General features: G+C 44.3%; 7 protein-coding genes across 11 annotated transcripts; 4 read left to right on the forward strand and 3 right to left on the reverse strand.

The window, feature by feature from the left end:
* Positions 1-12,434: 12,434 nt before the first annotated feature.
* Positions 12,435-20,155, forward strand: LOC133911463 (probable polygalacturonase). The gene is made up of 6 exons (XM_062353708.1): positions 12,435-12,625; positions 12,714-12,998; positions 18,584-18,704; positions 18,774-18,948; positions 19,049-19,119; positions 19,206-20,155. Exons 1-6 carry the CDS (start codon positions 12,599-12,601, stop codon positions 19,886-19,888), a joined length of 1,362 nt encoding a protein of 453 aa, XP_062209692.1. The 5' UTR covers positions 12,435-12,598; the 3' UTR covers positions 19,889-20,155.
* LOC133911464 (large ribosomal subunit protein uL5c) lies at positions 20,111-21,469 on the reverse strand. Its single transcript, XM_062353709.1, has 3 exons — positions 21,103-21,469; positions 20,797-20,997; positions 20,111-20,594 (listed from the first exon to the last, which is right to left on the reverse strand). Exons 1-3 carry the CDS (start codon positions 21,400-21,402, stop codon positions 20,259-20,261), a joined length of 837 nt encoding a protein of 278 aa, XP_062209693.1. The 5' UTR covers positions 21,403-21,469; the 3' UTR covers positions 20,111-20,258.
* Positions 21,470-22,853: 1,384 nt separating this feature from the next.
* On the reverse strand, positions 22,854-26,294 carry LOC133911471 (beta-carotene hydroxylase 2, chloroplastic-like). Its single transcript, XM_062353719.1, has 6 exons — positions 25,625-26,294; positions 25,483-25,542; positions 25,127-25,333; positions 23,530-23,655; positions 23,385-23,441; positions 22,854-23,244 (listed from the first exon to the last, which is right to left on the reverse strand). Exons 1-6 carry the CDS (start codon positions 25,964-25,966, stop codon positions 23,155-23,157), a joined length of 882 nt encoding a protein of 293 aa, XP_062209703.1. The 5' UTR covers positions 25,967-26,294; the 3' UTR covers positions 22,854-23,154.
* Positions 26,295-33,121: 6,827 nt separating this feature from the next.
* LOC133911468 (G-patch domain-containing protein 1-like) lies at positions 33,122-37,174 on the forward strand. Of its 2 annotated transcripts, none has more exons than XM_062353716.1 (11): positions 33,122-33,308; positions 33,760-33,844; positions 33,962-34,041; positions 34,158-34,185; positions 34,262-34,355; positions 34,434-34,500; positions 34,731-34,821; positions 35,371-35,537; positions 36,040-36,321; positions 36,400-36,516; positions 36,817-37,174. In XM_062353716.1, exons 1-11 carry the CDS (start codon positions 33,231-33,233, stop codon positions 36,871-36,873), a joined length of 1,146 nt encoding a protein of 381 aa, XP_062209700.1. In that variant the 5' UTR covers positions 33,122-33,230; the 3' UTR covers positions 36,874-37,174. The 2 variants fall into 2 exon arrangements, with proteins under 2 accessions (XP_062209700.1, XP_062209701.1); XM_062353717.1 differs by having other exon boundaries at positions 34,161-34,185.
* A 1,938-nt stretch (positions 37,175-39,112) lies between these two features.
* Positions 39,113-42,604, forward strand: LOC133911469 (sphingoid long-chain bases kinase 2, mitochondrial-like). Its single transcript, XM_062353718.1, has 12 exons — positions 39,113-39,353; positions 39,439-39,515; positions 39,671-39,724; positions 39,809-39,868; positions 39,989-40,066; positions 40,196-40,242; positions 40,329-40,369; positions 40,719-40,803; positions 40,883-40,997; positions 41,097-41,219; positions 41,308-41,408; positions 42,094-42,604. The coding sequence occupies exons 1-12, from the start codon at positions 39,200-39,202 to the stop codon at positions 42,221-42,223; spliced, it is 1,065 nt and encodes a 354-aa protein (XP_062209702.1). The 5' UTR covers positions 39,113-39,199; the 3' UTR covers positions 42,224-42,604.
* Positions 42,605-47,023: 4,419 nt separating this feature from the next.
* LOC133911465 (probable serine/threonine-protein kinase At1g01540) lies at positions 47,024-50,778 on the forward strand. The gene is made up of 7 exons (XM_062353711.1): positions 47,024-47,933; positions 48,573-48,677; positions 48,778-48,900; positions 49,673-49,843; positions 49,938-50,067; positions 50,164-50,370; positions 50,455-50,778. Exons 1-7 carry the CDS (start codon positions 47,221-47,223, stop codon positions 50,554-50,556), a joined length of 1,551 nt encoding a protein of 516 aa, XP_062209695.1. The 5' UTR covers positions 47,024-47,220; the 3' UTR covers positions 50,557-50,778.
* Positions 50,779-52,907: 2,129 nt separating this feature from the next.
* On the reverse strand, positions 52,908-56,326 carry LOC133911473 (DET1- and DDB1-associated protein 1-like). Of its 4 annotated transcripts, none has more exons than XM_062353725.1 (5): positions 56,084-56,326; positions 55,407-55,464; positions 55,156-55,195; positions 53,320-53,381; positions 52,908-53,227 (listed from the first exon to the last, which is right to left on the reverse strand). In XM_062353725.1, exons 2-5 carry the CDS (start codon positions 55,461-55,463, stop codon positions 53,120-53,122), a joined length of 267 nt encoding a protein of 88 aa, XP_062209709.1. In that variant the 5' UTR covers position 55,464; positions 56,084-56,326; the 3' UTR covers positions 52,908-53,119. The 4 variants fall into 4 exon arrangements, with proteins under 4 accessions (XP_062209709.1, XP_062209707.1, XP_062209705.1 ...); XM_062353723.1 differs by having other exon boundaries at positions 55,156-55,219; XM_062353721.1 differs by having other exon boundaries at positions 56,080-56,326.
* Positions 56,327-63,318: the final 6,992 nt, after the last annotated feature.

Below are 63,318 nucleotides of genomic sequence, written 5' to 3' on the forward strand. Positions count from 1 at the left end.
CAGCTCCTCGGTCCACCGCCACCACTCCTGTCTCGCCAGGGCCGGCCCTGCCTATCACCGCCACAGTAGTGAACGAGCGGATGTCGTGCGACGCCGAGACCACGAGCGCCATCCACCTTATGGCCTCTCTTGCCTGAACCACGCAAGACATCAGAGTTAGAGTCTGCCCGTTTCTCCTGTCCTCACAACCGTTGTGTCTCCGACCTCATCGTGTTGCTCTTCCACCGGAGTGCGGTGACGAGTGCAGCGACGATCGCGAACTTGTCGGGCGCATCGTTGTCGAGCGTCGGTGGCCTTCCCTAAGCACGACGTTGGGTGCGGCGACGGACGCGAACACATCGGACGAGCCGTTTCCGAACGTGAGGAGCGTGACGGCAGCCACGAAGGGTGAGAGGTGAAGCCGCGGAGGTGGGCGGCGAGATAGGATGGGGTGCCAGCTGATTTCAAATTGATGGAATCAATATGGGGATGATGATCAAGTTTGGCAGATTATGGCACCAAGATTGAGAGCCTGTTTATTTGGACTGATGGTTTTAGTTTTTGAGTTGAAAAGCTGATTTCTAGCTTTTGCTTTCAGCTGATAGCTTTTTGCTATTGTATTTTGTAATACATTTTTAGCTTCTCAGCATATCAAAAATTAGAAAAACTCATCTCAACTTACTTATCCGCTTTTAATTTATTCTTTCAAAAACCAACTTTTTAGCTTTTTAAAAAATAGCTCAATAGTCGTTTAATTGGACTTCTGAATTTTGATAAGCAAAACCAGCGGAAACACAATCAAGCAGGCAGGATGCCGAAGCGACGTAGGGCCGACGTCTGCTGTTTGCTCTGCACGGGCTCGGCGGCCCACGATTTTGCTACATGAAATGGGAAAGTGACTGGTCCAAGTAGGTGGCGTACCTCTCTAAGATGCAACAATGGGCTTGAACAAAGCACTGGCAAATCAGGCAGCTGCTCGCGATTCACAGCTCATGCTCAGGATAAAAAAAGACGAGTTTTTTTTATATATATTTTTAGTTAAAATTTAAATAAATAAATTCCTGTTGAAAATATTTACAAAACTAAGCGTCCGCAGCCCTCTGAGAGGGCGGTTACGGGTCCTAACCGCTCCCTGAGAGGGCGGTAGGCCTAACCACCCCCTCAGAGGGCGGCTAGGGCCTTGCCGCCCGGCCCACGAGCTTACCGCCCCCTGAGGGGGCGGGTAGAGATCCTTACCGCCCTCTCAGGGGGCGGTAAGGGCTTCGCCCACCCCGCCGCGCCGCACTAGCCCCCCGTGCCCTCTCGGCTATAAATAGCCCAAAAAATAGGAAAAAAAACTCATAAAATTCGAAAAAAAGTGAAATTTGAGAAGAGAGGGAAGTAGAGAGGAGAGGAGAGGGGAGGAAGAGAGGTCGGCGAAGCTCTACTGCATTTGGGCTGTGGATTTGAAGAAAAAGTTCAGGTAATTTTTTTTTCCTTTTTATTTTTGTTAATTAGTTCAGTAGTAGTATATGACATAAGTTTTAGACATTTATGACCTAGGGTTTAGAAAATTATCAAATTTAGTTAGAAAATGGTACGATAGCAGTTAAATATAGAATATTATTTTTAGTATATTATTTTCAATATGTTACTTGTAGTATATAGTTTTTAGTATATTATTTGTACCTGCGGACGTATGAGGCAACATTAGATAATAATTTACGAACAAAGCTAGCATTTAAAAACTATTTTATCCGATAATCAGAAATATAGTTTGTTGTCTTAACATGGGTTGTATTTGCGGGTGTTTCCAGGGTTGGCAGATAAATTAATTTTTCAGATATATTATGGTGAGGGTGAAATTAGGTACGGTCCCAACGGTGTAGATCTCTTTGGATTTCGTCATGTCATGAAGGGACTTAGTAAGGCTAATGAGAGGACTATTGTGGGTGTATGCAAATGGCTCATGCGGTTTTTCCAACTGGATCCGCAGCAATATGAGCTGAAGTTGAAAGCTGTTCTGAGCCGTGCTAGTCAGGGATACTTTGGTGAGCTTGTTCCCATCGAAGCCACATCAACTTGAAGGCAGTATGTAGATATATGTTGTGAACGTGGCCTGCCACTTGTTTTATTAGCTGAGGCGTACTTGAAAAATCAAAATGAGGTAAACTCTGCAGAAGCAGTAGCAGGACCAAGTGAGGCAGTGGAAGATGAGTCAGATGCGGCTAATGTAGGGTCCAGGGAGGAGGTTGGTGATGTTCCAGAGCTGCAGCCGATGGGTGTAGCTGATGAAGGGGAGCACATCCCTAGAATCATTGAAGATATGGATTTGGAGGCTGAAGAGTTGGAGGAAGGCCTTGCCGATGGGGATTCGTCTGATGAGGAGGCTAATGCTCCAGTTCCTGCAGAGTGGTGGGATCAAGAATTTTCGAAGTTGGTGGTTAGCGAGGCTGACCAGACACCGTGGCAGTACCATGAGAATGAGGTGTCACAGGGTGCTATGTACCCTACAAAAGAGGCAGTTTTTGATGCAGTGAAATTCTGGTCGTTGTCTCTTCGTAGGCAATTCAAGGTTGTGAAATCAAGTAAAAGAGAGTATGATGTGAAGTGCTTGGTTCCTCAGTGCCCTTGGCGGGTGCACGCATTCAAAGGGAAATGAGCAGACTACTGGCAATGCTCAATAGTTAAGGAACATAATTGTCACATTGAGGAAATAAAGTTCGCCCACCGGAACCTGTCTTCTGCTTTCATTGCAAATGTTATGTACGGAGAGATTATGGACAACCTAAGGTATGAGCCACGATCAATAATCCGTGCTATTGAGCAAAGGTTTTAGTACACAATAAACTATACGAAGGCATGGAGGGCGAAACAAAAGGCTATTGAGATGAGGTTCGGTACATATGAAGATTCGTATCACAATCTACCTTGTCAATTAGCCACAATTTGTGCAAGAAATCCAGGCAGATACTATGATATCAAGCATTACCCCTCTACTGATGTGGAGTACAGCGGAAAAAAAGTGTTGCAGCGTGCTTTCTTTGCATTCGGTGCAACTATCAAAGCATTTAGATATTGCCGACCCATCATATGCCTAGATGGAACATTCCTGACTGGGAAGTACAAAGGGCAAATTTTGTCTGCAATAGGGGTCGACGGTAACAACCAAGTCCTGCCACTAGGGTTTGCGTTCGTGGAGAGTGAGAACGAGGACAGCTGGTATTGGTTCCTAGAGCGGGTGAAGCATGCAATTGTTCTTGACCGACCAGATGTGTGTCTCATTCATGATAGACATGCAGGATTGTTGCAGGCTTTGCTGGATATGCAACACGGTAGCGTGCGACGGGGTATACCAGTACAGTGGCCAGATCTCAAAAGCAGGTGGTGTATGCGCCATATGGGTGCGAACTTCTACAGACAATTTAAAAACAAAGAATTAATGAAGCTCTTCAAGAAGTTGTGCAGTCAGAACCAGCAACATAAGTTCAACGCATTATGGGCAAGACTTGATGAAATGACTCTTAAACAAACTGTGGAGGCTGCACCTAACGGTGAGGAACCAATGGCTCTCGGTCCTCTCCCAACCGATACTCCGCAGATTGTAAGAAGATCGGGCTCATCTATTAGGAGCTTTTCACAGTGGATACGCAATGAGCCGAATGAAAAATAGGCTCTGCTGTACGATAGTGGTGGTGCCAGGTATGGAGTAATGACTACAAATCTTGCAGAGGTTTATAACTGGGTCATGTGAGGAATGAGGTCCCTACCACTAGTTGGAATTGTAGAAGGCATTTTGCATGGGACCTGCAAGTACTTCATTGATCGGTATGCAGCTGCTAAGGTTGTAATGGAGGACAATTGTATGCTTTACGGCCGGATGCTATGTGAGTACATGGAGAAGGCAAATAGGAAGGCCCACATGCATCGCGCAAATCAAGAGGGCACTGCAGAGCACAGGTTCAGTGTCCTGTGTCGGGATAAGGGTCGGAGGGGGGGTAGACGTGAGCGGCATGTTCAAGAGTGTATGCTAAGGAGTGGGACATGCATATGTAGTTGTCAGAAGCCACAATTACTCCACAAACCTTGTACACACGTCATAGCTGCGTGCGCGGAGCACCATATGCTTCCAAGGCAATATGTGTCACAATATTTCATGAAAGATCAAGTACTGAACACCTGGAACCAGGAGCTGTATGGTTACGGCATTGTTGACACTTTTACAAGTAACCCAGGGCCTGCAAGAATATATGTGCCTGATTTGGGAAAGATGAAGAACGCACCGGGCCGAAGACAAACTCGTCAGATTCGCAACGATATGGATGAATCTGAGGCTGGCCCTAGGATTAAGCGATGCAGTCAGTGCAATGAAGTAGGTCACACTTACAAAAATTGTCCCAAAACTACAGGCGGTGATGCACCTGTTGTCTAGGTGAGCTTCATGTGTGTTCAGCTAGTTTTGTACCATTTTAATATGTGTTAATTTCGCATATAGTTAATTTGCATTCAAAGTATATTGTTGTTGTATTTATTTATCAGTGTATTAATGTACATGTCTTTCAAGTGCAGAGATGGCTCACCCTTCGACCCCGGAGCTTTTGGACCCTGCCGTGGACAAGAAGCATCGCAGCTTCTTATCCGTTGAGCACCAGACGGAGCTAGGAGTGTTTCGCCCACGAGGCCCCGGAGAGCTGCTGACGGTAGACGAGCGATGGATCCACAGGTACTAAGAAAATTTGATACGAAATTGTCATATTACTGTTGTTGTTACATATTATTGACGTACTGCAATACTTATAGGTTGGCAGCGGTCGGACTCCTACCGCTTTGCCGGTTGGTCGAGGCCCGATCGACGGAGAACCCCGTGGTTGCAGCCCGTCGTTTCTACTTCGATCGGTCGCTGATAGCAGCACTGGTCGACCGTTGGAGGCCGGAGACACATACGTTCCACCTACCGTGCGGAGAGATGACCCCGACCCTGCAGGATGTCTCCTACCTCTTAGGCCTTCCTTGCGCAGGAGCTACGGTTGGGGTCATCGATATGCAGGTTGACTGGATGAACGACATGCATCAGTGATTTGGGCCGGTGGAGAGAAAGGCGGACGCACCTCCCTACATGCCTGAGTTCTTATCCGATGCACGAGGGCCAACGAAGAAGTGGATCCTACAGTTCCAGGTACGATAACATGGAACCTATCGAATACTAACAAAGTATGTCGTAATGATCCTTTCTGACACCATTCATATGTGCAGCCGGCGTACACTCACCCACACACCAACGCATACACGGTCTCGAGACATTTGGAGGCCTACCTCCTTTGGTTGTTTGGGTGGGTGATGTTCACTAGTGGCCAAGGCCACCTGGTAACGAGGACACTTGTGCCGTACGCCCGGTCGATAGCGGACGCTGATGCGGAGGACGTACCGCAGTTCAGCTGGGCATCCGTTGTTCTTGCTGCGACGTATCGGGCGCTCTGCAACGCATGCACGAAGAAGGAGGCACTAGCCACTTTCGCCGGGTGTCCACTTCTTCTTCAGCTATGGTCGTACGAGCATTTCGCCTATAGGCAGGCCAGTGGTGGATCGCTCCCCGTACCCAGAGGAATGGTATGGCGAGACGGACGAGGACGCGCCCACAATGGCCTCGCTGTGGTGTCGTCGACGGGTACGTATTTTACATTAACAGTTTCATTCATACTATGTTAGTCTCTGAATATTTGTATTGATGTTTGTCACTTAGTCACACTGGGCCCACGAGCAGCCTCGCAGCGCGTACGAGCATTTTCGTACCCAGTTCGACAGGCTACGTCCCAACGATGTGGTATGGGAGCCATACAGTGTTCGGTCCGTGCATACACGGGCAGGGTTGGGTTTGTCACCCTTGTACACCCGCGACGAGGAGTACTGGCTCACCAAGGCGCCCCTTGTCTTCGACATCTACATCGAAGAGTACTCACCGCACCGCGTCATGCGGCAGTTTGGCCGTCACCAGGCATTCCCGCTGGTCCCCATCCGTACCGTCCCCTTGCAAGTCCACAGGTACACTTGCAAAATTATAGTTTGAGCAACCTTCCTTTCAGTTTGACTTACATTTGCCGTGGTATGAATGCAGGTACACGCGGAAAGGCCAGCCAGCTGGCAACCTCTGGGCGGACCGCTTGGCCCCTTACGTGGCAACATGGGCCCAAGCGCTACAGGACGTCGTTGATGAGGCGCGTCCCCACACCGAGGGAAACTTCAGGGAGTACCTATGGTGGTACGTACCACGTACGCGGACACGTGTCACCTACACCCCTGAGGATGTCCGGGCCCACGTCGCATCGACAACGGAGATATACCCGGTGCATTGGGACGAGGACGCCACTTTAGCAGTAAGTAACTTTTTGAAGTCCGTACTCCATATTGAATGAACATAACCGTATACTTTAATTGTTCACTTTTGTTCGTTCCCGCAGACAGATATCATTTACGACGTAAATAGGGATGCAGCTGATGCCATGGACCGCGTCCGGCAAGGGCATCACTTAAGTGCGTCGGATGTTGTGAGCTTCATTAGACGGGTTTTCGACAAGACGACGCGCGCCTTGAAGCTCACCTCCTGCCGATCTACCACAGATGTAGCAGGGTTGCCTCCCAGGACGAGTGGTGTACACGCCGAGTCGTCTCGGCCGTCAGACGTGCACCGACGTTCTTCAGTGTCGGCTCCCACACGACCCCTTCTATCACGCCTTGGAGGGTCCGAGCAACATGGTACGAATTATACTTTTCAATAATATTGACCAATATCCTTTACTTATTGTTATTAAATATTCATTAGGTCTGTCTGCACAAGTCTCGACATAGCCTCGCAGATCGAGCCCTGTGCGTCCACAGTCAGGTACTCCGGGAACTCTTCTTCCTAATTTCTAATACTTTCAGCAAAATAAGTTAGTACTGTGCTCAGGTTACTTCGGTGACGAGGCTGGTCCATCTTCGGCGGCCCCACGCCCTAACCCCCCCCCCAACGTACTATGGCATGTCAGTGTGGCCTTCTTCTGCTGCACCGTCGTACCACGCAGGTACAATTATACATTTTTTACTACTACTTTCAAAACCATATTGTTCGTACCTAACGTGATTAACTGTTCACAGGCCCCTCCAGCCAGTACACATGGACGCCTGCCGAACCTTCACAGTCCTCCTACCCTAGTCAGGAGGATGAGGTTGGCCCCGACACCGCATACGACATCGTCCGTGACTTCTTCGGGGGCACACCTGACTACGACGTCCTTCAACGGTCCCAGGTTTCCAGTGCACCGCTTCGGACACAGCCCACGCACGATGAGCCCTCGACACCGGTGGTCCCTACTAGGCCTACCAGACACGTCGGCCCACCCGACCCCCTCACCTACTCCAGGGGTCACGTGAGGGTTAACCAGCGGCATCGGGACCACGATGGGGCGCACGGGCGACGGCAACGAGGGAGGCATGAGTAACATTTTACATTTTATGTAACTAACATATGCATATTCGCTTCGTGATGTACTCCTATGTATTAAGACACGTTTACTTTGTATGGTCGACTTAGCATTTCGTAAATGCATTCCATATTCAGACACGTTCAATGAAGAAGTGACCACAGCACTAAACTTTAACAATGACTTGACAACACATGCCTCCTGCCGCAGGCTTTAAACAAGATGTGACAACACTGCCCAGCTTTTTTAAATCAGTAAATGACAACACGGGTACCAATAAACGTGGAATCTCTGACCATGGACAATGACAAAACTTTCCCATTCTTCAAGATGGAATCCGATGCTCCTCCCACCAGCTACGCCCATGCCCTCACTCCTTTCTTCAAGAGCGAATCCAATGCTCCTGCCTCCCCCAACTATAAATAGCCGAACCTCCTTACGGTGAAGCATCGCTCATTTCTCATATCTCTCAAGTGCAATGTCTTCCTCAGCTCCATCGAGCCCACCAAAGAAACATTGGGGGACTACCATACCTGAAGGTCTTGAACCACCAATGTGCTTCTGTGGTGACCTTTATAAGCTCCGCGAGTCGCAGGACATCTCATACACCTATGGACTGCGCTTCTTCATGTGTGCCAACTACGAGTATGACAAGCCTCGCCATGCAACAACTGGTTATCAACCGGTACGGTAACATATATCTGCATCATCTCTTCCGACTACGCACCCTCTTTTACTAACCGCTCATCTTGTTCCATTTGTTCAGTCCCCTCCACCGCTCTGTGATTTTATTCAGTGGCTCGACAATGAGCAAAATGACTCACAGAAGCTGTGGGTCGACATGAACATGAGGTGGAGAAGGGAAGCCTACGCACGTCGGGAGTACGAACAACAGCAAGAGGAACTTCGCCTCAAGCGGGAGGAAGAAGAGCGTATGAGGAAGGCGGCGCGCGACCGTACCGTGGCTCAAGCTCGAGAGGCTGAGAGGGAAAGGAAGCGGGAGAGAGCCCGCCGTTCTAAGACGGCAGGTCCCGATGCCCTCCGAAGGGAAAGTATCCTAGATGCACGCAGTAGAGAGTACCTAATGTAACCCGATATACTTTCCTTCCCTAAGGCATGTTATGATTAGTATCGGCGCACTAATAAGTAGGTCTTAGTGCGAACCGTACATGCCACATTTATTTCCTCATCGTGTCGTCGCGGTTACAGTGTATTGTAATATTTTCACCATGTGTTCAATACTATGTTTGTCCTCGTTCCCACCCCATACCCACGTAAAATGCTGCAACTACTAACTACTGATTTTTTTTCTCCCGTTATTACATAACCTACTCCAAATTTAATTTCTTAATTTCCTTACACCCTTTCCTTTTTATTTCTTTAATTACAAAAATTATACATTTTTAGAGGATAAAATGAAAAAAAATTAATTTTACACGAGAAAATGACCCTAACCGGGCGGTTAGCACCTCTTGCCGCCCTCTGAGAGGGCGGTTAGGCCTACCGCCCTCTCAGGGGGCGGTTACGACCCGTAGCCGCCCTCCCAGAGGGCTGCAGCCCCCTGAGAGGACTACGGGCGCCTAGTTTTGCAAGTTTTTTCACCGAGAAACTATTTATTTAAATTTTAACTAAAAAAATATAAAAATAAAAAAACTGAAAAAAAGACCACGTATAGGCCTTGGCCTGAGACTCGTGATTGTTCCAGAGGGAAAGAGATCATCTGTAGTCATCACTACAGATGATGAGCAGTGATTTGTATTAGATTTGTTACCAACCAATGAAGGATCAAAATCCAACAGATTAGACAAACGCTACAGCAAATGATAAACAGTAAAAAGGTACTACAGTAACATATACATATTCTTGTAGCAACTTTTTATAGTGTCACTACATATTACTGTTCATATCCTCATATATTACTGTAACAATTGCTATACTCTCTCTACATTGCCTTCACCACTACATAGGATCTAGACCCGTTCCAAAGGCAGAGCCGACTCAGGAGCGAAGGTTGCTCAACATCGATTTAGCCAAACCTCTCGTCTTTGACGGCCTCTCGACATCGGAAGAAGAGGGTGGTTTGGTCCCCTAACGGTCACCATTATGAAGGATCTTGGTCCGTTCCAGAGGCAGAGGCGACTCAGGTGCGGAGGTTGCTCAACGTCGATTCACCCAGCCCCTTCGCCTCCGATGGCCTCCCGGCGTCGAAAGAGGAGGGTGGCCCGGCCGTCTAACGGTCAGCGGTGCTTATTTCGTAGTTTGGTTGTTAGGTCATTATGTGTGTTTGTATGTCTGTGTGTTTGTGTGCTTTAGTTGTTGTTTTCGGGTTGTTAGATCTCAATCTGGTGGCGGCGAAGTTATTGTTTGGCACTCTATCTATGGTGTTGCTACGGGTTGAAGTGTTTTTCTTTTGGGTTACTTCGTCATCCGACGATTCAGGTCATTGCGTTGCTTGGGGCGTCTGATACCATGTCTCTCGGTGATGTTATGGCCGGTGGCCATAAAGAAGTGCATGAACATTCAACGATTCAAGAGCATGTCTTGTCCGATGTGCTTTCTGTTGTGGTAATAAAAAACTTCAAAACTTCTTCTTCGGTAAGGGTTTCAGCTTCAAGCTGCAAGCTTCGATTGTCGTGATGAAGACGATTGGGAGTTTCTTGCAAGGACCAAGGTGTTATTTTGATATTTTTCAGGAATATCTTTGTAAGGACAGTTATGTAATACTTTATCTATATATGTGAAGTAGATCTTAGTTTCTAAAAAAACTGACACGCAAGCATCAGTATTCAGCGGTCATGTGACAGCCATGGATTGCACAATAAGAACCTATTTGGCACAATTCTTATATTAGCTCTTAGAATAAAATCAATAGAAGATTTATTAAACAGCAGTTTACAGTTTTTAGTTATCAAAGTAATTCCGTGCAAGTAATTTTTAAAAATAAATTAAATATTAAGAGCTGAAAAAACTAGCTTACCCGATTCACTTTCCTATAAAACTTTTTCCACAAAATTTATTTTTAATTACAAAATCATTTTTCTAGAAAAATCGCTTCTAACAGAAAGATGACAGCTATATCAAACAGGCTGTAAGACTCCGTGCGTCTGAATCGGTGAGCCATCACACAGTTCACACGGACGCAGCCCGCTGGTCAATGCTCGAACTACCAAGCACAAGTAAATCTTCGCCGCCCATTGACGCAGGCAGTACGATATCTGCCGCCAGCTCCCCCCAGAAGAACCAAGCCAACGAACAGTAAACCGGGCAACATCTGATCCAGGTATTCAACCTGCTGGATGGAAAAGAACACGCGTACACTCAAAACACGGGGCTCCTCAAGACCCGTCAGAGTGCTTCTAGAACTTCAGAATCGGCAAAGTCGAACGTTCCAAGTTGGAACACAGCTCAAAGACAGCGTACTTTGAGGAGCAAAACAGCCGCACGCAATCCGAACTCTTAGAGCGCCGTCTAAAGGCTAATCATGGAGGAGCATGCATGTGACTGCCACAGATATTTAGAAAACAGCATGCTGCTTAGAGCAGAAACAGCGGCACAGCAAAACCTTCAAAGGAAGCAAGCTGCCGGGAAGAGGTTCACAGCTCAGCCTAGCGTGAACATAACCCGACACTAATCCAGTAGCATCAATTCATAAAGCAGTGTGGTGTGACCCCCTACCGCAGCCACACCATTACAACTCCCACGAGCTCAAATTATGTTTTCCGATCCAACCAATATTGGGGCGGGGTTTAATAACGAAAAGCTAATCAAATGCTTCAAGTAAACTATGAGCAACTAACATCACTATCACCACTAGCAGAGACACTATAAATAGGCCACCACTCAGCGTGCTGCTACGCCACAACTACATAGCAAAGCTAGATAGAACATAAATCCAAAGTGCAACTGCAGAGCTGGGTTACTTCTCCGGCGAAGGAAGATGACCAACTATGCTGCTTCTGCTTCCCCATGCGGAAATGGTGGAGGATTGGAACGAAGCCGAAGACACATGCCAAGGCGTGGGCAGATCAAAGCTAGGATAGCCTCGGCTGTTATGCATTCCATCACCTCGGTGCTTCTGAAAGCCCTCCACAGCAGCCACATCCTGGTCAGAAACCCTTTCTAGTGGAACTATAGAGAGACAAGCCACCTGTTTCCAGCATAAGCTTTTTTTGGAAGTATGAGCGTCAGAGAGTAGTCACTCTAGATGAATCTGAATGTACATTTTTCTTTTTTTTAGACGCACGACAAAATGCAGACATGATGTAGAAAACCATATACACGCATGAGTATGGTTTCGTGTTTGTAAACAAATATTATCTACAGGTGTAGCCCAGTTTCATTCAACGGTTTCGTTAGTGGTTTCCTAAGACAGCGGCTATACCCATTCTGACAGTTCTGTGGATTTTTGACCCTGCAATTGGGATTAATCATCAGCCTCCTGTGATATCACTGTTGTAGTTCTTTCTCTTTGTTCTCGGTTATCAATGTTGCCTGGGTCTGAACATTTTATTCCCATTACGATGTGTATTTAGAATTTCAGATATGTTCATTTAGTGTGAACCGAAATGGATTCAAATAGGATGTAGCTGTGAGTGAAAGCATCACCTTTGGATCCTAATAGGATGTAGCTACAATAATTTGATGCCATAAGTGACGGTCAATTCTTCACCCTTTAATAGTATATGTTACAGACTAGAAGCTGCAGCATATGTGGAAGCGATGAATTTAGCAACTAATATCAAGGTGAGGATAGCTTTAGATTATCTCCAAGTGATCAAGAATTTAGAAAACAACAGAACTTGCAGCTATAGTATGTTGTTGACTGAAATCAGATCAAGGCGAAACCAATTTCAAATGGCAGAGTTTTGCCAGAAGGAAGGGCGACAAATACAAAAGCTTATAGTCTGGCGAAAATAGAAATCACTTTATTGACAGGACATCGTGTTTGATACAAATATCCTCCTAATATATCACTTGTACCTTGAACATATATAATTAAAAAAAGAATCAATACTTGCCTTGTCCAGTGGCTCGGCTACTTCGTCGCCGCGGGGAGCGCTCGAGAAATCAAGGCAGGAAGGGCAAGTCCGTAGTTTTCTCCGCCAGCATCGGCCTCCTGCTCCGATATAAAACACCGCCGTTTCCGCGGGGAAGGAAACGCATCCTACGCTCGCGAATCCGCAATGTCCACGGGAAGATTTCTGCGTCGTGTGAGCCCCTCTGTGTTTCCTCGAATCATTCAGTGATGTTTAGGGGGTCGTTTTGGTCACTGATCAAGGAGCATTACTGGTCTCGCAGGCGGCCGTGGCGGTGACTCTGTGCGCGGTGGCGCTGCTCGCCGGCGGCACCGACGCGGGGTGCCGGAAGCACGTGGCCAAGATCACGGAGTACGGCGCGGTGGGGGACGGGAAGAGTCTCAACACGGCCGCGTTCGCCAAGGCGGTGGCGGACCTATCCAAGCGCGCGGACGACGGCGGCGCGGCGCTGGTGGTGCCCCGGGGGAAGTGGCTGACGGGGCCCTTCAACCTCACCAGCCACTTCACCCTCTTCCTCGACGAGGGCGCCGAGATCCTCGCGTCCCAGGTGAGGCGTTCTCTTCTCGATCTCGCCGTGATTATTGATCTCGCTCACCGCCCTGTGCTTAGCCGAGTAACTGCCCGTGCAATGGAGCATTACGGCTCGTGATCATGCGGCGATTAGCGTACACCGCTCACATGGCTCCACGGGACTGCACGAAGCCCTTTTTCTGCCCGGCTTTTGGTTTTGCCCCCCCTGAACACTTCTTTTCGAAGCAAGCCATTGTCGTCATCTGTGGATGCGAGGTGTCTCGCTGTGTTCATCAATCTTGACATGGATTTCGGAGTGTGATTTGGATGCTAAATGCCATGGTCCCGTGCCTGCTCTTTCCATAGCTTTACTGGCATTGGTATGGCAGAATTCATAGTTTGCATAAAAGGCATGGAAACGAGAAGTGTAGCATTGATTGAGAAACCGAAACGCTTGAGAAAAAGGACGATAAATGTATCCTCTTTTCTGCATTAAACGGAAAATTTAGCAGTGTCCTGCTGTGGTTACTGTTTGTTTGTTCGACCGTTTTGAGACGCACCATAATTATGGCAGATTTCTTAGTCTGCATAAAATGAAATGGAAAATTTAGTAGTGTATCATTCATTCATAATCCAAGATATTTGAGAAAATGTCAGTAAACGTCTGTATCCTAATTTCTTCATTAATGGTATGGAATATATGGTAATCCTACTTCGGTGTCTTACTTTAACTATTGTCTGTCTATCAAGGTGGCGCTTAAAACAGGACTCAAGGACTCTTGGTTAGGGTAAATATATTGGTACACGTCAACAGTATTATACGTTCATCTCATGCAATGTCTCATAAGATTTTAGTGATGTGAAGGAGAAAACGATGCGTCAAGGGTTAATACCTGACAATAATTTTAGTATGCCGGTCGAGAGGTTTGTAAATAACATTTACGGTGTATATGTGTTTGTATATGTGATGAACTTAAGAACATAAGGATTATCTAGGTTCATGTTTCTCTTAAGATAATAGTCTTTCATCCTGCATATTTTGTTATTAAAGTTTATAAACTAGTTACAGATGAATCTTCCCCCTCTACAAACCGAGTCCTCATCTCTTTATATACTAGAGAGAAGGAGAACTTACAATAATAGCATTTTTTTACTGACACATACCTCAGTTAAACCTTCCATCCCTAGGCTATTTAAAATGGGCGAAGCACGTACCTTTTTTCTGATGAAGCAGTCGAGCCCATCCCATCCGCTGGACACCACCACACGCCTACGCTACCTCGGTCTGCCTTGTCCCATTAACAGTCTCGCACGCGCACCTATGAAGCAATCTGACATGCCTACGAGCCCGTCCTATAATATTTCATGCTACGGGACGGGGCATGACACCACTACACCGGTCACAGCCCGTCCGCTGGAAAAGAGTGCTTAGGGAAGAAAAACACTTGAGTGGATGCAGTTAATGAGAATACACTGTTTGATAAGTATATGTCCCATGACCAGTGAAGGCTGGTCGCGGGAATCACTTATGTGGTAAGGATACCAGTCGCAAATATGCAGACCGGTCACACGGTGGACCCTGATCCAGGAAAGAATCATCTACAAACTGAATATTGGCTGGCGTGGGCTCTCAAAACAGGGATCCTCCTATTCTCTACACCGACAATAGCTCCCAAGCTCTCTCGCGGATGTGGTGATCTGAGTGGTTCGCCGTAGGGTCGCGGATGGACCTAGTCGTACCACCTAGGCCCCAGGTCAACACGAGTTCATCCTGGGAGTGGCCATCGACGCAGTCCACTTTTGCAAGTGGGCCCACAAAACTACATCCCAATGGAAGGTTTTAAACTTCCAGATAGAGAGAGAAAAACATTGTGGGAGAGAGAGGCATTAATTTTCGTTGGACCTGAGGGAATTTCAGTCCCCAAAGCATGGCCTTTCAAATTTTGAGATAGCTGAGCCCCGCGCGATGGTTTGGATATCGCGCTGGCCTTATAAATTGAAAAGCCGAAGTTTGCCTGTGAATCCTTTTGTCATCCCCCACAGCATTCAAACCCTTGCGCTCAGAGCCCATCATCCCTATCCCCCCTCGTGTTTCCATAGCCACCCTTGTCACTCCTAATGGCGTCGCGCACCAGTAAATAGCCAAAATTTCCTAAGTCTAAGTGCACTGTGATGAAGCTGAAGCAGATGTATGACAATCGTTTGCTCCCTCGCTGCCTTTCTTATTGGTACCGTTCGGGGGAAGACGTGCCTACTCCCTACAAGGTGGAGATCGTGTTATTTGCTTCTTTCTTTTTGGCCGGCTTGTGCCGTCCTTTTCTGAATTCTATCACCTCCACCTCAATCCTAATTCTATCATCATACCGAGCGTCTTTGCTCACCTATGCGAGAACCTCATTGGGGTCGAGCCATACCTCGATCTCTTTAGGTACTTTTATTCGACCAGGTTGCAGACCAGGCCGGCCAATGGGAGCTACAGATTCCGCCATCGCGATGGCATCGCTGGCTCCTACCTTGAGATGGGCTTAAGTCATCGTGGTCAGGCTGGAGGGAAGAATGGTTCTACCTCAGGACGGAGCCTTCCTTAGACAACATCTGCGTGCCGAACAGATCAGCATAGGTCTATGAGAGCTACGGGAATACCCCCGCGACCACTCCAGAGCTGTTGAGCCTCACAGTCCGGGTCAAAAACCTTGCGACACTGGGCTGATCGGATCAGATATTGTTTGCGACTTTATCAAGCATCGGTTGTGCCCTTGGCGAAAAAGAGCGCATTCGGCATACAAGTACACCGGAAGTGATGACATCACTAAGGAGAGCTCTTTAGGTAATGTCGCAATTGTTTCTATGACGCTCTTTGTTTATTCGTGCAGTGTCTTAAGTATCCATTTTATGTAGATCTCTCTGACGAGACCGTCGAATTACAAGTCAAATTACTCATGACGGCAACCCCAAGGAAGGATGGCCCGCCCCGAGAAGCTCCTCCATTGTGCGACCTCTCCCCATCGGAGAGGGCTCATCTCAGATTGGTCTGTTTGATATTTTCTAGGAACTTCCATCTTCAAGTCCTCTCCTGGGTCAGGGTTTCATGGTTTGCGTCGCCGCAAGGTCTTCCCGAGGTTGGTGTCTTGTGTTCGATAATTGTTGAGATCACGAAGACCACATGAGAAGTTTATCTTGCTACCAGCATGCCTTCTCGGTCGCCCAGCACCGCTCCAGCCGGCCACCCATATGGTCACGATGTCGGTCCAGCTAGTTGCGGAGGCGACCATACTGCACAAAGTCGGGTAGCAGCCGCGAATGGCAGTTCTATGGGTGGCGCCAGTCTACAGAGGGTCGACCAATATCGCTCCGACCAGGCACACACCGACTAGACTTGCTCCGACCAAGCACGCCCTGACCAGTATCGCTCTGACCAGGTGCGTTCCGACCATACCAGGAGTGGTCAGGCCACCGCCGGCCCAGCGCCGATGAAAGGGGGAAGAGACCGGTGAAGGGCCCATCTACCGCGGAGACATCCAAACGTGCTCGCAGGATGCCGAGCTCTGGCGGCTCGACCGCTGGGTTGTCCTCCCCGACCATCCGATCTAGCGGCTTTATGAGGTCCAGGCTCGTGCTTAGCACACCGCCGCCACAGTAAGAGTTTTGGTTAGGCGCAGATACTTCAAGTTTTCTTTCTTTTCGTGATTTCGTAAATCTGTTGTCGCTGCAGGTCCTCGACCCCGCCCACGACCCCAGTTGTACCTCCTCCACCAGTTCCTCAATGACATGTTCCGCTCCCCTAGCCTGTAGTGGCTCTGACCTCTGTAGTATCGATCGTGGCTCCCGCGCCTGCTGAGCCGGTCGTAGAGCCTGTTTAGGCCTCCGACCTGCTCTCCCTGGCCACCCACTTCTCAGCCTCTATCTGCAAGTTGATTGACGACAAGGAAGCGGCTACCAGCAGGTGCGCTAAACTGGAGAGGCAGTTGGTTGAAGAAAAGGAGGCGCGGCTTGTGCTCCAGCAAAAATGTGGTGAGCTCCAGCGAGAAAAGGCCGCGCTAGCCGTCAAACAAACCAAGCTTAGGGAGGACAAGAGCATTACTCGTAGCGTTCTCCAAGATATTTTTAAGGCATTTAAGAAGCCCCTAAGGAGTCTCAGCTGGAGATAGGTTCTCTAGCTCACATTCCAAGCCTGGGCCTATACCACAAAGGTTCTCTTGGAAAAGTTTTCCGATCTCCCAGGTATTTTAGTGGCGAGGGGTGCCGAGGATGTGGTGCAGATAGTGAGGGATGCGACAGGGTACGTCCTCCGGTGCTACTGCAGCCACGATCCCAACTTCAACCTCGTCCTCATTCGGGAGGGGGTTGTAGTAGCCAGGCCCGTAGCCAAGGAGAAACTACAGGATGAGTGCCAAGGGGCGGTGGACTATGTGGGATCCATCTTCCGAGTGAATGCCACTGAGGACTATATATCAAACTATAATTTAGGTTTTGTATTATATTAGATGAAATTTTTTTATTTCTCTGATGGGGTTTGTTGTTGCCGCCCTGATCGTAGAAGCCTCGAAATGACTGAAACTCCCTCCCGCTCCGAACCCTTGACCACACCTATCAACAACGCCCGCGACCAGTGTCGGCTAGAAGTGGCGCGACTAGAATTGGCCGATCCACCTACTCGCCCCAAGCTCCTGACTATGCTTATTGAAAATTTCGTTGACCGGTGTATCCGGGAAGCAGTCGCCAAATGTGAGTTGGGGTTTACGGTTGAGCGGGAGAATCTACAGGGTGATGTCCTCTCGTCGTACCTCCTGGTCGTACGAGGCAATGTGCGTTATCTGATTGGTGACTTGAGTTTCGTTGTTCATAATTATGCGATTTGGACTACCAAACTGCACTATTAGCTCTCGTATGAACTTAATCACTATTGTGACGGTGATCTTCTTGACGAGTCCGGGCTCTATCCACTTGGTGAATTTACCGATTGCCACAAACCGGAATTCAAAACCGCTTGTGGCTTTTAGAGAACAGTCTCATGATAACGAGACCCTAGATAGTGAAAGAACAAGAGAGTGGTACGGTTTATTGTGCTTAGGCTGGTAGTTTGGCATATCAGCCATGGTTCTCACATGGCACGCACCGTTTCACCGGCTCGCAAGCATCTTGTAGGGCCGTGGACCAATATAATCCTTACCGGAACGTTTTTCAGACTATACTGTGGTATGGAGCGTGGGTATAACATATGTCTCCGAGGATGTCGGGGAACGTTGTGCTCGCCCCTTCCTGAGTGATGTATTTCTGTAAAAGTTCGTTGCTCCTTTTGCGGTAGAGGTGTCCGCCTACCCAGGAGTATTTATGATCTTATCACGTGACCCTTTCTACTGAACCATCATCGTTAGGGGCTGTTTCATTCTGAAGATAATTCAAGATATGATCCATCCCAGTCATACCTGAATCGAGCAGGGCTATCACTTGAATGTTATTTCCTCATTATTATTTGTTCCACTTGGAATGTTCTGAATGGTTATTACTAGACATGCTGTTTAAATTTGTTCAGTTATTGTACGCTGTTCATCTTGCTTGTACCATTTGCGTTCGTCTAGTGTTCTGTATTGTCAGTCTAAGCTGTTAATCTATGTTCTTCAGGACATGAAAGATTGGCCTCTTATAGCTCCCCTGCCGTCTTACGGGAGAGGAAGGGACGAGCCTGGCCCAAGATACAGCAATTTCATAGCAGGATCCAATCTCACGGACGTCATCATTACTGGTAAATGCCTGCCTGCTATGCCAAGATGAGATAGTAGCTGCAGAAATCTGATTAGAAGCAACATTTCAGGTAAAAATGGAACTATCAACGGACAGGGGCAAGTCTGGTGGGACAAGTACCACGCCAAGGAGCTCAAGTACACCCGCGGCTACCTGCTCGAGCTCCTCTACTCTGACAGCATCATCATCTCCAATGTCACCTTCGTCGACTCGCCGTCGTGGAATCTCCATCCTACTTACTGCACGTATGACTCTGAACTTTGAAGTCTGAAGCAACACACCAACACGTAGCTCTAATGAGATGATTCGATGGTAAATTTCACTTACCTGCCGTTGTTTTCCCAGCAATGTGACCGTCAGTGGCGTCACCATTCTCGCGCCGGTGCATTCGCCGAACACCGACGGAATTGACCCAGGTAGATCAGTTAGCATTCAGTAATGTTCCTCTGACACTGAGAGAAGCGTATGTATTGAACGTGGTGCGATTTTGCGATGTCTGCAGATTCTTCCTCTCATGTGAAGATCGAGGACTGCTACATCGTCTCCGGCGACGACTGCATCGCCGTGAAGAGCGGCTGGGACGAGTACGGCATCAAGTTCAACATGCCGAGCCAGCACATCGTCATCAAGAGGCTCACCTGCATCTCCCCTACGAGCGCCATGATAGCGCTCGGCAGCGAGATGTCCGGCGGCATCCGCGACGTGCGCGCCGAGGACAACACGGCCATCAACACCGAGTCGGCCGTCAGAGTCAAGTCCGGCGTGGGGAGGGGCGGCTTCGTTAAGGACATCTTCGTGCGCGGGCTCAGCCTCCACACCATGAACTGGGTGTTCTGGATGACCGGCAACTACGGCCAGCACCCCGACAACTCGTCCAACCCCAACGCGCTGCCCGAGGTCACCGGCATCAACTACAGCGACGTGTTCGCCGAGAACGTGACCATGGCCGGCAGGATGGAAGGCATCCCGAACGACCCCTACACTGGTATCTGCATATCCAACGTGACCGCGCAGCTCGCGCCGGACGCCAAGAAGCTGCAATGGAACTGCACCGACGTCAAAGGGGTGACCTCCGACGTTTCGCCAAAGCCGTGCCCGGAGCTTGGGGCGGAGGGTAAGCCTTGCGCATTCCCGGAGGAAGAGCTCGTCATAGGCCCGCCCGAGCTGCCAAAGTGTAGCTATTGATGGTAGGTTGCCAAAAGAGGTTATTGTACGTAGTTCACTGTTAGCCTGAGAAACGCAGCTCAAATAATATGGTTTTCTTTAGTACATCTTATGCTTTCTCGTACTTGTGCTCATCAAATTAAGGATTTGTTAGGTCCAGATGAACATTTCCGTTTCTTATTCTTGCCAGTAGAGACTAGAGACTAGAGACCACACATAATGGCATGAAAACTCCTGAAAATATAATATGACCAAAGCAAAGCTTTTCCATTCTTGTTTTTTTAAGTACATCAATGGGCAACAACGTCAAAATGCTAAAGCGAACTCTGCAAAAAGGCCACAATTAACAAGTTGAGCAGAAAGCTCATTATGCGAGAGCATGGGTTCCTCTTCACTTTCTTCCCCTGCCCTTACTCATGAAGTGGTGACGCTTCAACCGCTTCTTACGGATCAACACGCCAGACTTGATGTTCTCCGAGAACGGCATGCCGAGGAGGGTGAGCAGCCTGAGGGCCTCGTTGTCCGTCTTGGCGGTGGTGACGATGCAGACGTCCATTCCGTTCTTCTTCCCGCCCACCTCGTACGGGATCTCCGGGAACACGCCCTGGTCACGGAGGCCAAGGCTGTAGTTGCCGTGCCCGTCAAAGCTGTTGGGGTTGACACCGAGGAAGTCCATGGACCTAGGGAGCCCAAGGTTGATGAGCCTATCCAGGAAGTTGTACATTATCTACAGAGAGCCAAGGACACAAAATTAAGCCCCCCACATCAATCAAACGAGCTGACAATTCCCACTTGAACTGTATAGTGTGGATTAAACTCAAATGCAAGATTCCAAGTTGCTGCGAATTTTCATATGCCCAATCTGTCGAGTGTTGTCGATGTACCCATTTGATGGAGGCAAGAGGACCGGGGGGGGGGGGGGTGCTCACCCTGCCGCGGAGGGTGACGGCGATACCGATGGTGTTCCCCTCACGGATCTTGAAGCTGGCAACGGAATTCTTGGCCTTGGTCTTGACGGGCCACTGCCCGGTGATACCGGCGAGGTCCTTCATGGCAGCTTCCAGTCCTTTGGAGTTCCCCGCCTCCGCCCCCAGACCGCAGTTCACCACAATCTTCTCAAGCTTGGGCACCTAATCCAACCAACAAACCACCTAAAAACTCAATCTAAACAATGAATCGGCCTAGCTACTCAAGAAACGGCTGCCCTTTCTGTAGTGGGGAGGAGGGTCGAACACCTGGTGGACATTGGTGTAGCCGAACTCCTCGGTGATGAGCGGGACGACCTTCTGGTCGTAGACGGCCTTGAGCCGGTGCACCCTCTGTGCCTCGTCGGGGTCGACCAGCACGATTCCAGAAGGCGAGGTCGGCGGCGGCGTCGGCTTGGGCGGCGCCTCGGCCGCGGCGGAGGCGACGATGCGGAGAGCCCGGCGGGGCGGCGGGGAGCGGAGGAGCAGGCAGCGGCGGGCGGAGGAGGAGGTGGTGGCGACGGGGAAGGGGGTGCTCGAGGAGGGCAGGGTCACAGCCGTGGCTGCCATTGGAGCGTGCGCGGAGGCCGAGCCGAGCGAGGCGGGCGCGGCTTTATGCCATGGATGAGGAAGATGGATGATGGGATAAGGCGCTCGTGAGGCTGCCGCTATCCATTGCTGTACTGGGCTTTCACCGTTGCTTTTTTGGGGGCCCATTGAGCAGTGGCTAAGGCCCATCAAGCCCGGTAGATGTGTAGACTCTAAAGGCCCATCTGGGTGACAAAGCTATGATCTAGCTTTTTATAAAATTTCGGACAAATTTATCTTTTTTCTCATTATACAAATCATATTTTTGTCTAATTTTTTTAAAGAGATAGATTACAACATCATCTACATCATATATTTTTAAGAATTTTTTTTAATTATTTATAGTGTTTTTAATTTTAAGAGTAATGAAACGTAATGTTTTTTATTTTATTTTTAAACTTGTTGCTCCTTGGAAGAGCGATATGTATATTTTTTTAAACCTGTCACTCATTGGAAGTGCTACACACACCTGTCACCCTTCTAAAGGGCGACAATAGTCTAAATGTGTGATTTTTTAAAAAACGGATGTCTGTTTTAACTATTTTTTTATTTAAGATGTATAAAAATAAATAAAAAAGTTCTGCTGGTTGCAACTCTACACAGACACTGCCTTCAACTTCAAACTTAAGATACAACCAAAGTGTCGCTTCAACAAATGCGAACAAGGCAGACAATCAGCCGCATACTCTGACAGCTCCTGCGATTAAATCAAAGAGATGGCGTCCCATGTTCTGTTCAGCATTGAAAAAAGCAAGAGAGTATCTCGAGGATCCTGGTCACATGCATACGCCTAGCAAAGCATGTAACTGCAGCATCCAGTTTCTTAAATGAAACGATCACCGGAACAACCAGATTATTAAGGTCCCTACCCTGCTCCCAACTGTGTGCTCGGTTCAGTGCTCACCTGCCCTGTTCGACCAGTGACCAGCAATAGCACCATCATTGATCCACCAGTGACCAACAATGACATGATCGTTGGTCTGTGGCTGAGGGCCCTCTACTTTGCTTTTTACAAGATCCGACACAACCTGGCCATTAACAGCATTACTACTACGACTACTACAAGGACTTTAGATTTAAGAATTTTTATAACAAGTTATTTTTAATTTTAGAAATTTATAAAATTAAAGCTATGAGTATGCCAATAGTATTTAAGTGAGCCATTTTATTTTCATTTTAATATAAAAATATAGATTTAAACTATCTTATCTTAACCTATAAAATTAAGATCTAACTAAAACTAAGAGCTGTCAAACGGGATCACCTGTCATAGAATCCGGCAGAACACATGTTTCCTTGCCATTGGAACACGCAAGACATTTACTACAATACAAGGGGCACAAGGCACCAAAAAGAGAAATATACAGAAAAAGAATGTTGGAGAACGTCGGCACGAGAATTTCTCAACGCGGCGCATAAAAGTAGAAAGTCACTGTCAGCAGCACGACACCCCTTTATAATCGATACAGAAAACAATATCAACACTAGTGCAGTAAGAAGCATCAACCTCCAGCACAGCATATCTAATACTCCTACCAGCGTGCTCCACTCCATCCCAATCACGCACCTGAAACTAGATTATTCCTCTTCTCTTCTACTGACAGGAAGACGTACATACACACGCTAGTGGTATAGGGCCACAGTAAAGCACTACAAGATGTGAGGATCTACTCATTGTTGAAATCACAAGATACAAAAACAGTGGAATGTACTACTATCTATAGCAAGTAGCTCTCATTGGATGGCATCTAAGGTCTCTTTCCTCTTAATCCTCCTCTTGATCTCCTTCTCCAGCTCCTCAGTCCCTCCCACCTCCTTCAGTTCCTGCAAACCACAATTTGGAGACAAAACATCGAACAATTAAGTACGGTAAATATTTGCAGTTGCTCATTTGAAATCTGCATAAACTTGTGGTATCAATAGTTAAGGAGCTCTAGTTAAGTTCAGTTTATATCTTGGCTAACCTTGGGACCGAGGAACAGCCCAAATGGCACGCCCTTGAACTTGTCCATGTGGTGCATCTGCAAGCACAAACAGCAGTTGAGAACGAAACTGATCTGGGCCGGCAAAATCAGGAGATTATTATGTGGTCGGTTGGGGTGGCCGGACCTGATGGGCGGCGGCGACCCGCCGGAAGTATGGCACGTTCTCGATGGGGCCGACGGGGAAGCGGCGGTGGACCAGCCCGTCGTGGACGAACATGTACGCCATCCCGAACAGCGTGATCCCCAGCCCCTGTCCAACACGGCCACGTGGACGTCAGTACCCGACGCGTCACCACTCAGATCATTGTCCTCACGCACGCATCAAGATCACTCTGAAGTACTCCATCAGATTGAGCAGAGCTTAAAGAAACGCTCATGGCGGATGGCCGCGCGCATTGGGCGTGACCGTTGATGCCTTGATTGGCATCGCGTTGTCTCCGTGACGACGTCGCAATCCGACAGCAGAAACAGCGTCGCTTTAGTACAACCTACGCCATAGGTTACGTGAAGCCATGGGAGATTGCGGATTCTCTAATATCTGGTTCAGCGGATGCCGACCCGGATTTCAATGGTAGGTTTCTTATTTCCTTTGTTTCCAAACCTTAAATTTCATGTTCTCAACGCGCAACGGATCTACACTGTCAGCTCGCGCGTAGGACGGTGACTGCACCAGAGAGACCAAAACGAAAGGGGCAGGACACACGTCAGGCGTGGCGTGAAAAAAGAATGAAAGCCACAGCAGGATATTCTCATGTGGGAGATGGAAGGAAAGTGCCATGAAGCTGAACTTAAGAGACAGAAGGCTGAACTACAAAAACGAGATGAGCTATTACGGTGGCGTGAGGCTGTCCTTTGTCGCTAAGAACAGGCGTGAAGCGGAGCGTGTAAGACCGTTAGACTCAGTAGAGCCTTTGTTGTATTTCACAATTTAAAGAATTTGTGATCCTAGGTTGTTTATGGTCTGTTTGGTAAAGAGCTCTTCTTTATCTAAATTTTTTGGAGTGAACAATTCTCTGAGTAAAATAATTTTGTGATTAAAAGTGATTATCTAATGTAAACTATGGAAGAAATGATTTTGTGTGAAAAGTGAATCAATAGAATTTTTTTTTCAGTTCATAGCATCTAATTTACTTCAGATAATCGCTCCCATATATTTCACTCGAGGAGCAAAACACTAAAAAAACTATTTAACAGAGCTCACACTGATTCCAATCCGAGAGCTGCTATAGGAGCTATCCGATAACAGGGACTTAGCCATGATGTCTTGTTGCAAAAAAGTTTGTATTGTTAAAAAAAATAACGCACATTGAAATGTCAATCCCTAAAAAAAAAGACAAGTTCGCAGATGATTAGCTGACAAGCCTCTCAATTTTGGAAGAGTCGACATGCTTGTTGGTCATCCAATTGCCAACAAGTCTGTTTGGTTGCCGAGCCTAGAGGAAAGAGTCATGTCACTCTGTCAGTAGTTGGTAGGCTAACAAGCCTTGTCAACACCGATAGAAATGTTTTCTGCCTCCACGCTGGTGCCATATAAGCTAGTCGGCATATAGAGTGCCGATAGGACCAAGCCGAGTGGCATCTGTGGATTTTAGGTAATATTTATGCAATGTTTAACACGTTCGGTCAAAATCTAGTGTTTCTCTTTGACTAGAGGTAGGTGGGCGAGCTGCAGAAGAAATCGAACAGGAGAGGAAGATGATGACTAGATGAAAGTGACTGACCGCGCCAAAGCAGAGGCCGGGGACGAGGCCGCGGTTGAAGAAGCCGTAGGCGATGAGGGACATGGCGGGGACGGCGTTCACGATGGCGAACACGTCGTTGAGCTCGAAGGGCCCGTCGCGCGGCCGGTGGTGGGACTCGTGCATGTGCCACAGCGACGCGTGCCACAGCGCCCGGTGCGCCCACCGCGCCCAGAACTCCATCCCGACCTGCACCAAAGCTTCGTTAGTAATTCCACGGCTTTTTTTACGCGATCCGCCGACTCATCTCACGATGCACGCCCAGCTCGCGTCGCGACACGCGCTGTGCGCGTCTAGTGCCGTGTGGGAGTGGAACGCGTGGAGTTCGGAGAACTTACCGCGGCGCCCACCGAAAGCGCGAAGGTGCCGACCATTTCCGTCACCGGAATCTCGCCTCCCTGATCAAGCAGCCGGAGCAAGATTTCATCAGTGCCAAGAAGGCGATGCGGATGCGGATTGCACCAAGTGGACGGCGCGTACCTCCATTTGCCAGGCGAAGCGGTAGTAGACGGCCGCGGCGGCCATGGACGTTATCCCGAGGCTGGACATCACCGCGGCCACCAGGTACGTCCGCCGCTCCGACTGCTTCCGCGCCGCGCGCTCCGCCACCGCCAGCGCGGCCTCGGCCTCCGCGTCCCCTCCGTCGTCCGCCGCCACGCGCGCGGACACGGCACGCTGGACCGCGCGAGGCGTCGCGCGCACCGAGAGAGGCGCGAACACCAGACGCGCGCATGTCGTGGCCGGCGGACTCCGCACGCGGGAGGCGGCGACTGCGCCGGCGGGGAGAGGGAATGGAGCGCCCACCAGCCTTGCGACGGCCATGACTGCACAGTACAAAGATATCGCTGGCTTTGGTTTAGCCGCTGGCGCGAGTAGTTTTGGCCTTCTGGGCGCGGAATCTGTGTACGTGCGGTCCGCCTCGAGGAACGGAGGAGGGTGTGGAAGACAAGTGGGCCGGAGTCGTCGTCGTTCGCAGTCAAGTTGCGGACATGGAAACGCGCGACGAGCGCCGGAGAGGTGGCTTTTATACAACTATACAAGCGCCGCGCGCGCGCGTCGCACGAGAAGAGGAATGAGACGGAGGCGGCAAACGCGACGCTACTCACGAATCTCTCCCGCCTTTTACAGCGGCTACCTGCACGGCCGCGTGCATATTTTAGGAAGGAAATAAAAGTAGGGGAATTTTGCTATAGGATATTGCTCGTACCTGGTTTTAGTTATATGACACTTAATATTTTGTAACAAATATATTTTTTTAGTCTGTAGTTTATACATAGTGTCTTGTAGTTCTTGTTTTAAATGTCTCGTAGCCAATATTACATAAATGTAGTGTTCTACAATAAAATAGTTCATAAAAATAAGGTGGTTACTATCCGCTAAATGCTTCAAATTTAGCTTTTTTTTAGACGATGAATATGAGTCACACGATTTTCATCTAAAGGTATCTAAAGTATGTTACTAGTCTTCTTTTTCTCTATCGTCTCCCGTCTCTTATTCTTCTCTGACGCGCTAGTAACACTCTCCCTTGCCTTCCGCCCGCCTTCACCCGTCTCTAGAGGCATCTTGCTGCCGTTGCCGCCTGCCATCGCGCTAACCCGTCCAACGGACCGTCTCCTCTCACCCTCGCCTTGGCACTACCCACCGGCCACTCTCCGTCGCCCGCGGCTAGTAGTACCCCACGCCCGCCTCCTCTGTCAAGCCAACATTTCTCCCCGAACCTCCTATAAGTCCAATAGCTATAGATGACTCATCAAATGCTCGAATTCTGAAACCGCTAACACTAACCTCCGTAAGTGGACACCATCTTTTATCACCTAATCTCATCTCCTAAATTTCAGTCATCTAAATTTAGAAGCGTGTAAAAGCAAACACCTTTCTTTCTTCCTTTCTGACTAATGTGGTTCTGGTATTATTCTTTCCGAGTAAAAGTATGAAGCTTTTAGTCGTTGCCTAACGCATCAGGTTAGTGGGTGAAAGACTGCATGTGTCAGTGTCCTCCGCGGTTCCGTTTCGGTCTCAGGCCCGGCGAGGACCATTGGATTGGCGAGCTGCGTGCCCTGAGACGAGGGCCATCCGGTTATAGTATGGGCAGGCAGCCTAGCCACCGCGGCAGTGGAAAAGGACACGGCGGGCACATGGCGGTTGTCCCCGCGCGCACGACTGCATGCACCGTGCCGCGAGCCCCGCCAAGGCGCGCACGCAGACGAACCGCTTGCGCCGCTCGCTGCATCCGGCGCCGATCCTTCTCCTGGTCCCGTCTTCTTCCCCTCGGTCCCAAAATATTAGGCATATTAGAATTTATAAAATCAAACTTTATAAATTTTAGCTAATAATTAGTTAAATTATATAAATGTCTTAATGTATAAAAGTTATATCCATATATCCATATTTTATAGATCTTTTAATATGATATTAATTTTATAGAAATTGATAATGTATTGCAAAATAAATTAATGATCAAAGTATACTTTTAAAGATTTTTCAGATCCTAATACGCTTTATATTTTGGGACAGGCGGAGTATCACATATTCATTATGGGTGTGATTGTTTGCCTGCATGTGTTGTTGCTCGTATGGACTGTATACGCAGGCTGATTATGGTCGTATTTGTTGAAAGAAGAATATTTGATTAGTTGTATCTGTCTAGATAGTTTGAGCTGAGCATATATTTGGTTAACTTAATCTGATATTGCATAAGCGGGTGTAAGAGTTAAGATTCTGATTGATTACTCGTATGAAGGTGATTTTGTAACACTAACAAGTATACTCGTCTGTATGAGTGGATGCAATAGTCTGCATCCGTCGAGTCAGGCTGCGAGCGTACATTTGCTTTTAATCGAGCCAGGCTATAACAGTGCATACGAGCAATCAAACACGCTTTTCTTTAAGATTACACGTATCCGCCAAACCGAGATCTATTGATTCAGACGACCAATCACCCCCTGTAACGATGTCACCTAGCCCTATGCATGGGTTATCCAACCCACCCAATCCACCCCCAATCCAAATCGGAAAAGAAATAGATACATGGGTTGGGTTGAATTGGCAGACTCACCCATCTAGTCTCGTGCATGTTCGGTGGTTACGGTTCCAACCGATCAAACTCATCTAACTTGTGCTTGAGAGCTACCCATCGACATCAGTGTTGAGGTTCAAAGTGCCACCTGTGACTCGTCGTTACTGCCTGTTGTCGTTGTCCTCTAGCAGCTTGGAGTGCCGCCTATGAGTCATCGTCGTCGCCCGTCACCGTTGTCCTCTAGTAGCTTGAACCTTACAGCAACGTTGTCCTTGCTGATCCTGATCTACGTCGTTTTTGTGGGTAGGTGGCTGGGCATGCCTCGGCAGAATCAGGCCACGGTCTGGGCTTCTCCAACCTCATCCTCGTCGTCGCATGCACAAGGTGCATTGCTCCTTTCTCATTGACCCCTTCTCCTTCCTCTCCTCCTCTAATTTTTGTTGAAGACTTTGGGTATAAATTGGAATTGGGTTAATGCTGATCTTGCGTGTAATTTTGCTCGGGAGCCAAGCTAGCCTCACCAACTTCTACCATAGGGCAGCATCTCAAGGGGTTTTGGCTACATCTGTGAGTTGAATTATAGTCAAGCGTAAATTAAGTCTCGTGTGAAGGTTAGCTCATATTTTTTTGGTTTGAGCAATGTTGATTTTTATAGACTGCTTCATAGATAATAATAGATAATTTAATTATTTTTTCAGAGGGTGCTTAAACAGTTAATTTCCATACTTTGATGAATATAAGTTATGATGATGTTAATTGAAATGTTTCACAATGTGATAGGAATCTATTAGCCAATAATAACGTTTAAATTCTTTTTCTAATTAAACTTCATAAGATCTAGCTGAATGAAAGGAAAATCATGTTATATTTTCAGATATGGAAGAAAAGACTAGCGCTGGTGATCATGCTGCTACAAGTCCAATTGTGTAAAGTGTCAAAGATGAAAGTTTGAGAATGGCAAGTTTATCAACATCAAACAAGTTTGGGAAAATTAGTGCCAATGTTAAGATCCACATCCCAGGGAGCTAACAAGGTACAGGGGACGAGGAAGAGAAAGACATCCACTATAAGGATCGAGGATCAAGCACTTAGTCCAAAAAAGCTAGGTTGTTATGTGTTGTTGCTAGAACCCCAATTGTGCATAGTACTCTAAAAGAAAATCTGAGGACAACAAAGAAGACAATTTCAAAGAAATTAGTAGATAGAGCAATGTATGTCTATCGAGCAGTGGCAAAGAAGAGAAAGGGACAAACTATGAGGAGTGAAGATGAATTTCTCAGTACAACAAATAATGGGTAGATCTGTACACAATCTCTTTTTTTTTGTCATTTCCTTCATTCTTGTTATTTGACTTCTTGTAATGGTTTTGTAGTGCCTTCATCTATATACATTACAACAATCATTTGTTACAGATTTATAATCATTCAAGTATCCCTCTCTCAAAGATGTCCCCAATTGCTAAGAAGACCAGAAGGAGCCATTTAGCAACATCAAAAGTTTGGAACCATTTTCATGAGCCAGATGAAGCTGATGCCGATCCTATTGCTGAATGCATTCACCACATGTAAGGATATATTTACAAATCGTTCTACGATACAATCATGTTTTGGAAGCGTCTTAGGTATCAATGTCATGTGGCTCCACTTAAGGATCAGGATAAGCGAAGAAAAGAGCAGGGAGTGCCAAAGCAATGCTATAGTTACGATGAATGACGCAAAGCACTTGTTGAAATAACCATGAGATGCCATTTAAAGCAGTTGAAGGGGAAGGATTCATCAGATATTCAAGCAAACTCCAACCAAAATTCGAGATTCCCTGTAGAGTTACAATAGCAAGGGATGCGATGCGCATTTACCTAGAGGAAAAGGCAAAGCAGAAAAAGATTTTGAGAAGCAATGTATTTGCCTCACAACAGATACTTGGATCTCAAATCAAAATCTAAACTATATGTGCCTAAGAGCTCATTGTGTTGATGATGGATGACAGCTACAGAAAAGGATCATTAACTTTTGTTTAGTCCCTGATCACAAAAGAGAGACCATTCCCATAGGCCAAGTCTTTCTTTTTTAATAAAGGAGAGACCATTGGCAGGAGGATTGAAGAATGCTTGCTTGAGTGGGGCGTAGACCGTATTGTCACTATCACAGTTGACAATGCCAGCTCCAATGATGGTGTGATTAACTACAAGATGAAATGTTGCATATATCATGCTGGAAAGTGCAGTCATATTCGAGAAGGCTTTTTGCAAAGCTGAATAAGGGGAACAAGCAATCCAAAACTTATTTTAATGACAATCTTCCTCTAGATGAGAAATATTGGTGAAATTCTATGCGCATTATTCATTTCTTAAAGTTATTCTACAATGTCACATTGCGCCTCTCTGGCTCCCTACATGTGACATCTAATATCTTCTGCTATGAATTTGTTTTGATGCACAAAAGTTAGACAAACTTCCTGAAAATAATGATACATTTATAGCTTTCATGTATCAACGTATGAAGAAGTTTAGTAAATATTGGGATGACAAACCAAATTATTGTTTGTCGGTGCCATCTTGGATCCTCATTACAAGTTGAAGTTTTTGAGCTTTTTTGTCTTTGACATATATAATTCAATGAAGACTAAGGAATTTACTAAGAGAATAGAAAGTGATCTTCATTGCTTAAGAGAATACATATTTTGTCAATTTAGACTAAAGAATTTGCTGTGTCGGGTCTGTTGCATGTACTAGTTACAACAGAAATTACAATCAACTTCCACTACTTATTGATGTGGATGAGCATGAGGATAATCCCTCTATTGCTAGCATCTCAATTGACTATGCACCTGGAAGAACTTGAAAGTAGAGAAAGTAATTCTAAATTATCCAGATATCTAATAAAGAATTATGAAAAGATTACAAAGTATTTTGATATACTAAACTGGTGGAAATGCAACTCAAACAAGTACCCTACATTGTCTAAGTTGGCAAAATATGTATTAGCAGTACCTATTTTTACTGTAGCTTTAGAATATGCATTCAGTACATGAGGGCAAGTGCTATATTCATTTCGGAGTTCACTTTCAGCTAGTATGGTTGAAGCTCTAATCTGTATCTAGAGTTGGTTGCACTATAGTAAGGCATTATCAACATTAGAAAAGTTATGGAGGAAGTTCAAGCCTACGAGGAAATTGAACAAGGTACAAGTGTTTATTATTAATGTAGAGAAATACCTCATATCTGTGTAAAATTAGTTACTAACACTTTTCTTCTATTTACACAGATTTTTTGACAAGTGACTCCATAGATAACTGATAACAATATGTTAATATGGTAAATTACTTGTGGGTCTATTATAATTATACTTAATGACCTGGTCTAGCCTAGTGGAGAGGAGGCTAATGGTGTGCTCCACCCGGATCGAGCGTGGAGATAAAGCCGACGGATCGTGACGGGAAGATGAGGCCGGTGGCACACGTTATGGACAAAAAAAAAAAAACCCTACATAAATGAATGCTACCAACAAATGGTTCGATTCTAGTTTGACCTAATACATCCACGTAATTAATAATGTGCCATCATTTTTTTCAATCCCACCCTATGATACCAATTATACTACTCTGAAATGATACTAATAATACCGGTGAGAATAAATGTATTATGTGGTCAATTCGAACCATCCGATCAAAAGAAATAGATGGGAGGAAATTCGCTTTAATGTACTGTAGAACTCTTTTTAGAATGCTTTTCTAAAACAATAGTGTACATTTTTGTTATCCCGGGTGGCTGTTGACTAGGAATAAAAAATGGAATCATAGATGGGTCGCGTTTCTTTTCTTTTCATTGTGGCGCTAGCCAGAGTGCGATAAGATGGAGACTGAGGTGGCACATGTAAGACAGGGTCAAGCCTTCGCTCTCGGCTATGGTGCTCCGCCGCCCCACTACCGATCCCACTTGCCGACGGCCACAACCCCCCACAACACTTCCTCCTGCTCGCATGCTACTCATGGCGATTATACAAGGAAGACGCGGAGGAAGGGGCGGCGGTCATGCATGTACTGTCAGGTTCTATCATCGTCGGGACACCTGGTGATCACTGCGCACGATAGTGGCGCGCGAAAGCGAGGTGTGGACGCTTTCATGGCGACGACGGTGAGGTGAGGTTTGACGAGTGACAGGAGCTCGCCGTGGTGGCGCCGCCTGTCGCGCGCGCCGCGTTTACTTGGGTTCGCTGACACGTAGCTCGCCTGCGGGGCAGGGTAACGAATTCTATAGGTGCACGTAGCGCCTAATCCGAGTCAAACCAAGAACGATTATCTGGGAAACTTTTCGTTGATTTGGATGTCCAATTCCCCTACGTGCTGCATAATGCAGTCTATTGAATATACTCAATAGAAGTAGCTGACGACCGACCCTTCACGATCACTGAAAAATTATGTCGCCTGAGTTCTGAGTTTGTCATATTTTGTACAGTAAAATTTGTCTTTTTTAATTTCTTATTATATAAGTAATTATTTGAGTTAAATTTTTTTAAGAGCTATATTATAGCATTCTCTGCACCACATATACATTCTTTTAGATTTTTCATAACAATTTCGATAGTGTTTTAAATTTTGAGAGCATTAAAATACTGTTTTTTTTATATTTTTCTAACCCAGCCCGTTGTAATGGCGATAGATTTATTTTTGTTAAATATGATCTATACAATGAGAAGAAAAAATACAAATTTCATTATACAAAGCCTAGATGTGCGATTTTTTAAAATAGATACTTATTTTTGCAACATTTCAATTTAAGAAATATAAAAATAAAACAGCTCAGCAGGTCGAACGGATTACAAGCCCAGAAAATCAAACGCAACAACCAGGCCACGTTCGCAAAGCCCACGGAAAGGCATCTCCAGGCCCAAAAGCCCGTCGGTCAAACCTCACCAACCCAGCGCGAATCTCCAGGCAAAAACACGGCCTCAAAACGCCCTTCCCTGCACAACTAGGGTTTCCCTCTCCACCCCCTCCTCCGGAGACTCGGGAGAGCGCGGCACTATCCCGGCGGCGGCGAAGGTCGCGGCGACCCCACGCAGCAAAGGCGCCATGGCTGCACCGGAGGCGCCCTCCTGCTACGTCGGGATCGCGCGGCAGTCCGCCGCCTTCCGCCTCATGAAGCAAATGGTACGTGATCCAATCCCGTCCTCGTGCAATTTTCCTGTTGGAAAACGGAGCTTTATTTTGTGACCTGGGCATGTTTGGCACGAGGATTAAGGTTATTAGATCTAGCAGCTTGAGCCGTGACTGATACGTTAGCATTTGGAGCTACTTTGGATGAACAATCGAGACTAACGAAGTGTTAATGCTACTGAGCAGTAGAAAGCTGTAGCATTTTAGTCATGCGATGCAAATAAGGTGAAATCTGAAGTATCGGAGAGACAAAAATTATACTGCGTCTGGTATGTTCTGCGAGTAGTGAACTTCGTTCTTGTTATAGTAATTGCTGGTACAAAGATACATGAACGAACGAACTGCACTTTCTGTAAATTGGTTGCTTTCTCCATGTAGCGCTGGCTGTATGTGAACTTATAATCAGCCTCTTTACTGATCCGACTATGATTTAATACTTTCTTAGGGATGGGAAGAAGGTGAAGGCCTTGGCAAAGACAAGCAAGGCATAAAGGGCCATGTTAGGGTGAAAAACAAGCAGGACACACTAGGTCCGCTTTCTTCTTCTAGCACTCCCTGAGGGTTTCAAAATTGACGAAGTAAAGAATTACCTCTTCCTAAATAACCTCAGCTGAGTTTGCTGAGGCATGGTTCTGATTTGTATGCAGGTGTTGGTGTAGACAGTCCTCATAACAAATGGGTATATGACACCACCCAATTTGACAACATACTGAAGAAACTGAAAGTGGTATGACACATAAAAATTACCATTTCAGCTGCTCTGGCTGAATTTCATTTATAATGTATGGTAATCGTTTCTAATCTAGTTCTTGTGATTTGGTCGTCGTTTCTCTCTGCGAATAGCAGCAAGCAGCTGATCCTATTCAAAAAGGTATACCTTGCACATCATTTTTATGTTTTCATTTGGTAAATGTTTTTTTAATTACATCCATCTTACTATTTTGCAGATGTTGAGGCTGTTGCTGATTCGCCTGATAGCACACCTAAGAAAGAAAAGCCAGCAATTGATGAAGTTACTAAAGTTACTCGGCCTCAAGGAAGGTTGGTTTGACCCTTATTTTGAACCTTTTGAATCCTCAATTTATTATTTCTTCCGTTTACGTGACAACTTTTTTTCAGATACAAGAAAAGAGAGAGGGGGAAAAGTGTGAGCTCTTATTCAGCAATAGATCTTCAAGGCATACTTGTGAGTGATTATCTGTGATTGTTTCTTCCTTAAATAATATGGCTATTATCAATGGAATTTTTGTTTCTTCCACAGTGTATTAATGTGTGGTAACTCTAATTAATTAGAGTGCTGCATCCAGTGCGCTGGACTGGACTGCATGCATTTGAATTGCTTAAACTACTCTTGTGAAGAAGATATTTTAATAACTTGCCTGGTTAGGATCTCTAAGGCGACTTGTGTTGGCACAGGTACGCAAAAATGAAGATAATTGCCAAGTGAATCTGGAAGTTGAACCAACATGCTTGGATGAACCTGATTCCATTATCTGCCAGGATGCAGGTCTGTACTGTGTGGTTATAACTTGCATGAGCTTTTGGCCCATTATTCTTATATTGATCTAGGTGCCTTCCTTTTAGAACCAGAAAAGATTTGTAGGTGGACTGTGGAGCATTTTGTAGGAGTAAAAACTAAGAAAAGAAAAACATCCAGTGCTCTAAATATGTTATAATACGTGCACTAGCTACTAAGGACACTGCTTGAAATCGGGTTGGTTATCGGATCCTTTTTGGGTTCTTCTCAAGTGGAAATAGAATATTAGAATTACAACCATCAGACTCCAACTTCACTTCTTCCTCACAACAAAAAATGCAATGTGAAAAGGCTAGGATATCTGCTCGGCATACAAGTGATATTACCACTATATGTTCTATTTATCATACTGTCGAAGTTTCAAGTCCATTTTATCTCTTCTTGATTAGAAAGAATAGCCACTGTGTCAACATCTGAGCTGCTAAGTGCTCTTCCATTTGTTTCTTTTCTAATGGTCTTCATTGTGTACTAACTTGATTCAGCTTTAGTAACTTGCTTTTCAACTCTATTTTGGTTCAGTATCCCAAGCTGATGATATGAACTGGTGGGGGCACAAATACGGATTTTTATCAGGAGGCTTTCTAGGAGCAACATCTCGTAAAAATAAATCTTCACGAAAAGATCCTGGTAATGTCCGCCAGACATTTGGGGAGGAAGATCAAGAAAACCTATACAATCTTGTTCAGGTTGGTATGCACTGCACATAAAATTCCCATGATGTTTAACAGCGAGCTTGCTATTTCTAGATTTTGCATTTGCAAGATAATTTTGTTGACAATGCTGAGGGTACTCTAGATGTGATTTTACAGGCATTTCAATTACCATTTAAGCATGTTTCCATTTCACTCCACTGAGATTGTGCTCTGACGTTTTCACTTGATGTTTAACAGCGAGCTTGCTATTTCTAGATTTTGCATTTGCAAGATAATTTTGTTGACAATGCTGAGGGTACTCTAGATGTGATTTTACAGGCATTTCAATTACCATTTAAGCATGTTTCCATTTCACTCCACTGAGATTGTGCTCTGACGTTTTCACTTCATGTCCTCAACTAGATGCTGATTTTTAGTGATAATTGTGTGTGTAATTACAGAACAATGAACATATAAATATTCTTATAAACAAATAGATGTACCTGAAATTTTAATATATTCATTTCTGATGAAGAATCTGTGTAATTTGCTGCAGGATAAAGCTACTTCTGGAAAGCAGGGTCTTGGCATCAAGAGCCTGCCAATGAAAGTTGCTGGCCAACGTTGGAAGGGGAACAAAACTTCTTTTGGTGATAGTGATGAAGAAAATTCAGCCCTGTCCGATGAATTGTCAGAACTGGAGGAGAACGTTGACAAGGAAGAACCTGTCAATGATGCTCAATCTGCAGACAGGGAGCAGAATACAGGAAAAGAATTATCTGTGGGTGCGAGACCCAAAACCAAGGTCAAGAAACTGTGCAAGAGAATACTCCGTCAGGTATCTTTGTGTTCTCTGTGTGAGTGCTTCATGTGTTGTGCTCTGGTGATGATGCTTACTGATTGTTGTTCTTTCAAGGCTCCGTCTCAGTCGATGAAATTGAAGGATCTTAAGGTAGCTGTTGAAGAACATTCAAATTCTGTATTCTCCAGCTTCTCTTGCAGACGCGAAGCTCTCTCCTTCTTGAAGACGAAGGTACACCTCATTATTACCCCTGATCACTTGGCAGATATGAGCCTTGTCTTGCCTTTTGTTTTCTAAGCTAATGTTAGTGCCTAACTGGGCATTACATACTATGGAATCTCCTCTGAGTTACATGGTGATTTATGTTATCTTCTTGTTAGGAATTTAGGATGCATCCTGTTCTTATTCCGTTCAGGGAATAGTGATGTGCTGATATGCTATTCTCAGGCAGTATTGGCTGCATGAGATCCAGCATACTGTTAGTATACACCTTCCGTTAATTCCTGTTTGAACACTCGTTCTGTTCTGCAGCTTCAAGGAAGCAGGAAATTTAATGTGGAGGGCAAGAGAGTACAACTTGTGTCGTGAAAGCAAATACGAAGAGCGGTAGATGATTTCGAAAAAAAAAGAGCCTACTACGGGTAGCGGTGCATAGTGCACTGTTGAGGTCACCAGGGGTCATATTTGTTGCTTCAGATTTGTAACAGATGTAGGATCCCATCGAGCTCCGCAGTGTAGATAAGAAATCACACCTTTGCAGATGCGGAGGTTGAATTTTGCAAAATTTTGTGAGGGACCGAGCTGCTAATCTATGTTTTTGCAGTACATTTGATGTATCTCTCTGGCTGTTCCGGTTGTGCCTGAAGCGTTAAAACTATAAATTGGACGTGATTGTGTGCTAATTTGCTCCTGAATTGTTTTACAACATTTCAGTATCGCCCTTCAGATCATGGACAGTCGAACGCATCAAAAGGAAAAAAAAATCTTCCATCTCCCTTCATAGCATGGACAGTTAAAATCATCGAAAGAAAAAAGAAAAATCTCCATATGAATTCTGAAATTTTGTATCGCTAAGGCTTTGGCTATAATGCAAATACCTATGACCCAGGCTTCTGAACACACCGATGAGACGTGCCTGGTTTAGAGAAGACGCATGTAGACCACTGATGCACATGGAGAACGGGCTGATAGCCCAGCAGTAGGAGCACTTCCGTCGATCTCACCAGGAACATAGGAACACGATTGCCTTATCTGCGCGTGCGTGGTTGGTATGTGTGCATGTTTGTACACTTATTCAGATACTCTCTCCGTTCCAAATAATTAGCACTATTGATTTTACTATTCAAAATTTGATCATACATTTTAATCAAATATGTATGCAAATAGTCTTAAATACGTAATATTTATAAAGTTCATTGGATGGTGAATCTAATAATGCTATTTTCATTCTACTTGACAAAGTATATTAAATTTATTATTAATTAAAATTTAAACAGTAAAGTCAACAGTTGCAAGCATTTTGAAACGGAGGTATGACTACCGTTGTACCCAGTTGAAACATGAAACAGCAAGTCCGAACTGAAGGCGTACTCAAATTTCACACAGCCAAGTGATTGATCAAATCTGCTTCGTCCGTCAGATGGCTTACTACTACAGTAGGCAGCGCCTTTTGCGCCACATGTGATCAGGGTTTAAAAATTCATCAGTTACCAGTCGATAACTATTATTATCGAGCTTATCGGTCCGCACCGATTTTATAATGTGATCGATTTTCAAATTTGAATTAAAAAATTCAAAATAAAAAATAAAAAAATCACAAAAAATCCTAAAAGAACTAGAGATAATTTTAAGACCTTACGTGAATTTTTTTTTCAAAAATAATGTTGTTTGAATCATATTATATAGGGAGTGAGTTTGAAAAAAGGGAAAAGTTGAAGTGTGCAACTCATTTTTTAATTTATGTTAAGGAAAAGCTTAACATAACAACACATATTTTTATTGTGTAGGACGTTCTTGAGAGGATATTTAAAATTGGTTTCACTTTATTTATAGTTTTATTAATTTATCTATGATTTTTACAAAGTTCACAAGCAGAAAATGTACATATTAAGAAATAGCACTTTAATTAACCTTTTCATGTAGACCATTAATTTTCCTACATAAAGCATAGCATAAATAAATTAATAAAAGTGGTTTCACTAATTTTAGAGGTGTGATGGGTTAGTTATGAATTAATCTAGTTACAACATATTTATACAATCTTGCATATTACAATAACTATTTCATGAGTTCATGTATTTTAAAAAGATATAAGATCATGTAAGAAGACTGAAAAAAATGTTTTCATGATTTTTGGATTAGCAAAGAGTTAACTATGCTTTTAACTAGGTTTAGCAAATACATTTTCTCACAAAATATTCAACTTTTTTATGAGTATAAATATTTTTATCATATAGATCATGTTACAAAGAAACTAATAAAATTTGTTTCACTTAATTTAAAGCTAAATAAATTAGTTATTGATTTTACAAGATTAAACAATTTTTTTATTGAACTTCATCGGTTAAAAAAAATACACTCGGTAAATCAGTAAACTCTATTAGATTACCCGTGAATGCGGTTAATATGAGAAATATGAAAAAAATCGATTGATAACCGGTCAATTCGGTAGGTTATCGGTGGAATTTTACCGATTACCGTTCGATCTGAATTTGAGCTGAATTGTAAATTTGATCGAGTGAATTTATTTAAATTCTTACCGAATTTTAACCAAATTTTACAATAACTGTGCATTTTCAATTACCGTCAGAGATCAGTTTGAGATCTAACGAATTTGTGAACCTCACGCTGCACGGCGGCAGTGTCCTTCCTCCTCGCGAGTCAAGTCGGGGATAAACATCGAGCGAGCGAAGCCATGGCCGCGCCAGCGACGCTGAGGCCATCGCTGATCCTGCCGCGTGCCTCCTCGCACGCTCACTCCCATTCAAGCGCCGTCGGCCCCACCTCCAACCGCGTCGCCGCCTCACACCGCCGCCGTGGCGACTTCGTCTTCGTCGTCAACCCCTCCGGTACGCTCCTGCATCCTCCCCTCCGCCCCCGCTGTCCTTACCGCACTCTAAACACGCCCCTCGTTTTGTGGACCCCGCGATGCAGGCGCCAATGGCCGCACGGGCAAGCAGTGGAAGCAGCTGCTCCCCCACCTCCGCACCCGCCTCGCCGATCAGTGCAACGTAAGCCGTCGTTCATACCTCTCAGATCGCTAGATGCTAAATACCAGTTGAGGAGCTTCAATTGCCGTCTGAAACCGGGTTTGGTCTCAGATCCGGAGGTATTCGGTGGTCTCACGCTCACAGAATGTTTTGATTTGTGGGTGTTGGCTGATCAGATTTGCGAGTGCATCACCTCGGGCCCGTCCCACGCCATAGATGTCACAAGGGAGGTGTGTGCATGTCTCCTTGTCAAGTACTAAGCTCCACTTGGCGTTTGTTTGTTCTAAGCACTGGTAATCGTGTACTTACTGTAGGCTATAAAGGATGGGGCTGATGCCGTGATCGCTGTTGGTGGCGATGGTACGCTTCATGAGGTATTGGTGTGTGTTGAGTGTTTGCACAACCATCTTAAAAACATTTTAAATTTTTCAACAATTGATATTTGGAGCGCATACAGTTATAGAGCTGAGGATATTTTTATTCTCAATATGCAGGTGGTGAATGGCTTCTTTTGGAAACGAAGTCCAGTGCGTGCTCTAGATCGAGGGCCTGACCATTCAACGGCGCTTGGTGTGAGTGCCCATGTACCCTATTAGACCACCCTTTTTAGCTTTTAGATACTTAAACGATAAGAATGTTCTGAAATGTTTGTTTCATGCACTGGGATTTGTTCAGTACTGAAGTGCCTTGTTCTCTGACAGCTCATTCCACTTGGAACTGGCTCAGACTTTGCTCGGACATTTGGCTGGTATTTTTTCCTTCATGATCTACATATGACATGGTTATTTGTTAACCTATTTTATTTAGATTCATGTTATTATTTTGTTAAACCAGGACAAATGATCCTCGTGACGCGATTGAACCAATAGTGAGAGGTTTGTTCCTTCACACTTTCTTCTTTTATTGTGTTTGAAGTGCTATGTATGTCTTTGATGTTAATAGACGAGCAATGGGGATTCTTCCCATAAAGTACATGAATATGCAGTCAACAGAATAAAGTTATTCAGTATTTTGTGTCTTGTATTGCCGATTGCTGTATTCTTAGTTTAAGAGAGACGATAAACTTCTCACCTGTCATACAAAGATGTCATATGAAAAATCTGTGCCTCTGTCCATATTTTTATGATTTGTGGCACTAAGGGCTTGGTTATATACTTTGATGCCTATTTACTTGATGGGTTTGTAATCTCTACATCTGAGATCACAAATGAATCTTTTTTGCAGGAGTAAAATCAAAACTAGACATAGGCATGATGGAGGGTCCAAACAGAGAACCACACTTTTTTGTTAATGTTGCTGATATCCATTTGTAAGTGAGAAATAGCCATTTGACACGTGAACTTCAGTGGATGATTTAAAAAAGGAAAAAAAAAATGATATGCCTGCAGGAGTGCTAAGGCAGGCTATTTTGCTTCCATGTACAAGAGATTTGGCAACTTATGCTATGTATTTGGAGCTCTAAGAGCCTTTTGGGGACATAACAATCGAGATCTGAGAATAAAGGTGAGCTTTGATCTAGATTTCTTTCAGAAGAGGAGTTATATGCCTACAGGTGCTCTTTTACTAACTTTAATTCCACCTCTCTATAATTGCACATGATAGGTAAATGGGGGAGATTGGAGAACCGTCCATAAAGTCACTGCCCTATGCATAGGAAATGCCAAGTACTTTGGCGGTGGTATGAAGATAACCCCAACAGCTGATCCCTTTAGCGGCAACCTTGAGGTAACTCATATGGTCAATATTTGTCTTTAAAAATTTCAGTAAATATTAAGACATTGCAAGCTTTGCTTATTCGTGTGGTACTTTATAGGTTGTTATTCTTCAAGACTTCAAATGGTACGATTTTCTTCTTAAGCTACACAGGCTGTATGGGGGCACACATCTCTCAGTGAATGGCGTGTCATCAATAAGGTAAACACAAACCCTTGAATCTCGTCTTAAGGTTCTTTCCTTTGAGGAAGTACGCATAATGAGAATATCAATTGTGAAATGATTCTGTGTCTTCTCTCCAAAAATATATGAAATGATTCTGTTAGCCTGCATGATGTGACTTCTGCAAAGCTTTTGCCTTAATTGAAAACACACAAAGTGGTACAGTAGAAAGCATATTGCTTTTTACGCTCTGAAGGAAGGTAGTGGAACCGTTTCCTTGAGGAGGTCCCAGCTAGTAAATCTTAAAGTGGAAAGTTCTGCTTATTGTGTTCCCGAAATACTAAGAGTCAAGGGCTACAGTGCTGTCTGGCTTCATGCAACTAAAACCCTCTAGTGGTCTGAAACTTTTATACCTAAGTTTATGTGGCATACACTACAATCTATAGGTCAGATCATCTGACAGATCTTTATTTATGCACATGAAAACAATCTGTTAGCATTCCTCATTGGTAACACTTGTTAGAACATGAAAACAAGTTTATTTATGCACATGAAATTGTTGAGGTAACTTTATTGGAAGCTCTATTGCTTCCCCCCTGAATGGGTTCTTAGTGGTTTGAAGCCTTTTCGAAACAAAGACCAGCACAAGTGGGCTGTTTTTTCTTTTATTCTTCTTGGTAGCTATCGATCAATCTTCATCTAAGTGACAATATTGGATTTGCAGAGTTCAGTCAATCGAAGTAGCGGAGGTGGCGGCTAATGGTGACATCTTTGTGCAATGTGATGGGGAGCACTTCGGCTTTCTGCCAACCAAATTTTCAGTTCTTCCTGGTGCAGTTGATTTCTTCTGCTAGATCACTATGCTCTGTTTTCCTGTTGGACTGACAGAAGATGCACGATTCTTGGTCAACTCACCGTTTCGAAATGATATGGCAATCGAGTTGGTCCATTCATCTCCAGCTCCAGGCAGTACACGAGACAAACTCTGCCGTGCTGTAGCACTCTAGCATGTAATTACTGTATTTAATGCAGCACACGATGCCGGAGTCACTGCTGATCGTAGACTAGCCGTAAAATTTGGTGAGGGCAGGTGTACGAGTGTATCTAACTGTTATTTCCCCCTTTTTTTTCGTTCTCGAAATAACACTGTTGAATTATTCTGGCAGCAATGTAAATTTCACGGCGACTTTCAGGCCTGTACCATGTGGCAATAATACTGTTTGGCTGTTGCTTAACACAGGAGGGACATGGTTAGCTGTAGTTTAAGTATCAAGTTAATGCATTCGCAACTTGCAAATACTATGTATGGATCTTGAAGTACTCCCTCCGTTCAAGAATGTAAGACGTATTTTGTTTTAAAAAAATCATCAAAAGTAAGTTTTAATGATTAATTTTTCTTATAATATGTTGTAAATTACTATAAAATCAACATCATATTAAAAATATTTTGAAATACAAATCTACTAAAATAAATTTTGTATATTAAACATGTATATAATTTAACTAATTATCAGTCAAATTTATGAAATCTGACTTTTTAAAATAAAATACGTCTTACATTCAGTTCTACTCCATTAGATTACTACATTCACCAAGCATTTGTTGCTTGTTCTGCTTGTTTGGTAGCAGGTGCTTGCTTGTCTGGTAACTTTTTGCGTTTTGTTTTGTACCATATTTGATTATGGAGTAGTAGTCTACTCCGTTATAGCGCTGACCTATTCCGGTCTTCCACCATTTCCGCAACAAAAGGTGTGATGCCTCCGTCTGTAAACCAGACCCAAACTCTTCTTTGTTGTGAGAATCTCTGCTGATTATTCCTGTCATACGCAAGGGATAATTTCTGTTGCTTGTGAAATGAAATGCTCACTGACAGGAAAAAAGGTGCCCTGCCCCCTGATGCCATGGCACCAAACTTTAAGCTCCTTTAACCTTGCTTCTCATTATCTCATGCCTCATCCAATAGCTTGATCACAATGATGAACTGATGACTGACCTTGAAGCAACTTTTTTTTCTTGAGCGAAACCAATTTTTTTATTTTTTTTGACAGGAGACTTGTGGTAACTTCGGAAGTACAGCAGCTTTGGTTTTGAATCGTGAGAAGGTAGAACTGAGAAGAAGTTTTTGCCTATGACCATGATCCTGTCTGTGCCTGAAATGCAGAGCAGAGAGGCAATGTATGTTTGTACTTTGTACCTTTTTTCATGTGATGTGGCAGCAAGTAAGGGCACGTTTTGATACTTTGCCGCCACTTGTCTTGCCTGGCTAGGCAAGGAATAGTATGTTTGGTTGTTTTGCTCGCTGTCTCGGTGCCTACGCTTTCCAGGATTTATTTCACCAATCTGGACGAGCCCAAACCGCTCTCTGACGCTAGGAAGACTAGCATTTCCGAGTGAGACTGTAATACCCACAAATATGAAGATTCAAATGTTTATCATAGGACCCACGAGGAGTACAAATTTAACCTTTTGAACCAATGTTTGGATGGATGATCGAAGACCGTATATGTGTAGATCTCGAGACGATCTTATTTTGCTATCAAAATGTCCCGTTTGAACACTCGATGAAGCCGTAACGAGCCTAATAAATTTAAACCATTGGATGAAAATAAAATGATAAGGCTCGGACAGGATCGGTTCCCACCCGATCCCACCCATCCGCTTGCCTCTTGTGCCTGCTCCCTCTTAAACCCTAGTTGTTGTCGGTTGGCGCCGTATTTGCTTTCCGCCAGCTGCCACCCCGGCTGGGCCACCGCCACTGCCGTGGGCAAGCCCGCCGCTGAGCTTGGCCACCGGCTGTCGCAAGCCTGACTGTCATCGGCGCCTACCGCCGACCGGTGAGCAGGAGTTCGGTGGGGGAGGGGGCTGGACTGGGGAGGAGTAGAGAGGAGGAAGAAATGAAGAAAGAAATAACGAAGAAAAGAAGAGGAAGAATGAGAAGGAAGAGAAGAAGAAGGAAAAAAAATGAGGATTTCGTGAGATACACCAAATCGGTAGTCGATTCATGATCTCGCTCTAAAGGTTCTGTCGCTCTGAGACATCTAATTCTCATTTTTATCATTGTTGAAGGCAAGTGAATATAGTGGATGTCTTTGCTTTAACTTGTTATTTGGTTACTACATCTTTTAATTGTCGTATTTACTAATAACTCATTAAATTAATTGTGAGCACGCGACTTACTTTTTGCAGTTTGAAGAATTGATGTTTTCTCTGAATTATGAGGTAAAAAAATGAGATATGTCTTCTCTCTTGCAGTTGTTTATATTCCTCGGATGTAAAGCATGGATTATATATCTATGTTGAAATTATGTCATTCGATTATGCATGATGCCTTAATATTTACTTTTTGAAGTTTACTTGAATTCTTACAGTAAGAAGTGAAGTAAGCGAGATTTATCATTTTGAAATTGTTTATTTATTATAGTATACAATTCTGAAAGTATTATGCATATCTTGAAAGTTATATTACTAGCTATGCATGAAATATATCATGAGCATAATATCTTGTATTGGAATTTTTGTCGTCGTCTTATGACTGTGACCGTACCAGTATAACGTCATATGTTGCCCGTGGAGAGGTACGACGCACATTCTTACGTTGCTTGTGGAGGACTACGGGTGATGAAGAGCATGTCATGTGCATACATATATATTCATAAAGATGTTTTTATTTTAATTGCTTCGATATCGTTCTTATATTGCAATGAAGTTATTTTTATCATTTTGTTTAATACTGATATGGTAAATCATAGCTAGCGGATGACAGTATGTAGTTATTGATGTTTTGTCAGTTTTAATCATGTTTTCAGATATTGATAACCTATTTTATTTCTAATTTTGTATTAAAGATGGTCGTTTAATCAATTATAGTTAAATAGTTTGTTAAAACAATTCACTTCCTGGGATTTTTGAATCTCATCCTTGCTATCTTTCTAAGTGCGTCTTGAGGTGACGTCGGGCATTCGAGAGGAGTAGCAGTAAGACTTATGCATGATTGCCTTCACATTTTTGTCATTTTGTTTTTAATATCAGTTCAGTGTCTCTTAGTTATTTTGATGTCTGTTTATCTTGTTATGATATGGTTGTATATTTGAGGTTTGTTCCTCTTGCTAGGATGCTTACTTATGTTAGTATGATGATATTTTTATCTTTTGTTCTGTAGTGTTTAATCAATTATACATTTACTCAGGAGAGGTGCTGAATTTTTCTTATTCAGTAGGATCATAGGTAGGTTAGCAGCGTTCTAAACTTATGGAGTTGCTCAGGGTGTTACATAGTCTAGGCGAGCTGTACAAGCAAATCAACCAAACACCACCTGTTTTCCTCCCAATAATCCTCTTTGCCTGCCCTCCCGACCGCTGCTCGCACACCGCTGTCACGACCGACCAGTTGGTTCGGCCACGTCTGTGAGACGAGAGCTTCTCCGTCCGAAACACGAGCAAGAGAACAACAGCGCGAGGTCCTGTCAAAACTGAGAAGAAGCCACACCACCCGTCGTGTCCACCACGTCCCGTTGCGGCTGCGCCGTGCCCCGTGCGCTTGGCTGCCCGGCGCACGCGGTCATCTCGTCTCAGACCGGGGCCCGGCGGGCTGTCCCCGTGGGTGCCGCCGAGCCGTCACGGAGCTATCAGACAGCCCATGCAAATCTTGGAACCACACTGCCTGCCACGGCCTTGGATTATGCTACAAAAGCAACCAGCTGCCCTAATCACAGTCAGATGTTTCAGAAATACTTCTCCAGGTTGAGTTGTGGACTTTATACCGTGTGGTTTCGTAGGATTGTAGATCAACACCTGTGTACATTGGATATGGCATGGATGGTCGATCTGAATTTAATGGCACCTGACATCGTGCGTGTTCTCACTACTGATGATTGGAATAATGTGGATGATGTATCTTGATTGCCGAATGCTTGCCTCGTATCTGTAAAGTTGTCTTGTATTTGTATATTTCACCAAGTGATTTAGCATGGTAATTGGTAAGTGCAAACCGTATGACATGACATAGATAAAGCGGAATATCCAAAGAGTAAGATCAGGTAGTTGTAGTGATTAAACTTGATTTTAATTTTTGGGGTTTATTAATGATAATACTTGAATTGCCAAGGAGGATCGGATACCATTTTTCATGTCACATCAAAGATGGGATACGAAGTGTCATCAGCTAATCAGTGCCAGGACTTCTTTCTAAAGCAGCAAAGCACGCTCTTGATTTGCAGCACAATCTTGAGCTAACCCTTGAAGAAATCCTATAAAAAACTCTTGAAGAAATGATGAATCCATCCAGGAACCAGAGCTTTCACACAAAATTCTTTTCGAGAGGATTAAACTGAAGTGGCGCACGCACTGAAGGACCAGCAGGCACAAGCAAGCCATATCCATCCGCACTCATCTCTCACCCAGGATTAAAAATTCGTGAATTTTAAAGGGAAACAAAATATTTAATTTTAATTTTTTTACTAACATGTAGACCTGTAAAGTAGAAGATGAAAAATAACTGAAATTTTAAACTTGTCGTGGGTAACAGAAAAAATTGTAAAATGAAATTGAAATCCTGTTCGTCTCACTGTCGTCACTGGTGCAAGACGCCAGCCGGACCCACCTGCCATAAGAAGCGCGCCGATAAAGCAACCCAAGCTAACGGCAACCACAGCACACTAAAAATACTAACCCCACCCACCAAAGCCTCCCCAACACGCACCCTGGCCTTCATCACAGCTTCGCCTCTCTCCCTCTCTCTCTCGTTCGCCCGCGCTCTCTCTCCCGTGTCAAGTCGCATGCATATGTAAGCAGCAGGCAAGATTCCAAAGCGAAAGGGCTCTCGCTTCCTCTCCGTCTCATCAGCTTCGCCGGCGATGGCGGCGCAGAGGAGGCTGCTGGCCGAGGCGCCGCCGGGTCGCCATCACAAGCAGGGCGCGCCGCCGCCGACCTGGAGCGCGGGGTACCTCAATGGCTGGCTGTCGCAGCCAACGGGAGTGTTTGGGCTCCGCCTCTGGGCGCTCATCGGCATCGCTGTCGGCGCCGTCATCGTGCTCGTGCTCCTCCTCATCTTCGTCTGCCTCGTCCGCCGCCGCCGCCGCCGCCGCGACGACCTCGCGGCCAACCTCTACCCCGCCGACACCAAGCTGCTCAAGCAGCACCCGAAGCAGGCCACGCCGACCAAGGACATCCAAGAAATCGTCCGCCGGCAGCAGCAGCAGACGCTGCCTCCGGCGGTGCAGCTTACCAAAGCAGAGACACCGCCGCCGCCGCAGCAGCAGCAGCAGCAGAGGGCGCAGGCGCCCCTGGTACCGGCGGTACCCATGCGGAAGACGCCGGGCAGCGGTATGTCGGCAACGACGAGCGGCGGGAGCGAGCGGGACGCTGCCACGCCGAGGAGCACCGGGAGCGCCGCGCCGGAGGTGTCGCACCTCGGATGGGGCCACTGGTTCACGCTCCGGGAGCTGGAGGAGGCCACGGACGGGCTCGCCGAGGAGAATGTGATCGGGGAGGGCGGCTACGGCATCGTGTACAGGGGCACGTTGCAGGACTCCACCACGATTGCCGTCAAGAACCTGCTCAACAATAGGTAACTTTGATTCTTCTCTCGTGGAAAATTCATACCTATTTTGCTCATTTGAGCTGTCGATTTGAACTGGGCAGGAATCTGTTGTCTTTCTATGATGCTGGTTTGGAATTTGATTTTGTCCTCGGAAGATTGTGAGTGGGTTCAATTAGGATTTAGGAACGTTCTTGCATGTTTGCATTTGAGATGTTAAAAAAGGGGGAGAGTTTCTCCTGTTGCTTGATTTGATTTGGAAAAAACCCATCTCGCTTTGATAGTTCTTCCCCTGAATCGCATGGTTCAATGAGATGAAAACATATGGTACAGTCAGATGAGTACAAGTTCGCAAATTTGTGGATTGTGTTCTATTTCCAATTGAACAATTATACTCTTCCCTTAACCTGTTTTTGCTCAGATTTTTGTCTTGCAAGTTTACTGCTTTTGAGATGCTTTGCTGATGAAAGGTTGGTTTGTGGGGCTCAAGAACTTTGAAATTACTATAATCATGATCTCTGTTTCTGTGTGCCCATGTCCATTCGATTCTTCTCGGCTTCTGTGACGCAAATACTACGCAGTTTTCTAGGACTAGATTGCAGTTTCATTTCTCACCCCGTTTCATTCTGCTTCTGATAAAAATCTATATTTTTTCCTGCTTCACCCCAGAGGCCAGGCTGAGAAGGAGTTCAAGGTGGAGGTCGAAGCAATCGGTCGTGTTCGGCACAAGAATCTCGTAAGGTTGCTTGGCTACTGCGTAGAGGGTGCTTATAGGTACAATGCAATCTCTTTGCCATTTTGTAGTCCTAGTTTTCGTCATTTTCGATTCTAGTAAATAAAAGCTTGATTAGTTATTGCTATTATGGTTGAACAGGATGCTAGTGTACGAGTATGTAGACAATGGTAATCTTGATCAGTGGCTTCATGGTGATGTTGGGGAAGTGAGCCCACTAACCTGGGACATCAGGATGAACATTATTCTAGGAACTGCTAAAGGGTAATGCTTCTTTTGGTGCTATGTACTGATTTCAGTGTAATCAGTGGTTTGAGTTGTTTTGCTTAATTTTGTTCTTGAATCAATATTTTAGCATCTGTTGTGTACTGGTTAATGACTTATTATGTGTGAATGGAATTAATATCGTGAGCAAAAATAGGCCAAGATCATTTAGATTTTAGAAGACTTTAGGCGCTAGCTGGCATGATTAGCTCTGTTCTGTTAAGGGATATGCGTCTTGGTTGGGGTAATGGAGCCTATTTAAGGTGAGATTTGTTGTCGAGACAAGGTTGTTAGAACCTATCACTTGGCACGTACATATTCCCTTTTAAGAAGTTAGAAAGAGACAATCCATTGTAGCCTATATCTGGCAGATAGGCGAAAATATTTTTCCCTCATTATGCATGGTACTCTTTTGATTATGATTCTGAACACAATCGAGGAATTTCCCAACTGTTTAAATAGAAGGAGAAGATGTAAATTTTATCAGACACTACATGTGCTTATCTTTAATGGTTCTTTCATTTTGCTTCCTGTTGCCAGCTTGCTTTATTTTAATCAGAGCACAAGGGTTGTTGTGATTCGCTCATAAGCAATGTTACACTGTTTTTAAATACATACACTGCATCTTGATATTCTGTTTACCAGCCAGAATCCAAACTCAAACATCATGTGCATTAGCAAGCATCTTTTCCTGGAAGCAATATTGTGTTAAGCAACCACAGCAGTTCTTTTAAAATATCTGAAAACTGACATCCAACTTCTACATACCCAGGCTGGCCTATCTTCATGAGGGGCTGGAACCGAAGGTTGTCCACCGTGACATCAAATCTAGCAATATTCTTCTTGACCAGCAATGGAACGCTAAAGTATCAGATTTTGGGCTTGCAAAGCTATTGTGCTCAGAGAGAAGTTATGTTACAACCCGTGTTATGGGAACCTTTGGGTTAGTAGTGAGACTCCTTCCATACATATTGCTACTCAATCTACTATAAATGAAGCTAGATCTTGTCATTACTGAACTATTGGTAATGTTGCAGCTATGTGGCCCCTGAATACGCCAGCACCGGAATGTTGAATGAGAGGAGTGATGTCTATAGCTTTGGTGTCCTTATAATGGAGATAATCACCGGTAGATCTCCTGTAGATTATACAAGAGCACCTGGAGAAGTTAGTGTAGTTGCCATACTTTATTACTTCTTTTTCTCCAGAATATCGAGGTCCGGTGAAGCTAAATTCTACCATACCTGTGCATCTTTTCTTCAGGTGAACTTGGTTGAATGGCTCAAGACTATGGTTACTGAGAGGAGAGCGGAGGAGGTAGTAGACCCTAAGTTGGCTGAAAAGCCTTCTCCGAAAGTACTGAAGCGGTCGCTTCTTGTTGGCCTTCGCTGCGTCGATCCTGATGCCAATAAGAGGCCTAAAATGGGGCATGTAATTCACATGCTCGAAATGGATGACCTATTCCGAGATGTATGTCTGAATCCTTAACCTTTTTTACGACATCGGTTTACTGAATAGTAGTAATCACATTGTCAATTCCATCGATATATACAGGATAAGAAGCCCGGAAGGTATGTTCATCCTCAGACGTCAGACAGATACAGCTCCAAGGAGGATGGGGGCTTCAGCAAGCGCCAGAACCAACAGTATAGATGATGGACAACGCGATACTAGACTGGAATATGAGTGCGTATGGATTGCCATTAGAGATTAGCAATATTAACCATGTTTTCATCGCATTCTTTCTCCCCTCATTCAATCTCATAACCCACTCTTGTTGCTCTTTGATTGTATTATATGCGAGCATCATTCTATGTCCACTTGATACTTAAATTACACACAAGTGTAGAATAGCATCGTGTTGTGACTTGTGACTAACATGCCCCACCTGTTACTCGCAAATTTAAATGGGTTCCACCTTATACAAGTACGGTTCTTCTCTACTCCACTGCATGCTGTACGAGTCCATTCCTGATTCCTGCCCGCTTTACTGCACTTGACGAAGAAGACCTGATCCCTTCTTCTTGTAGTTTACTGTCCACTGCTTTGCTGCCTGCACATGAGGTCACATGCCAATGCACCCTACTTTCACCCTGCATCTGAGCCTTTGCTTAAAATCGGTCGCCATTAGTTGGCTGCGTGCAGTGCTTGGAACTTCTATATTCTCCTGGCAAATGCCTTTGTCCACCGTACCGCATCTGGTGATCAGTTTCATCGCATCTGGGTCAGGTTCTTGTCGCTTCGCCTTGTCTTGGTCTACTCTTCTCTAGTTGGATGAGAGACTTTGATCGACTTTGAATACGTAGTAGCTATTTTTTTTCTTACCGCGCACCGGCTCTGGATCTGGTGCTTATTAAACCTGATGTCTGACAGAAACTGATTAACTAGCAACCGATGATCCTACTCTCACGTGACCGATGAGAGCACTGCACGCACAGTGTCCTTCTGTGCGATGGCTTGGGAAGTAACATGTCGTGCTACAGGTCTGACGTCTGACCATCTCGTCTCCAATTTATTTGGCAGCAGAGACGTCTCTTTCGTTTTCAACGGCTAGCTTGGAGTTGCTGTACGTCGTAAATGTTCAGAGATGTTTTCTTCTATGTAATATAAAAAGAAAGGAAGAGTTACGGATGTGTCCAAAGCAACGGCGTGGAAGACGACTGAATCGACAACAGAGAAAAACAAGACGACGAAACATCGCAAAAAGTCGTCGAATTACTCGGCTGCCCCCCAGCGATTTCGCACGGCTGTTTCAAACAATTCTTTCCGCTGGGACAAGACTGTATGGGATTCTGACGTGTTCGTCCCTTTCATTCATTTAATCAAGAGATAAAGATGATAAGCATTTGCTAAAGCTTAATTTTTCGACAACGGGGACTAAAGCTTAATAACATGGGACGTTACTAAAAGTCGCAGCTATGCCTACGTGGCTGTCACTACCCTCGTGAGGTACTGGCATACTGTAAATCAAAGCATGCGCAGTACAGACACCACAGTACACGCAGTCGACGTCCATGGCTCCATGTGAGGCTGTGACTGTGCCCGTGAACGCATGAGCTGTTTGGAAATGGACCCGAATGGCACTGCATCTATGCAGTATCCAAAATTCCAAACGTACACCTGTGAGCTAGCTACACTGGTGACCCTTCACCGGAGCTGATCAGGGTGGTGCCGGGTGGGCACCTGGATTTCCCGGGCGACGCGCGCGCGCCACATGGAACCAGTCCGTGGTTGCTCGACAAGGCTTGGGTGCCAGTCTGCAGTTGCTCGCCTGGCCCAGCCGTGGCGTTCAGGTTCTCCGAATGCCACAGCCTGCACCGGTCGTCTTAACACTTCAGCGCCCCTGGTTTCACGAACGTGACGCACGGTGGCAAGCTGCCGTGTCTACGCATATAGCCAGCCATCGGATCTGCGACCAGCACACGAGATCAACCATGCCATGGCCATCTCGGAACAAGGAGCATCAGGGATCTTGGATCTGCGTCTGCCTTGGCCTGTTTCTGGGCCACAGATTTTGGCATCTCCCTGAGCCGGCATTTGACAACAACCTCAACAAATCGAACGTTCCTCCCTGGTTGTTTTGGGCGTCCAAACACGAGAAGACGCCGTGCCGTGCCTTTGGCATTGGCCTCCAGTCCAGTCCACTACCGCTGCTTCACGCGCGGCTTAGCTGGAGAGCAGAAGCCGTGCACGCCTGGCTGTCCCGACAGAGACTCGCGGAGCACGGGCACGCCGGCCTCGCCGAACAGACAAAGCAAACGCCCCAATGGAATCCCGTCGTCTCACGAGACAACGACGCCGTTCTTTGGCGCCTCCTCACACAGCGATAAGAGGGAGAGATGGATACGAAAAAGAAACAAAAGGCGACGCGCGTGAGCACGATCGACTGACGCAGTAGCAGCAGTAGTATAACCTGACAGGAGAAGATGGGATTACCGAGCAGCAATGATCACAGTCAGCCTTTCAATTCAAAAGGTGATGACTTGACGCAATTATGGGACCATGGCTGCACAATCAAAAGTACAAGTATTATGCAGATAAAAAGACTGCAGTAGTGCCATGTGAAATGCTCCGCACTGAGACTGAGGTTATGTACATGCATGAAAGTAATAAGCAAGGTCTTCTGATCATACGTGAGGAACCAGACGACGCATGCTTCAGCAAGCACACAGGTTGCATGACATCGAGAGATGCAGGAAATGAGAATACCGGCTGCGGTTTAGCTTCTGGCGTTTGACTGGCTTCCAACATCGGCAACAGGTCCCCTGGGCTGCTGCTTCTTGTTCTCCGGAGCTAGATTGTCCGTAGCAGCTCTCTTTCGCCTCAACTAGAGTTCATGATAGGATTTTAATTTTTAAGCGTAGATTCTATGATGCAGTGATTTATGTAGCCTTTATGGAGGTCTTATTAGCAGCTCACCTTCTCCTCGGATTTTTTATAGAAGTGCTGTATCAGGATGTTCCTGGACTCTGTTGTTATCACTGCAATTCCAGGGCACAATTTGTCAGTACTCAGTAAGCAGTGAAAATACAACAAAGATGTTTTCCAATTTTCCATATAGCAGAGCAGAGAAAGGAATTGGAAGCATTGAAGTGGATGAGTACCCCAGAGGGATTAAAATTGAGTAAAACGAAAAAAAAAACAGGAAGCAGTTTATTGAGCCTGATCTACTATGAAGTATGGACATATCTATAAACTAATGCACTTACAAGATACGTAAAAGGAAAAAGAAACCGGCAGCTATATTAGTTAAAAGTGCTAACAATATGTTTAGTTGGAAATAGACTCTGCCACATAAGAATTCCATGTAAATAGAAAGCATAAATAGAATCTGCCAACAATTTTTGAGGAATCAACTCCATGCCTGTGATGAACCAATGGCATGTTATTTAATAAATTTTAATCACAAAAAATTTGTAGAAGTCCGAAGTATAGCTCAGGGTTAAGTATCCCTTTCAATGATTTGAATTCTTGAATTGTTCACTAATAACTTCTCCAAAAATATGCCGCCAGCCCCAGAAAAATACACCTAATATGACAGATGTTTTTCCTTTCTCGGTACCTTTTGCTTCTTAAAACAGTAGCTTTTTTATTCGATTTTTTATGTACAGTTGGTAAGCACTGCACAATGGTGTTTTCAATGACTATAAGTGGAGGACATTGTTGAAGCCAAAAGGCCTGAATGCATAAGGACTTCTTGTGCTTTGGCATAGCCTGGTAAATGTTTAGGTGTGCTATAGAGATTGACAAACCAAAGTGTTTAAGCCAAAAAACATAATTAGTGTGATCATGAGGCTACTATTTAGTAGTCAATTGACCTAACTTAATCCTCTCAACGACATCCCAGTTCTAACACTCTATGCAGATGTCATTTTCAACTGAAAGGCTCCAAATCTCCAATGGTTCAACTTTCCTGACGAAGTCTTGAACACTCTACTTTGAAGGTATAATGTAATAAATGCGTTTAACTAGCCGTTTGTTCCATTTTGAGCACCAACATCCCTCTTATATCCTGGCCCTTGAGGCACTACTTAACTCACCTTTTGTTCCTCTTCCTCATGCTCCAATATTAAAGCTCATTTAGAGATTAAGTATATAAATTAGTGCAATGGTCCTGAGGGACCTACATGACGGAACAAAAGGCAAACAAACTTAGCCATAATATATGTAAGCTACATATGGGGCATACTACGAGAAAAGATATCAATAACGGTGATCAACCATGGTGTCAATCTCAACTCTATTGAACTATCGTATTTGAGATGAACACCTAGGATGCACTATGCAGTAATTTGAATCAGCATCACAAATGGCTTTGCTTTTTTTTTTTTTATAACTAGAGGAATCATACTAATGTGCTATTAGCCGACGTGTTTCAGTAAAATTAGGAAGCTTGCTTTCAGAACTTGGAATTTCCTAAATGGAACGTTTCCTAATTGAGTACCAGAACATTTGCAAGAAAGAAAAAGGACTATGAAATCCTATAGTCACAGCTGGTACCTGGTACTACTACCACTTGCAAATGGTAAATTGGCCAGCGAGGCCAGTAGTTATTGTAACTGCACATGTCTAAGACAGCTACTGTTGAATTATCAATTGTAGCTATTAGCTGCTGATTACCAGCAACAGCAAGGGATTTATGGACTATGGATTCAGGCGAACATAGCAGAGGCCATCATTTGTGTAGATAAGGTGTTCAGTACTTCAGTCACTATGGCTGATATCACCATTTGTGACTTGCAGAAGACACTCTACCATGGGCGTAAAATCTTTTGTGGATAAACATGCTCCACTCCTGAAAGCAAAGAGAGACATCCACCTGGAGAACTTTTAGTTCAGACCAACCAGTACTACAATAATAGAAGAAAAAATTTGTTGGCTTAATGTGAATGAGCAATAGCATGAGATCAATTACGTGGAAATGCATAATGAGGAAGTCAAATAGGATACATTTGCAAAAGGGAGCAGCACAAGATCAGTGGTTTAAGAACATGGAAAGGGGTTACCTTGATTGGGAGGCGGATCTGTCCTGTGAGTCGCAATGTAAGTAGCTGGTGTGACATTCTGACGAGAAACACAGAAAAAACCTACCATTAGCACCGAGCCAATAGAATATAAGGGACACATTATGAGTTGCTAGCATGAAATTCCGAAGAGAACATAAAAATGAATATATAGCATTAGCACCACGCCAACTGAATATATGCTTTGCAATATGAGTGGTCGGCACAATGATATGTCCTGTCAAGAAACACAAAACAATTGGTACCATTAGTCCATCGCACCACACCAACTTTATCTTTTCAGAGTCGCCATGAGAAAAAGGCAAGACCTGAATGTTTAGTCATTGTGCACAAATTAAGCCCTCTCAAAATGAACCAATTCTTAGGCAGTTGAACTAAAACACACAACTATACCCACTATCTCCAGCAATCCAATCCATACTATCATTTCAGCAAATACGCAGAGTACAAGTACAAGACCGATTCCTGCTTCCTGCCCAGGCAGACAATTCCTTGCTGATACAAGCTAGAGAAGTCACAGGACAAGCTTAACACAGCTGCTTACACCAACGGAGTCTGATTCAACTATTCATGCCTATGCAAGATCATCAAGAAGTATGGAGACAAGCAGTACAGTATACCAGAGAAGAGATCGCCAAGAGGGGGAAATGCTGACCGACCGAGGGCTGGGCGGAGGGCTCGGCAGGGACAAGCTGGCTGAAGTTGTAGGGGTTGTAGGACGGCCACCCGCCGCGGGCTACCCATCGCTGCGCTGCCGCCGCCCTCTCCTTCTCTCTCTCGTTTATTCAGCCGGAATCGCCGTGCCGTTCCCGACTCCGGCGATGATCTTTGCTCCTCTCTTGCTTGGTGGTAACTGGTAAGCAGTCAGATACCCAAGGGCTCTTTTTCGCTTTTGGAGAACGAGAGGGGTTGATGAGAAACTGAGTCAGTTCTGTTTGGTTGGGTGTATATATCTTAAACAAACTTATGGGATGTAGTATTTGGTGTTTTATTTTCTGTACCACTTTTAGAGTTTGGCTCATGAAATACAGAATTACTGTGCGAGTCTGGTTCCAGGAAATTGGATTTCAATTGCGTTTCTCCATAGGTAGGCCCGCGGGATACAAGTCTCACTCAGCTAATAATAGTATTAACGTATAATTAGTAAGTATTAATTTATATTAGCATATTTCAAATTAAATTAAGACTTAATACGATAAATTAAGTATTATAGAGTGCATTTAATACTTATTTTTTATATTTTAATCTCATATAACATATACTTATACAGGTAATTAAACATAATCTTTTCTCAGTCGAACTGAGCACATACAATCAACTAAACAAATTATTACTACAAGCACTCAGTCTGACTGAAGTGAACTGGCTTAAGCATACGAGCAGCCAAATACCCTCTAAGAGCATGTTGTGCAGAGAAGTACTTATAAAAAAAGATTTTATTACACAGTGCTTTCGTAAAGAGTAATATGCTTATTTAAACACCGTTATTTATATTAGTGCTAACAAAATAATTAATTATATTTAAGTATATATAGTTTTTTATTAGCATTACAAATTATAATTTTTATATAAATACATAACAATTTTTTTTCTTAAACATTTAGCCATAAACACTTAGCATTTTCTAGCCCTAACGGCCTTGGCAACTGCGAATGTTATACATCGCATATGGGACAGTTAGTGTGAGTTCACACACCCTCTGCACACTCACTGTCGTCCCGCTAGCCAGGGGCTTCTTCAACCTCGCGTCAATATCCTTACGCTGCTCCTTCCGGATCCCATCAGCCGCTGCCATTGCCTCCTTTGAGCCCCTACCATGCTCACCTTCCACTTTCTTACTCCGGTCTCATCCCATTCCTTACCAATGGCAACACTGTCGAGCTCCCAATGCCCTCCCCCAATTCCAGTGAAGTATTGCCCTATTTCCTGTTCCCTGTTGCCGGTGTAGCCACGCTACCCATCATCGTCGCTCTCCTCCTTTCTCACCCTCGATCACCCTCTACTCGTCCTATCTGCCGATGTTGCAGCCGTAGTCCATGATCACCGCTCTCTGATCCTGAAACAATTGGTTTCGATTCTTAGAACAATATTTATATTAACTAATTAGAAGCTTCTTTTGAGACTCTCACGTTAATCCTAGGCGGAGACATGCTAGAAAAATAGAGAAATTCTCACAAAAAAGCAAAACATCTCGTCGTTGATTTGGTCCTCAAAGTTTTTCAACTCTTGCATGATCTAGCAGGGTACATCATGATATGCTTTAAACCTTTTCCAAACTTCCCTTGTAATCAATATAGCCATGTATACATATTGCATTGGAGTTTGGATGGTGTTTCAACTCTCGCATGCTCTAGCAGAGTACATCATGATATATTCCAAACATTCTCCAAATTTTCCTTGCAAGGACTCTATATAATATCATGTATAAGTTTACATTAGATCAAGTGAGAAGTTTTGTGCAAGCACTCTATATAATATCATGTATAAGTTTACATTAGATCAAGTGAGAAGTTTTGTGCAAGCACTGGTGAACAAATTAAATCCAAGCAGCTGTTGGAGCGTGCCAAGGAGACGAGGAGGCGCCCCAGGAAACACGAAGCTTGCGGACACGGCCACAAAGCAGGCGTGTGAATAGCAAAACAAAGTTCTTGCTTGATGCAGAATACCATATAGTGGTGTTAGTGTGTCCTAGAGGCCTTAGAACTCGCCTAGGGCGAGCTCGAGTGGACGACATAAGAACGAGGAGTGGCGGTGGGGGCACGAAACTTGGCGCGAGGGCATGGGATGGAGGTGAGAGTGTGGCCTCGGCGTGAGAGGATGGGGCGGTGAACTTGGGCAATGGAGGCCGACGGTGGTGATAAATGTTGGGTTGGGCGGTAATAATGGTGAATTCTGAAGGAGATTCAGAGGACTTGAGAAAAGGAGGAGTGGTGAAAATGTGTGCGGTTGAGTTTGGCTATTTGGGCCGATATTCACGTTAGTAGAAAAAAGATCGAACCATTGGGAGATAAGAGAAACGAGAAGATCACAACCGTCCATTTTAAATTAGGCAACCATAGAAAAGAGTATGATAATAAAAACAAGGTTTACCACAATCTTGATATAAGTGATACATAAATAGATAAAAAGCAATTACCTAAATTATTATAGGATAAATTCTTTTTAAATAACCAATATTGGAGATTAAAAATTATACTTTTATTCATAGTATATAAAAGAAGTGTAATTTTAAAATATCGCTATATGCTTCAAGTTCTAATTCTTAAAAACAAAAAAAACCCTTTTCTATGAACTTTATTTATGTGTCTTATAAAATGCTACCTGCACGAGTTGATAGACTAGTTGATCTAAATTGACTAACCAATTGATTTATGTTGGTGGGACAATTGATTTTGATTGTATAATTACCGGAACAAATGATTAATGATGGTGGAGGCTCTCAAAAGGAGCTCACCGGGGTCCACAAACGAGGAGGTTATTTAACTATTTGACACTTTTATTGTATGCCACTCAGCTATTAAAAATAGCAAATCGTTAAATGCCCTAGCGAGACGGGGAGTGGCGGGAAGAAAGGGCGGTACAACACTCTCCAACGTTCATACGTGTGGTGCGGTATATCTCGTTGAAAGATAATATATATTGCACTTGCACGGATGCATACCCTACAAAATCTTTAAGTGCCTTTTCATTATAAAGCAGCTTGGCCGGCCAACTCGAAACCTTGTAGCTAGCTATCTAGGTTTTGTGGGCTAATAACGATAATCTAAAATTGGATGGTGGCCACGTAATTGCACAGTTAGTATAAAAATTCTAATTATGCATGTACCGCTATATTATTTTAATTTAATCTCAATTTGTGACTATGTTTGCCACTTAATAGACATAATTCATATTTGGGCCTATCATAATAACATTTTCATGTGTCCAGGCACTATATTGTCATCTCTTTACTATATTTCATGTAGATTGTGCTCCGTAGGCCTTCATTCTTGTTTTTTTATTGCTATTCCAATCAAATAATTTTTGTTTGGGTTAGGAGGTCACACCCCACCATTTGCACAAACCGCGTCTTTCCCTGTCACTTTTCTAATGTCGCAATCTTGAGCTATACGGTTCAAACCCAATGTCCTCCTATACCGATTCACTCTCGTGTCTTGCTCTGCAGATCAGTAGCTTCATCGGCATTCTTTGTCGCTGCTAGATATTGAGGGTCCACTATTAGCAATATGTGGGTTATGTCTTGCTATGTCGCCCAGCTTTCGTCACGATCTTGAGCTACATGGTCCAAATCCAATGCAGCAGCGCCTATATTCTCCCCTACCGATCCTTGTTTCTATCGATGTCAGTGGCCATACAGATCTTTTGACTTATCTTTTTTGTTGCATCTATCTCGGTCATTTGGCGTTGGATACGTGGTTTGAGCTCGTCTCCCACTTCAACACCACTATGCTTTGTGACTTCTTTAGAATCAACATCTTCCTCCCAGCCACCGCACCCATCCCCTTTCATTGCTGCAGAGCAGGCAACAATGTTGGCCAGTCGAACCGTGTCCGGGAGGGAGAGAGAATAATACATTGTTTTTTTTCTTTAAGTAAGCGCTAGCTTTTTTTCACGGTTTAAATAGATCGGTCATCCTTTTGTATCAGGACTTATCTCCTTTTCTTTATTTTTACACCACCTCTCGTGTTGAGCTATTCTTCTTATTTTTTTGTTATGTTTTACATCAAAAGATCGTTTGAATTGCAACTTTAAACTGTTAAATGCATGCAGAGGGTAACAAACTTATGCATTAATCAAACTATGTTGTCTTTTTTTGCTTGTGTTCAACTTTATTTTTAATAATGACAAATGTGGGTAATATAGTATTTTGGGTTTATTTTTTCTAATGACAGTGGTGGGTAATATCAAAGCATGTATAAAGGTATTTTGGATTTATTTTTTCTAATTACAATGATGAGTAATTTATAAACATGTATATTGTCACTTTGTTCTCTTATTAGTATGGTACTTTCTAGATCTTAAGAGAGAGGAGGGGATGCTTTCTTTTGTTGACCAATTACTAATATAACTAGTGGGGTATCCCATGCAATTATATTGCTAATATCATTGAATTGTTCATGTATTGTTGTACCATCTTAGTTTAATAAAAAAAATGTGCTTTACCTTACTGCCTATATTCGTTCAACCACTACTATTCTTACTCTTAAAAGATATAAGCCTACCACAACAATGGTTTCATCTGTTCGAGCTCAATCGTCATCTCCTTACTCTATTTTATATAGATTTTGCTCCGCAAGCACTTATTCTATTTTTTCTTTTCTATTCGAATCAAATAACTTTAGTTTGGGTTCAGAGGCCACGCTCCATCATCTGCAGACTTTCCTTTTATCGCCTTCCTAACATCGTGACCTTGGGCTACACAGTTCAAGCCCAGTGCATCATAGCTCGTACCCTCCTGAACCATTTCACTCCATTGTCATGTGGTCCTCATTGCTGCTAGAGGTTGCAGTTCCACCATCAATGATCTACATGCTACGCCTTGCTCTGCCACCTGGCTGACACCGTGACCTCAAGCTACAAGGTCAAACCTGGTGCAATTGCACCTGTATCTTCCCCTACCGATGATGGCTGTGGACGTATGGGTCGATGAGCTTCTCTTTTTCATTGCATTTGTCTTGGTTATTCATCATTGGATACGCGGTCTGTACTCGTCTAGTGCTTCTACACTACTATGCTTTACGACATCCTTAGTGCCTACGTATTCCTGCCTGACACCGCACCCATCCCAATTCGCTGCTGTAGAGCAAGCAATAGCTCTGGCCAATCAAATCGCCAGCCTGTCTATGCCGTCCAGAAGGGAGAGAAAATATGTTATATTTTTTTACAAGAGCGAACACTGTTTTTTCCATGACCTGAATAGACCATACATACTCTTGTATCTGGTTGAATAGATCGTTCATCCTCTTGTATCGTTATTTCTCCTTTTTATTTTTTTACACCTCTCCTATTAAGCTATGTTTTTATTTTCATTTTTTCTATTACATTTTACATCAAAATATCATTTGAATTGCAACTTTAATATCTTAAATGCATGCAGTGTGCAAACTTATGCATTAATAAAATTATGTTGTCTTTTTTTCCTAGCACTTGGTTTTATTTTTTAATAATAGTAGGGGTGGGTAATAGAGAAGCATATATAGGGATATTTTAGTTATTTTTTTTCGTAATGACAGCGATGGGTAATGTATAAACAATTATAGAGACACTTTGCTTTATTTTTCTTTGATTAACATGGTAATTTCTAGACATTGAGAACTGTAGGATCTTAATCTTGGGATCTCCTGTGCCTCCTATATCAGTTCTTGGATCAAGTAGCTGATACGTACAGTAAAAATTGTAATATCATAGTCAAAATTCGTACATAAGTATTATAGTTCAGAGTACAAAGGTTACAACCCATACTGTATATTACAAACATGGCCGAGAGGCCAACAAAATACAACGGAAAGCAAAAGCCTAAGCCACAAGCAACTTAAGGTGTGAACATGACTTCTAAGACTACTATTTATCCCTGCCTTCACCTCCAGCGAAGTCGGGCATCGGCTTCCTCATCTGAATGACAACAAGAGCGAGTATAGAAGGTACTCAGCAAACCATATACTACTTTAAGATGTTTGATAGATGCATAAAGGGGTAATTCAAGGATAAGGCTTTACGGTTTAGTTTTAAACGTAATGTAGTTTATGCAGGTATCCACTTACATAATCTATGATTGACTTTAAAATAGTTTAAAGACTTCAAAGCCAGGTAACAAACTATATCTAAGGGTTTCTCGGTCCTGGGAGGGGCTACGCCTCACTCCACAGTCCCTATCATCTCATCTGGTGTACCTCTAGTTCCACACAGCTTCTGACGGATTGAGCCAGAAATCTCATCACACGGATATCTAGTCCACACACTCACTCATCAAAATACATGCATCTGGAGTCTAGTCAAAAAGATTCTGCAAAGCGTGGACACGACTATTCAAATAGATTTACACTCTACAGAGGTTGTACAGCTTTACCCATGCGATATCCTCAGTTTCCAACCGTTACAAGTGGAGAAACGAATCATACCGAGACACTCTAATCACCTTTCCTGTTGAGCTTTTCTACGAGATTTACCCCAAGCGCCAAAGTCCAAGTACTGAAGGCCAATCCCCTTTTTAATCCTAGGTCGGCATTAGAAACCTCCAAACAGAGGGACAGATGTCCACTTAACTGCTCGCTGCTCTCAGCCTCCTAGTATAACGTCCAACTCAGTCCAGTGAAGGAAAGTCAAGTTCTGCCCATTCAGGACGTATGGTTGCACGAGTGTTGCTATGGCATGGCTGGGAAATGACTCGGTCCTTAAATGGCCAGGGCATGTATCTTCTAGCAATGAATATCACAAAGGTAACTCAAGCCCCCAAGAGTATCCTCGTCCAGAGTACTACTCTACCTGCCTCTGCCGAAGCCGTTTTCATCCATTTTTATACATTTCCCACCATATCTCACATAGCATCAAGGATTTTACAACCATCACGGAATTCATAACCATCAAGGATCCATAATATATGAGTTATCTTTGATAACAATAAATCTTATCTCTGAGGAGATGTGTTTTAAAAACGACGTCTCCGAGGAGACGTATTTATCATAAGCATGCTAAATATCAAGACATCATCCGTCATTAATATAGATAACAACAAGTAATCCTAGGGTGATATGTATTTTAGATGGTAACATTTATGGCATGACAAGTGTTTAATAGGATTAACTACTACAAGCAGTTTGTAAAAGCGCAATACATAGCACATGTGATATAAGTTAAGTTTTAGTTGATCATGTAGATTAGTTGAAAACATAGGTTC

The sequence above is a fragment of the Phragmites australis genome, chromosome 3 (assembly GCF_958298935.1).
Source record: "Phragmites australis chromosome 3, lpPhrAust1.1, whole genome shotgun sequence".
Taxonomy (NCBI): Eukaryota; Viridiplantae; Streptophyta; class Magnoliopsida; order Poales; family Poaceae; genus Phragmites; species Phragmites australis.

What these genes read in the sequence shown, in the direction of transcription:
- LOC133911463 (XM_062353708.1), top strand. Translation starts at nt 12,599, where the DNA reads ATGTCCACGGGAAGATTTCTGCGTCGT. An exon ending in CGGGAAGATTTCTGCGTCGT is followed by an intron (nt 12,626 to 12,713) that starts GTGAGCCCCTCT and finishes CTGGTCTCGCAG; the next exon opens with GCGGCCGTGGCGGTGACTCT. An exon ending in CCGAGATCCTCGCGTCCCAG is followed by an intron (nt 12,999 to 18,583) that starts GTGAGGCGTTCT and finishes TATGTTCTTCAG; the next exon opens with GACATGAAAGATTGGCCTCT.
- LOC133911464 (XM_062353709.1), bottom strand. Translation starts at nt 21,402, where the DNA reads ATGGCAGCCACGGCTGTGACCCTGCCCTCCTCGAGCACCCCCTTCCCC. An exon ending in GCTACACCAATGTCCACCAG is followed by an intron (nt 20,998 to 21,102) that starts GTGTTCGACCCT and finishes TGGTTGGATTAG; the next exon opens with GTGCCCAAGCTTGAGAAGAT. An exon ending in CCGTCACCCTCCGCGGCAGG is followed by an intron (nt 20,595 to 20,796) that starts GTGAGCACCCCC and finishes GGCTCTCTGTAG; the next exon opens with ATAATGTACAACTTCCTGGA.
- LOC133911471 (XM_062353719.1), bottom strand. Translation starts at nt 25,966, where the DNA reads ATGGCCGTCGCAAGGCTGGTGGGCGCTCCATTCCCTCTCCCCGCCGGC. An exon ending in GCTTCGCCTGGCAAATGGAG is followed by an intron (nt 25,543 to 25,624) that starts GTACGCGCCGTC and finishes CTGCTTGATCAG; the next exon opens with GGAGGCGAGATTCCGGTGAC. An exon ending in GGCTGTTCCTCGGTCCCAAG is followed by an intron (nt 23,245 to 23,384) that starts GTTAGCCAAGAT and finishes TGTGGTTTGCAG; the next exon opens with GAACTGAAGGAGGTGGGAGG.
- LOC133911468 (XM_062353716.1), top strand. Translation starts at nt 33,231, where the DNA reads ATGGCTGCACCGGAGGCGCCCTCCTGCTACGTCGGGATCGCGCGGCAG. An exon ending in TAGATCTTCAAGGCATACTT is followed by an intron (nt 34,501 to 34,730) that starts GTGAGTGATTAT and finishes GTGTTGGCACAG; the next exon opens with GTACGCAAAAATGAAGATAA. An exon ending in CATTATCTGCCAGGATGCAG is followed by an intron (nt 34,822 to 35,370) that starts GTCTGTACTGTG and finishes ATTTTGGTTCAG; the next exon opens with TATCCCAAGCTGATGATATG.
- LOC133911469 (XM_062353718.1), top strand. Translation starts at nt 39,200, where the DNA reads ATGGCCGCGCCAGCGACGCTGAGGCCATCGCTGATCCTGCCGCGTGCC. An exon ending in CTTCGTCGTCAACCCCTCCG is followed by an intron (nt 39,354 to 39,438) that starts GTACGCTCCTGC and finishes CCCGCGATGCAG; the next exon opens with GCGCCAATGGCCGCACGGGC. An exon ending in AATGGCGTGTCATCAATAAG is followed by an intron (nt 41,409 to 42,093) that starts GTAAACACAAAC and finishes TTGGATTTGCAG; the next exon opens with AGTTCAGTCAATCGAAGTAG.
- LOC133911465 (XM_062353711.1), top strand. Translation starts at nt 47,221, where the DNA reads ATGGCGGCGCAGAGGAGGCTGCTGGCCGAGGCGCCGCCGGGTCGCCAT. An exon ending in TGCGTAGAGGGTGCTTATAG is followed by an intron (nt 48,678 to 48,777) that starts GTACAATGCAAT and finishes ATGGTTGAACAG; the next exon opens with GATGCTAGTGTACGAGTATG. An exon ending in CGTGTTATGGGAACCTTTGG is followed by an intron (nt 49,844 to 49,937) that starts GTTAGTAGTGAG and finishes GTAATGTTGCAG; the next exon opens with CTATGTGGCCCCTGAATACG.
- LOC133911473 (XM_062353721.1), bottom strand. Translation starts at nt 56,168, where the DNA reads ATGGGTAGCCCGCGGCGGGTGGCCGTCCTACAACCCCTACAACTTCAG. An exon ending in CTCCGCCCAGCCCTCGGTCG is followed by an intron (nt 55,465 to 56,079) that starts GTCAGCATTTCC and finishes GTTTCTCGTCAG; the next exon opens with AATGTCACACCAGCTACTTA. An exon ending in AGATCCGCCTCCCAATCAAG is followed by an intron (nt 55,196 to 55,406) that starts GTAACCCCTTTC and finishes CTTTGCTTTCAG; the next exon opens with GAGTGGAGCATGTTTATCCA.